This window comes from Ostrea edulis, chromosome 10 (genome assembly GCF_947568905.1).
Source record: "Ostrea edulis chromosome 10, xbOstEdul1.1, whole genome shotgun sequence".
In the NCBI taxonomy this organism is placed as follows: domain Eukaryota; kingdom Metazoa; phylum Mollusca; class Bivalvia; order Ostreida; family Ostreidae; genus Ostrea; species Ostrea edulis.
In genome coordinates this window covers 1,131,957-1,197,454 of record NC_079173.1, presented here as the reverse complement: position 1 = coordinate 1,197,454, position 65,498 = coordinate 1,131,957, and the positions used below count along the sequence as shown (strand labels likewise).

At 37.6% G+C, this 65,498-nt stretch overlaps 1 protein-coding gene and 1 long non-coding RNA gene across 13 annotated transcripts; one reads left to right on the top strand and one right to left on the bottom strand.

The window, feature by feature from the left end:
- Positions 1 to 8,041: 8,041 nt before the first annotated feature.
- Positions 8,042 to 35,644, bottom strand: LOC130050845 (uncharacterized). Of its 12 annotated transcripts, XR_008799143.1 has the most exons (13): positions 35,217 to 35,644; positions 31,769 to 31,913; positions 28,964 to 29,103; positions 26,942 to 27,077; positions 24,906 to 25,060; positions 23,781 to 23,982; positions 22,103 to 22,386; positions 20,368 to 20,485; positions 19,082 to 20,123; positions 16,608 to 16,672; positions 14,744 to 14,862; positions 11,388 to 11,893; positions 8,042 to 8,138 (listed from the first exon to the last, which is right to left on the bottom strand). It is a non-coding gene; the product is annotated as an uncharacterized LOC130050845 (long non-coding RNA). The 12 variants fall into 12 exon arrangements; XR_008799145.1 differs by lacking the exon at positions 24,906 to 25,060 and having other exon boundaries at positions 22,138 to 22,386; XR_008799142.1 differs by lacking the exon at positions 24,906 to 25,060 and having other exon boundaries at positions 35,217 to 35,643.
- LOC130050833 (uncharacterized) lies at positions 9,932 to 14,713 on the top strand. The gene is made up of 2 exons (XM_056151611.1): positions 9,932 to 10,004; positions 10,230 to 14,713. Exon 2 carries the CDS (start codon positions 10,261 to 10,263, stop codon positions 11,920 to 11,922), a length of 1,662 nt encoding a protein of 553 aa, XP_056007586.1. The 5' UTR covers positions 9,932 to 10,004; positions 10,230 to 10,260; the 3' UTR covers positions 11,923 to 14,713.
- Positions 35,645 to 65,498: the final 29,854 nt, after the last annotated feature.

The following is a 65,498-nucleotide window of genomic DNA, read 5'->3' as shown; positions in this document are numbered from 1 at the left end:
AAAATCATGGCCCCTTGGGGTCGGATGGGGCCACAATAGGGGATCAAAGTTTTACATACAAATATATAGGGAAAATCTTTAAAAATCTTCTTCTCAAGAACCACTGAGCCAGAAAAGCTAAGATTTATATGAAAGCTTCCTTATATAATGCAGATTCTAAATTGTTAAAATCATGGCCCCCGGGCGTCCAATGGGGCCACAATAGGGGATCAAAGTTTTACATACAAATACAGTACACGACACGAGTTTTATGCGTGTTCCACGCAACGCGGTGGAACAAATTTGCCCCAAACACGGTGGACCTTGAAAATTGTCGGCACCTTTGAAGTCCTATTTTTTCCGCGCGAGCTAGACATTGAAGTCCACGGAGGATCTCCGTGGATGACACCGCGCATCTCCGTGGATGTCACCTGTACCTCCGTCGATGCCACCGTGTACCTCCGTGTGATAAAACAAAGAAATAATTTTCCGAAATGATTCACCCAAAAAACCTTTTCGCTTGGCCAGCATGCATACCCCCACCCCATTAATTATTTAAAAATTAGCTCTCAATCATTAAATTCTTGTAATTGTTGTTTAATGATACGTTGGTGTTTTCGGTACATATCCGTATGTAGACTTCCCTGCAGACGTTCACACCTTTTTATGAAACGCCCAAATTCTTGACATCCTGTATATAAACACCTGTGTTATTCCTACCACTCGTCGGTACATTGTTTCACGGCACGTGCAGCACAATTTCACCAAATAAAAGAAGGGTCACCCATGAACAACGACAATGTGTACCATAAGCAATGATTTATTTTTAACGTAAGGTTTTTATTGTAATTAGGAATAGGTGATTAAGGTCAGCTATATACATGTACATGTTTACATTGGAGATGAATTTCATTATGTACTCAACTGTAAAGCAATGTGAGCAAAGAATCAAATTTTTATCACCTAAACAAATAAATATTAAAAATATCTTTACTTTTAAACAAACCTTTAGAAAACTCCGTACTTTCATTAAGAAAATAATAAAATAAAATGTGCTCCCCTACCTAGAATGCCCATACTTCACATTGATAATAACACGGTTTTTTAAGGTTTTTGTCTTTATATTTTTGTATACCATTGCATAATGGTGATGAGATCCAATAAATTGAATTGAGTACATGTAGTCTTGAAATATCACAAAGTAAAGAGTTGACAACGATTGAAATAAAAATGCAGACGTTTTCTCGTTTATTCAGTAACTCAATAACTTGTGCGTCTTCTGAATGAAAGTTGTAAAACAAACGTACTAGGTTTTGGTCAGTTGTAACATAATACGGAGGTAAAATTCATCTAATCTCCGCTAGCAATGGGTTTTGAGTCAACTGTGCCTTCGTGCACGAATAATCTCGGCTAGCGAAGATGGAAAAAAAAAAGCCTAGATAGTCCGCGCGCCTGCATTATGAAGGTGCAATCGAAGAATTATCCAGTAAATCCAATGATGTTGCAGTATATATAGCATGTATTTATTTTATTTTTGACTGAGAGGGAGATAGACAGCTAAGCACGTAACATCGTTTTAGAAGGGGGGGGAGGGGGGGGGGGACTCATTCATTAGTCCTAACCCGGACCAGCCGAAAAATCTAACATGTAAAGAAAACAAAATGGGAAATTAAAAAAAAATCAGAATGAAAGGGGATGGATAATTAATCAGAAAGAAATTGTATTTTCAAGATTTATACTGAACGTATCAAACTTCCCGTATCTGCATACATTCATGAATATTATAATCAATGATTACCAATGCTCTCTCTCTCTCTCTCTCTCTTGCTTTCATTATCTAATGCATCTAAAGATTAAATTAAAGATTTTAATAATCGATAGCGTATATGAATAAAAGCAAATAATCGTTAAGTCATTTCTGTTTATATTTATATTAGTTTTTTTTTTCATGAACTAGTTGCATACTTGCATTTGACACCGAGGATTTACATCCTTAAATATTGATTACAAGCACGAAGAATCGGAAAGGGTGTACTTTGAAAACTTGAAAGGTTTTCGTAATCGGAAAATTTAAGCACCATTTTTGTTGTTATTTTATTGCTTGTCAAGAAATTTACACAACTTAACCGGCAACATACCCCTTCTGATACATTGAAAAATATAAGTAATGTTAGCACGGGGCTCTATAAAGTTCAATCTGCAGTTTGATCATACTTCGCCATTCAATAACTTATTCAAAATAAAAAAAAAATGTTTGTCGGGTTAGCGGTACTATGATGTATGACTATAACAATGACCTGTGTGTAACTTGTACATTCCAGGCAAATTCGAAGGGGTTACAATGGGGGTCAGCTAATCCGTGTATTTGAAATCAACAGAAGTGCTTAGCTTCTTGCGGAAAGTGTGAAATATATTGGGTCGGCGCAAGATACCCGTGATCTTAGACTAGATCTGATATCACGCCGACCCAATATATTTCACACTTTTCATGAGAAGTCAAAACCCAAACTAGCTAACCGTAATATAGTTATACTGTGAGAAAGACCCTAGGAATTTGCATGGTATATACTTATACAAAAATCATTGCATTATCCAGACACTCCCGATGAACATTTTTTTTAATGAAAACCTCTATCAAAGTACATCGAACATAAGTCTCGGTCAAATGTAATTAACTCGGGGATTTTAAAAATAAATCAGTCGATGGTTTGTATTTTTGCTTCTATTAATTACGTAATAAATTAATTCCAATTTGTTAATCATCGACAATGCTCTAATTTCTATATTGGATCAAGTTATATTTGTCAAAATGCATATCAACACAATATGATGGAGGTAATTATGTTAAACAGCCATTTGTGAGAGAGAGAGAGAGAGAGAGAGAGAGAGAGAGAGAGAGAGAGAGAGAGAGAGAGAGAGCACATGGGTAATTATTAAACATCCCTATCACATGTTGTACATGTATGTTTTTCATTTACTGAATATACTAATTCGCATTCAAAACAGAAATTGCCTGCAAGTACGCATTATTTAAACATAGAATTTAAGAATATTTTAATGAAGAAAGAAGACTAAAAGAAAAAAATTCAAAACCAGGTTTTCTTAAAAACATGTTTGGTATCGTTGGAATCGGCTCAATATGCTGAAAAACAATATAAGTATCAGGGGGGGGGATATTGACATTTTTTCTTTTCTTAAAATTCCACCCTTATCTTGATTATTTGGCCTGCGGCACATTTTCACATCTCCCGCAAGACGCCCGTGGCCAGAACAAAGCTCTTAGCAGCTGTGTGTATTCGCAAATAACACACACCGTGGAACACGGAGGACACGGTGTATCTCCGTGGATTTTCCACCGTGGTCTTTCCATGGTGGGGTGTATAAAACTCGTGTCGTGTACTGTATATAGGAAAAATCTTTAAAAATCTTCTTCCCAAGAACCACTGAGCCAGAAAAGCTGAGATTTATATGAAAGCTTCCTGATATAGTACAGATTCTAAATTGTTAAAATCATGGCCCCCGGGGATCGGATGGGGCCACAATAGGGGGTCAAAGTTCTTTTTTTGTTGTTGATATAGTGCAGATTCAAGTTTGTTAAAATCATGGACCCCGGGGATTGGATGGGGCCTCAAGGGGGGCATCAAAGTTTTACATACAAATTTATAGGAAAAATATTTTAAAATCTTCTCAAGAACCACTGAGCCAGAAAAGCTGAGATTTATATGAAAGCTTCCTGATATAATGCAGATTATAAATTGTTAAGATCATGGCCCCCGGGGGTCGGATGGGGCCACAATAGGGGGTCAAAATTTTGCATACAAATACATAGGAAAAATCTTTTTCCCAGAACCACTAAGCCAGAAAAGCTGAGATTTATATGAAAGCTTTCTTATATAGTGCAGATTCAGGTTTGTTAAAATCATGGCCCCCTGGGGTAGGATGGGGTCACAATAGGGGATCAAAGCTTTACATACAAATAAATAGGGAAAATCTTTAAAAATCTTCTTCTCAAGAACCATTGGGCCAAAAAAGTTCACATTTACATGAAAGCTTTTTGACATAGTGTAGATGCAAGTTTGCAAAAACCATGGCCTCCAGGGGTAGGTTTGGGGCCATAATAGGGACTACGGTTTTATATGCAAATAGATATGGAAAATCTTCTGATATGGACCAAGGTGACTCAGGTGAGCGATGTGGCACATGGGCCTCTTGTTAGAAATGGTATCTTAGGCCCCTGTGAAAATTACCACATGTAAATAAAATTCGCCTCCCCTTTGATGTAGGCTTTCAGCTTGACTGATATGCAGTTTTAAAAGCTGGAAAGGGGGGGGGGGGTAAGTAAGCAAAATGTACATATCCGAAGTTGATTAAATACCATGTGCAATTAGTTTCAGATCCATAAATTTCAGAACGGAGAGTTACAGTCTCAGAGGTCTGGCGAAACACACTAAACAAGGGTGGGGTCGCTGGCGTTGGATCCGCCTTTAGGCATAGATACATTGTTTTAAGAAACTGGTGTCCGAGAAATTTGAAAGCAGAAAGAGCTCTTAACCTTTTATTTTATCTCCAACTGCTGAGGTGCGAGTACTTTCAATAATGGATAAAGTTACATAGTATACCATATCATATGAATGCAATTAGGTAAGATATATATACATGTGCTATTAAAAATTATTATTGATATGTAGTGAGTCTAAATATAAATCTATACATTTGTGGTGTTGCTAAGACGGGGAATTGAAAACGGGACGGAAAACAGAATTTTTTATACAATAATATCAGGAGGAGGTCAGCATTTTGTAAACTCAAAAGGCTTATGAACAAGGGAAGCAGAAATTACAAAGAGAACGGGAAGACATACTCAGAATCCACCGTTTGATATACTACATACAAATACACAATATCCACATGTATACATAGCTTTGTCTTTAGAGCAAAAAATACTGAAACGTGTATTTATGCCGAATTTTAACCCTCTGTTTTAAAATTTATGGATCCGAAACTAATTGCACACTTCGGATATGAACTCTGCTTACTCACCCCCTTCCAACTTTTAAAACTTTGTATCTGTCAAGCCGAAAGCTTACATCAATGGGGAGGCGAATTTTATTTATATGTGGTAACTTTAACAGGGCCTTAAGATACCATTTTTAATTATTATAATCAACAGAGTTCGGTTATGCAACATTATTAATTATTATAATTGATAGAGTTCGGTTATACAATCAGTTTCGTCTCGTTTCGGTGGGTTTCGTCTCGTTTCGGTGGGTTACGTTTCGGTAGATTTCATTTCGCACTTTACAGGTACCCGATGTAGGTCGAACCCGTTTAAAGTTTTCCCACAGTGCGATGTTTTGCTATTGTGACGTAAAAAATCGCTCTGGCACACGGCACTTAATCCTGTTTTCTGCTGTTACATAGCGATCTCTTATACATGTATGTGGCCACAAATTAACGGACTATCGGAGTGTCGGACTACCGGACCGTCGGAATACTGGGCGGTCACCATGGGAGAGCATGTTTGCAATGAGATCAGTCTCTCTCCCATTTACATTTTCTGATGCGAGGAAGCTTAATGCGTTTTATATACACCCTCCGCTGTACTGCGTACCAGTAAAGTGTTCTGCCCGCACGCACTAATTTAAAATAGCTAGTTGAGTCTATCGATCACAGAGAGAGAGAAAGAGAGAGAGAGAGAGGGGGGGAGAGAGAACGGGGTTTGATAAATTTACAAAAAGACATATACATAAAAAGGTGCAATCCCCGCTCGATATGTAACAATTTACTACAAAGTGCTGCACAAATGGCGACGCTATGCAACAAAAATAAGGACATAGAGTTACATAGCGTCGCCGTTCGTTGTCACACATCGTGTCGTATCAAACAGATCTGCCTAGGAGCAGGCATATAGAATCAGGGGGCGGGGTTATCTCACACATTTATGACGATGATCGTTTCCTGGTTTTTTTTTTCTTGAATGAAGATAGATCATTAGCTAACTCCCCTCTCCTATTTCTGAAGGACATCACACCATTTATTTCAATTCAAAACAAAATATATATAAAGATTTTTTACGGTAATGTTTTTCTTGCTTCTACTCCCGATTCGATGTTCAAATTTGGTCGGCTTTTATCAGAACTCCCCACGGTAACGTAATGTATCACAATAAACGTGTTAAAATTCCAAATTTTCAACAAAAAGCGCTGTAGCTTCACCATTCAGCGGCGAAAGTAATGCTACAATAACGTCATAGGCGATTTGTTAGAAGCATTTTCCTAAATAAACTCTCATCTCCTATAGGGGCCTCAACTTACATCTGGATCCTGACTTGTAACTACCGCGGGTCCTGACTTGTAACTACCCCGGATCCTGACTTGTAACTACCCCGTCTTGACTCTTAACTACCCGGGATCCTGACTTTTATCTACCCCGGGTCCTGACTTTTAACTACCGCGGGTACTGACTTTTATCTACCCCGGGTCCGGACTTGTAACTACCCTGGGTCGTGACTTTTAACTACCCCGGATCCTGACTTTTTACTACCGCGGGTCCTGACTTGTAACTACCCCGGATCCTGACTTTTAACTACCCCGTCCTGACTCTTAACTACCCCGGATCCTGACTTGTAACTACCCCGGGTTCTGACTTTTAACTACCCCGGATCTTGACTTGTAACTACCCCGGGTTCTGACTTTTAACTACCCCGGATCCTGACTTGTAACTACCCCGGGTTCTGACTTTTAACTACCGCGGATCCTGACTTGTAACTACCCCGGGTTCTGACTTTTAACTACCCCGGGTCCTGAGTTGTAACTACCCCGGGTCCTGACTTTTAACTACCGCGGGTCCTGATTTTTAACTACCGCGAATCCTGACTTTTAACTACCGCGGGTCCTGACTTGTAACTACCCCGGGTCCTGACTTTTAACTACCCCGGGTCCTGACTTTTAACTATCCCGGATCCTGAATTGTAACTACCCCGGGTCCTGACTTTTTAACTACCCCGGATCCTGACTTGTAACTACCCTGGGCCCTGACTTTTAACTACCCCGGGTTCTGACTTTTAACTACCCCGTCCTGATTTTTAACTACCCCGGGTCCTGACTTTTAAGTACCGCAGATCCTGACTTTTAACTACCTATAGATACTTACACAACACTTTGATTAACCGTGGCCTTTCTGTTGTTTTGACGGTGCATCTTTATAATTCTCACGTAAAAGATTTTTCCCTGTGGTGGCCCAGCCTATTTCATGGAGTGGGGGGGGGGGGGATCTGGAAAAACAAATCTGCACTACCCAAGGATTAACCATGGTTTTCGTATACACTTGAAAAGAAAATTCTAAACAACGAGATGTTTGTAAAACACATGTCCCTCATCGTGCAAAATTGAAAAGGGTGATACATACATATTCAATTGATAGTAGTATCTTAAATTCAAAATACTGAGTAGACAATATCTTCCTAGGTGTATGTCAAGAGTGGATTGACCATGTGACCTAAAACTCAATAGGGGTCATCTACTCCTTATGTTGTACCGCTGTACCAAGTTTGGTGTCAATCAAGCAAATCATTCTTAAAATATAAGAGATAATATATTACAATGTCCAGTTCAATCCCTAGCCTTTGACCTTGTGACCTCAAAATCAATAGGGGTAATCTTCTCCTGAAGATGTACCAGTATACTAAGTTTGATGTCTGTCAAGCAAAGGGTTCTCAAGATATTAAGTGGTCAGTATATTACTGTGTCCAGTTTCACCATTGACCTTGGTCCATGTGACCTAAAAATCAATACAGGTCACCTTCTCCTGAAGATATACCAGTGTACTAAATCTGATGTCTGTCAATCAAAGGATTCTCAAAAAATTGAGCTGACAGTATATTCCTATGTCCAGTTTGACCCTTAACCTTTGACCGCATGGCCTCAAAATCAAATAGGGTCGTCTTCTCCTCAAGATGTACCAGTGTACCAGGTTTAATGTCTGTCAAGCAAAGGGTTATCAAGATATTGAGCGGACAGTATATTCCTAAACTATTTATGAAATAAAACGCAAACACGCAAGATAGGATAAGCTCGCATGCGCGAGTGCAACAGAAGTTTAATCATACACGTGTAAATGTACATAGATATCTGGAGGTTCATTGTTCCACTCAACTCAATCTACAACAGAAAAAAGAGTAATAATACAAAAACATGTAACATATTTCGTGTAATTTCCTCACTAGAGGGCGCTTGATACAAGCTTCACTCACACTCAAACATACACAGGTATTTTACCTATTGTTTATCTGTACACAGGTAAGCTTTCTATTTACAGGGAATGGATGATATGTAAGTGAAAGCTTGAGTGATGAGCCCTCTGGTACATGTAAGACAATTATTTCAATAAGCAATGTAATCTGATTCACTGATAAAAAAAAAATAGCTGGCGTGTGGATTCAAATTGTTGAATTTTAAAGCAAACTTTGTGTGCCATTAAAACCACAGGCACTTGCATCGCTTGGGGTCGAATTCACTATATAAAGAGTAATCTTTATATAGTAAATTCGACCCCAAGCGATGCAATTGCCTGTGATTAAAACGACAGGAACACTTCAATCCCGGATATATGGTTTCCGATCATTTTTTATAAGCTTTATGTTTACATTTCCGAAATCAAAGTCGCATATCATTGTCGGCAATGGTAATATTTCTATACTATACGCCTGAAAAATTCTCGAGAGGGACGCCTACAAAATATACCCCCCCCCTTCCCCTACACAACCAAAACTAGGTGAAAGGTGAAGACAACGAACAGTGATCAATCTCATAACTACTATACAAGCAATACAAAATTGAAAATAGAGAGATGTGTAAACGCGGATCCCTGGATATACCAGAGATGGAATCAGGTACCGAGGAGGAATAAGCATCCCCTGTTGACCGGTCACACCCGCCGTCAGCCTCATATCCCGGAGTTACCCGTAGTCAAAATTAGTGTGCCAAGAACGGCCTAACAATCGGTATAAAACAAGTCAGACAGCATTTAACCCAATGTATTATACCTCTACACATGTGAGAATCTCCCAAAGTCTGTAAAATTTTGATTAGCGTGTTCAGTTTATTGTCAGTATACACAAAAGTCTGTGAACTTCTTCTTGTCGTGTTAAGTTCATTGTCAGTATACAGAAAAGTCTGTAAAATTCTGCTTAATATATAGGTAGTGATTGTTCCTTAACTAAGCGCTCAATGGGACTTTCTTTATTTCTGTGAAAGTCACACGTCACTCACATACATGTAAGTTTGTTTGGAATTTTACACTGGATAATAGCGAGAAGAAATTTACAACGTCGCGCCAGCATAGTCTTTGGCACGATAAACAACCCTCAATGTAAACTAGCCTTTGGCACGATAAACAACCCTCAATGCAGACTAGTCTTTGGCACGATAAACAACCCCCAATGCAAACTAGTCTTTGGCACGATAAACAACCCTCAATGCAAGCTAGTCTTTGGCACGATAAACAACCCTCAATGCAAACTAGTCTTTGGCACGATAAACAACCCTCAATGCAAACTAGTCTTTGGCACGATAAACAGCCCTCAATGCAGACTAGTCTTTGGCACGATAAACAGCCCTCAATGCAGACTAGTCTTCGGCACGATAAAAAAACCTAAAAGTTACGTCCGTAAGTGCTTCACCTAAATCAGGTGTTGTCTATATAAAACTTTGTCCAAACTGAGACAGTAGTGATTACTATATGCCCCCCCCCCCCCTCACACACACACACACACACACACAGAGGCACAATTGATATTGCGAAGTATTTTTCTACACGGACTATAATGAAGGTATTTATACATACATTGAAACAATTCTATCTTCTGACGTCAATGTTGACATCGCTACCAGTATGATCTAGGTCAAAACAAACTTTAAAATTCTATTTAAATAGATAATGTATACAGGCTGACGCACCGCACAAATATTTAATCACAGGACTAGACGGAAGGTCGATATAACAGGGAGGCCATGTTGGATTTTCAGGTGAGACAAACTTAATATCCATATTTGTGTGATCAATAAGATAGATCTGCTCATTTTTAAAATAATTTCACATAACTCTGAAGAGGGGGGGGGGGTTGTTATTCAAAATGCATAGACGTCTCTGATATAAATGATGGCAGTTTATACAACATACTGTAATTCTAGCTGGTCATGTGTTTCAATATGTCAAACTCTTTGATTAAAATTCCCTAATTTAATTAACAGTGAACTCCTCATGTGACCCCGGACATCAGAAATGGACCCGTTCCGCAGAGCCCAGATTATCCTATTGTGTGACCTCTGTAAAACTGCCCACCTACAGAGTCACTGTGAACGTTGTCATATAAATCTATGCCAGACCTGTGTTGGGAAGCACCTCTCGGATTCGTCTATAAGACACAAAGTCGTGCCCTATAAATACAGAAAATCTCTTAACTACTCAACATGTCCAGACCACGCCGACGAACTCTGTAAACATTACTGTGAGAAATGTGACATTCCTGTCTGTTCTACCTGCGTCTCCTCAAGTAAACATGAAGGTCACGATACATCAGATATTCTGGAAAAACTCTGCGCTAAAACAGAAAGTTTACAGAAAGATCTGGACGAACTCGAGAGCAGAATTTACCCGCGATATGAAGAAATGGCGTCCGGTGTGCAAACTGAAAAAGCCGAGTTAGAAACGAATTACGGGAAACTGACAACAATTGCCGATCAACATGGAAAACTCCTACACCGGGAGATCACCGCCATTGTCAACCAGCGGAAATCCGACATTCAGGAGATGAAAATCAAACACCTATCTACCCTGAATAAAAATACAGAAGAAATCACACAGAAAATGGCGGAACTCAAACAGATCATGTCCGACTTGAAATCAATCCTAAAATCAAATGACGTCTCCTTAACTTCTACTTACAAATCTAGGACTTCCGAATTTAGAATATTACCGCCTAAAGTCCGAGTTACAGTACCCAGTTTTTCTGCTCAGAAAATAAACAAAGATCAGCTCAATGAAATGTTTGGTTCTCTGCCGCCATTATCCATTAACACAGAACATGGCGCCACAATGAAGTCAGCAGAAGCTGTATCGTCTCCTCCAGTCAAACCACTGCTTGATGAGCCGCGCGTCACCGCCGCCATAAACACTGGGTATAGCGGACTATACAGTGTTAGCTGTCTGAGTGAAGATCAAGTCTGGACATGCAGTCATTTAAACGACACCATGAAGCTGCTCAACCTCCAGAGTAAACTACTGACATCAATACAAACCAAGTCAGGGAACAAACCAACAGACATAGCAGTTACACGGGACGGAGATCTTGTTTATACTGACTCTAGTAATAACACCGTGAACTTAATTAAGAATAAAAAGATACAGACCATGATCACACTACAGGAGTGGATACCTCTTTATGTCTGCTGTACCGCGGGTAACGACCTCCTGGTTATCATGTACAGTGATGATGACAAACAATCCAAAGTCGTGCGCTACTCCGGCTCCACAGAGAAACAAAGCATTCAGTTTGATGATCAGGGTCGTCCTCTCTATAAATCTGGTTATTACAGTAAATACCTCAGTGAGAACAAGAACCTGGATATCTGTGTGGCTGACTATAACGCTAGTGCAGTAGTGGTGGTCAATCAGTCAGGAAAACTCCGATTTAGATACACTGGTCATCCCTCTAATACCAAGCTATCATTTACTCCAGTCGGCATCACTACAGACAGCCAGAGTCACATCCTGACAGCAGACATTAACAATAACCGTATCCACATCCTAGATCAGGACGGACAGTTCCTCCGTTACATTCACTGTCATTTACGCAGTCCATGGGGTTTATGTGTGGACATCAGAGACAACCTCTTTGTGGCTGAGTTAAACACTGCTAAAGTGAAGAAAATCCAATATCTATAAACAAAGTGTTAATTACACAACTCTACAGTGTTAATTACACAGCTCTACACAGTGTTAATTACATGTCTGAAACATGTTCATTACATATCTTTACAGTGTGTGTTAATTACAACATCATGTTAATTGCATCACTTGTTAATTTCAACCCTGTGTTAATTACAGCCCTGTGTTAATTACAGCCCCTTGTTTGTGATGTGTAATTAACATGTACTTCTGCTAGCAAGTTTACTGAAAATAAGTCATTCACTGGTGTTTAGTAAAACCTGTATTGTGTTTAGTAAAACATCATTAATCTTAGTATACTAATTACTGATCCAAATGTGTTACTAGTTAATTATCTATTTATTTACAATCTTTGGTGGACTAATTTGACTGTGTTACTAGTTATCTATCTCTATACAATCTTTTGTGGACTAATTTGACTGTGTTACTAGTTATCTATATACAATCTTTTGTGGACTAATTTGACTGTGTTACTAGTTGTCTATATACAATCTTTTGTGGACTAATTTGACTGTGTTACTAGTTATCTATATACAATCTTTTGTGGACTAATTTGACTGTGTTACTAGTTATCTATATACAATCTTTTGTTGACTGATTTGACTGTGTTACTACAGTACCCGCAACGTTATTCTTGACATTCCTATCGTTTGTATATCCTATCGTATCGTGCGTGTATCCTATCCTATCGTGTATCAGGTTTTCCGTTTTCTATCGTGTTTTGCGTTTATCAGGTTTATCGTGTATCGTATTTTGCGTGTATCAGGTTTTCCGTTTATCGTGAAATCGTTTATCGTGTAGCTTCGGAAACTGTCGGGATCGTATATAAAATCTAATGAAAAAGTACGATACTTTCCGAAACCTTTATTCGTTTTGTTAAAGAAGCTATTTTTAGGAATCGAGGAAAGACGGTATATTTGAAGGAGAACATAAAGTTGTCGATTTTAAGGCAGAAGAAGAGCTATTTGTATGTCCAGAGAGAGTGAAAATTTATCACAATTTAATTCTAAGTAGTCTGGAAAGTAGGCAGTGGTCTGTCGAACAAACCGAGGACAGTAAATCTGAAAGCTCCTTCATCTGAAGTTCATAAACATTTGTTGGCTAGAAACAATTATTTGTAATTAACACTAACAGAAAAATAGGGAGTTCTGATTTGAAAGGAAAAATCAGTAAATTACATTGTTTATCACATACATGTATATTTTAATAATGGTTCTTTTTCTTCCGATTTTTTTTCACCTGTATGCTACTTATATAGCAACTGCTGAACTTGTGCGCGTCCTTATATCTGATTTTGTGTATCACCCGTGTTTTGACAGCTAACATTCTCAGGGACATTGTATTTCACACATTTAGGAGATTAAGTTTTATAAGGATGCAAGGGTGTTGCATTCCCCAAAATTCTGCTCAATTGGGCACGATTCCGCTGTCATCGTTGTTTTGTTGTTGTTTTTTGTACCAATAGTCGTACGTGTAGATACTGGAAATTTATGTTGGTTTTGATGATTATTTGAATTTTTACACACTAAGCGTTTCAAAATTGCGAATTTAAAACAAGCCGGGTTTTGTTTGTGTTTTAAACAGTTTATTTATGTTTTGTTAACAAAATATCAATTCAAATAAATATGTTCCAATTACTTATGACTATCGATTATCATTCATAGTGTAAAAATATCTAACAGGTGTAGTGCGGTTGATTTTTTTAAAGCGGTCGTTATGACAATAACTTGAGATGTTGAATGAGCCGTGAACTTAGAGCTTGATGCAAAATAACCCCCTCCTCGCTACACACAAAATATTACTTGGTTTGATTTGATATTCAAGGTAATATACAGTAGCATAAGAGAACTACTGAAGCATGATATCACTACATTATATTACATTTAGTTAATTCCCTGTATAATTTATAAATTAAACATTAGGTGACAATATAAGTTTTGAAATCATTGGCTGAGAAAATCCATATAGATATCAAGTAATGAATTCAATGCCGTATATATTTTAGGTTTTTTTTTTTTTTTTAGCTGTGATAAAAAACATAAATAATAATTAAAAAAACCGTACGGCCAGGGATTAAAGAAATTATATGGTACAAAACCGATCAAGGTTTTAAACAAATGTTACCGCGACGGGGACAGGTAACTGATAGTCATCCCGCGATTTTCATGAGTTACCTATAGATTACCGCGTTAGATTTTTCCCATCGCGAGAACGCGGAAAACAAGAAATCCGCGTTGTCCGTAATGTAGGTATATAATGAATATTGAAATCCTTATTATCAACATAATTTAATTATATTGTAGGTATCGAAATTTCGTTCTGTCTAAATCGTTTCTAAATTTACAACATTTCTATCAGGTTTTCAATTTATCGTGAATATCGTTTATCGTGTTTTGCGTTTATCAGGTCTATCGTGAAGATCGTTTATCAGGTTTTGTATTTATCAGGTTTATCGTGTATCCTATCATATCGTGCATGTATCCTATCGTATCGTGTGTGTATCCTATCCTATCGTGTATTGTGTTCTATCGTTGCGGGTACTGTAGTTGTCTATCTTATCAAATCTTTTAAAGAAACGTGAATAATTGTGAAGTACTTAGAGTTTTTATTTTGTTAGTATTTTGTGTGTAGCCATGAATTAGAGTACATCCACAACACTTACATATTATTTGGATGTGCTTGTTTTAGTGTGATAAACTACTAATTGAACATTTTTCTTTTTGTTAATTATATATTTCAATATGTGTTATAATTTTCAATGTATATATTAGATAAACATGATACAGAGTTCAGTCTTACATTATTACTGAGTACTTACTTAGAATTGTAGTACTGTAACAGAGAGTGACCCCAAACGTCCAGTCTTCATCACATATCTTCAGATTCAAGGTCACAGTCTTCTGTTGACCATCAATAACATCACGACACTCCATAGTCCTACAAAATCAACACAGACAAAGTGTATTCATATCAAACCGAACTGTTTGTAATTCAGCACTAGAGTCCAGTCTATTACATTGTGTATTTAGTTTGATTTAGAATTGAATCCAAGACCCCTATACAACTAGTCAGGTGTTGTAATCACTGAGCTACCATGACCAGTCTATCGAGACCCTTGTATTACTAGACAGGTGCTCTAACTGAGCTATCATGACCAGTCTATCGAGACCCTTGTATTACTAGACAGGTGCTCTAACTGAGCTACCATGACCAGTCTATCGAGACCCTTGTATTACTAGACAGGTGCTCTAACTGAGCTACCATGACCAGTCTATCGAGACCCGTGTATTACTAGTCAGGTGCTCTAACTGAGCTACCATGACCAGTCTATCGAGACCCTTGTATTACTAGACAGGTGCTCTAACTGAGCTATCATGACCAGTCTATCGAGACCCTTGTATTACTAGTCAGGTGCTCTAACTGAGCTATCATGACCAGTCTATCGAGACCCGTGCATTACTAGACAGGTGCTCTAACTGAGCTATCATGACCAGTCTATCGAGACCCGTGTATTACTAGACAGGTGCTCTAACTGAGCTATCCATGAAGTGGATTTCCGTATGATCCATGAATATCGGTCTGGATAGCTCAGTGGTTAGAACACCTGACTAGTAACACAGGGGTTTCAGATAAACTGGTCATGGTGGCTCAATGGTAGATTGTTCACTTTATAACTGAGACGATGGAAGTTTGAGATGCCTTCATGCCACGTCAAACCAAAGATGCGAAACCTAAGATGTAAACATTGGTATTTAGATTTATTCTAAAGTGTTCTTTAATTTTTCCAAATTTGGTAGGCCAAAAATGGCATATTGTGGGTCATGTTCTTTTATTTTTCTATTTTCTAATGATGAATTATCTTCAACAACAAGAGGTACTGTGAGTAATGCTCACTAAGAATACCCCCCGCTTACCCCAATCTCCCAAAGGGTGTTCCATGCGATGAATAAAGCCGTTAAAGAATTTAAATGGAAACCATATTGCTACTTCGATGTCCAGTGCACATGACCTTTGACCTTTTGACCCCAAAATCCATAGGGAACATCTTCATCCCATGAGTAGTCCATATGTATGATATGGTGACTGTAGGTGGAAAGGATAACGCTTTAGAGCCCGGAAACCATATTGCTACTTCGATGGCCAGTGCACTTGACCTTTGACCTTTTGACCCCAAAAATCGATAGGGAACATCTTCATCCCATGGGCAGTCCATATGTATGATATGGTGACTGTAGGTGGAAAGGATAAAGCTTTAGAGCCCGGAAACCATTGCCTCTACAGACGGACGGACAGACAGACGGACAACCCGATTCCAGTACTACCCCCCCCCCCCACCTTGTTGCGAGGGGTATAATTAGCAATTTTACTTGGTTGTGAGATGGCTTCCAGATCACTCTGTTGTTAGAACACCTGACTAGAGATTCTGGGACCCTGGGGTCAAATTTCAATCTGTTCCATTGCTTTTTCTGAACGTAGGATATAAGTGTGTCTACAAATATGCATGGAACATTGAGCTGTGCTACAGTCTATACGAGACAAATGCCCCCGCTTGTGGGGCACAGTAACACACATCTGTCACTTATCAAATTAACAGAATTGACTCATACTGCCTCCACTATGTTGGGGCTTGGTCAGATAGTCAGAATATACTTTAACTGTATGCTAATGTTCCACTGACTAACCTCATGTTTCCCTGGATCTGGGAGAACTTGAAATTTCTGTACAACCAATCACTTCACGCCAAATTCTACAAACAGACCAAGGATGTGTCAAAATTTTTACAAATAATGCAGAAAGTTAATCAAGTGATTATGCTGAATCATTGGTAGCTTGGTGATAAAGTTAACTAGATACATTGCCTTGACAAACAGGATTCATTGATTAAGATATCATATTCAAAATTATTCAGAAAAGTCAATCAATCACTGACACGACATTGACCACAGTTTCATCTTCAGTATTCATGATTTTGTATTAAATCTAGTCACTTTGCTGTTCACACTTAAACTTCTATCTTGGATAATATCAGACAGCTTTAAAACAAGAGGGCCATGGGACACATTACCCACCTGAGTCACCTTGGCCCATATTTAAAGATTTTCTCTAAATTATATTTCACATGTAAAACTTTGATCCCATATTCTGGCTCCAACTCACCCAAGGGGAACATGATTGTGACAATTTAAATCTGCACCATGTCAAGAAGTTACCATGTAAATTTGAACTTTTTTTTTGTTTTGAATTCTACAAGATTTTCCCTGTATATTCACATGGAAAAATTTGATCCCTTATTATGGCCCAACTTACACGGGGGAGGGGGGAAGGGGGGGGGCATGCTTTTAATAAACTTGAATCTGCACTATGTCAGGAAATTGCCATATGAATTTCCACTTTTCTGGCTATTGAGAACAAGAGGCCAACAGGCCTTATCGGTCACCTGGATGCTAGTGGAAAAAGTATCACTACTTCCATGGGCTATGAAATCTAGAAAAAAAATTCCTGTTCTGAATATGTAAGCTACATTCTAATGTTCAGCAATAGTATACAATAACATGTGTTGTTAAAACTTCACTGCCCTCAAAAGTGCATACACTGAAGAAAGGCTTTAAATAATAGGTGTGTTAACATCAAAACATAAAAATATATGACTAATTTGGACTCATCCTAACGTCATAACCCTGGGTTGTGAATTTCACCATTTTTTGTATATCCATTTCTGCTATTCCTAAGTATGCATTTAGATTTGATACAGTATCAGCAAACTTACACATAAATACTATATACCAAGTTTGGCCTCAAAACCCTTACTCTGGGGAAAATCAAATTTACAATTTTCGTAAAAGACTTCCTGCTCCACCCATTTAGTTTCAATTTAGTACCAAAAGCACTAAATTAAATGTTTTCTAAGTGTTTTACACTTAAAAACTATATAACAACTATATAACAAGTTTAACCCCGCCCTGGAGTCAGAAACCCTACCCCGGGGATCATGAAATTTATAATTTTGGTAGAGGTCTTCCTGCTCGACATCACTATGCATTTAGTTGTTCTTACATGTGTGTGGTTCTTGAGAAGATTTTTGAAAATTAGTCATTTTGGGGCAGTTTTTGCCCTGTTCCTAAAGCACCAGGGGTGCAGGAATCCTGAAATTTATAAATTATGTTCCCTTTGTTCCAAAAATGTTTCAAGAATTGGAATGATATTAATCAAGGAGAAGTTAAGAATGTCTATTGTTCACACACTTAATAACTGACCATTTTGGCCCCACCCTGATACTTAAACTCCTAAACCTGGGGTTATCAAATTTACAATTTTGGTAAAGGACTACCTGTTCTTTCTAAATATCTTTTTACTTTCAATTTAGTATCAATAGCATAAATGAAGATGTAATTTAAGTGTTTTACACATAAACACTATATAACAAGTTCTGCCCCGCCCCTTTGGGCCCCAGGGGAGCTGGAGCCCTGAAATTTACAATTTATGTCCCCCTTGTCCCTATGATGCTTCATACTATATTTGAAAAGAATTGGACTGGTAGTTATTAAGAAGTTAAAAATGTTCCATTGTTCACGCATGACGGACAGACACCAATTGCAATAGGTCACCTGAGTTTACTCAGGTAACCTATAAAGGTTTTTGAAGATTTTTTCTATAAAAATATAAAAATTTGCTTCCCTACTGTGGCCCCACCCATCCCCTGGGGCCATTATTTGAATAAACTTCAATCTGCTCTATGTCAGGAAGCTTAGGATCCATATAAATTTGAACTTTTCTGGCCCAGTAGCTATTGAGAAGATTTGTAAGTGACCAAACCCTATTTTTGCATTTTTGTAACCATCTCCTTTTGATGGGGACATGGCCCTTTATTTGAACAAACTAGAATCCCATTTGCCCAAGGATGATTTGTGTTAGGTTTGGATTAAATCTGCTGAGTGGTTCTGGAGATTATGAAAATGATGAAAAGTTTACAACGACAGTGACAATGACAGACAATGGGGGGTTTTGATCCGAAACGCCCACTTGAGCCTCTGACTCAGACAGGTGAGCTAAAAAAAACATCGGTAGATATATTGGAGAAACACGAATGCCCCTGCTCTATGACCAGTTCATGGTGGAGACAAAATATGGCACATTTTGCATAATGCCATTAACAAACCTGATATTTTTACAGAGTCTCAGGAAAAGTACCCTCATCAATCAGCCTTACATCTCTGGTGACCGCTACTCTACAATATGTCACAGTCTCAGGACAATTCCTCGTCAATCAGCGGGACTCTTCCAGTGACCAATACCCTGTAAAATTTATTCGCACATTAATCACAAATTGACTTAATAACACCACTATATTATGCTTAAAGGGGCATAAACAATATTTGGACTAAAAATTTCTAATCTTATTTTTTCATTTGTAATATTTATTATGTTTAACTGGGGTATTTCTAATGGTCAGTAAAACTTTGGATGGTCAATTCTTGAGTTTTAAATGAGATACAACACTCTCAATTCTTAGTTATGTAAACAGGGCCCGTGTGATGTTTTTGCAAGTTTGTTACAGTTTGAATTTTAATTTACTTCACAAAAGAATTGTATTGGATGAACATTTAATGTAAGATTCATGTAAACATCCATATTTGCTGAATCTGTATGTCTGAATTATGTATAAAGCTTTAATCACCGAACAACAAAGTGTATGTTTCAGAGAACTTTTTATGTTTAAAGTTTCTTTTCCAACAAGTTTCAGATTTCAAAAAAGCCCCCATCACCTATTTCATGCCTAATAGAAATGAAAACAAAATGCCTCCCTCCCTCATCTGGTTTTGAGAAAATTGGCCTGAGAACCAAATAATTAATTTCAAGTGCCCTAAATGTTGATCCCCTATTGTGACTTTACCCTACCAACTTTAGAATGATTGCATATCATATATTGTCCTACTGTTTTGTTTTTTGTTTTTGAGAAAAGATTTTCAAAGATTTCCCAATATATCCCTATGTAAAACAGTGCTTCTTGAAAAGATTCAAAAACGACTCAATCCTATTTTTGCCATTTCTTTGCTATCTCCTTTGGAATGGGTTGAAGCCCTATAGTTGAACAATCATGGATCCCTTCATCCAAGTATGGTCTGTTCTAAGTTGAAATTGGGTCCTGTGGTTCAGGAATCCTGAAATTTACAACTGATGTCCCCCTTGTCCAAAAGATGCTTGGTATAAAATTTGAGAAGAATTTGAATGGTAGTTATCAAAAAGTTAAAAATATTCGACTATTAACACACGACAAAGGACGCAGACCAATTATTATAGGTCACCTGAGTAAACAAGAAATACGTAAAGTTTACAGAAAAAGGGGTGGATGGGAAGGAGAGATAATAAATTTCACATCAGCTTATACCGGATTTATCAAAAATATATAGCTTAAGTTAAGTGAAAAGGAAGAATTTTACCCACTCTATTTGGAAGACTATTTCCAGAAATGAATCAGATGGTAAGACAGCCTCTTTCTGCTTGTAGGAGGAAGGAAGTGTTCCTGTGGTCAGGCTGTCATCATCTCCTGAGACCCAGGAAGCTGAAAAAACAAAGTGTCAATAAGAGCTGGAATGACCAGAAATCAGAAATCATTAACCTTTGACCCCATATTGAGGCCTCATCCTACTCACAATGTGAACAAACTTGAATCTACTCTATGTCAGGAAACTTTCATGCATATTTCAACTTATTTGCCCCAAATTTTCTTAAGAATAAGATTTTGAAACGACCCCACACCAGTTTTACCTTTTCTTGATTATTCCACCTTCAAGTGGACATGTTTCTTGGTTTGATCTTAAATCCAGGCAAAGAGGCTTTGTGCCAAGTTTGGTTGAAACTGACTCAGTGGTTTTGGAGAAGAAGACAAAAAAGTTTACGGATGGTCAGACAGACGTATGATTGATAAAATGAGATCAGAAAATTTCACTTGAGCCTTTGGCCCAAGTGAACAAAAACCAATTTGGTCCCACCCTGTTACCAAAACACCTCTCCCCAGAATCATGAATTTTGTAACTAAATGTGGGGCTGTAATGAAGATTCCGTTTAAATCAGTAAATTTTTGGTTGCTTTTGCCCCCCCCCCCCCTCCCCCCCCCTAGGAGGTCACAAGTCCTAAACTTTAGAATTTGTGTCCCTCTTGTTCCAAAGATGCTTCAAATTCAGTTTGAAAAGAAATGAAAGTCAGTTATCAAGAAGAGGTTAAAATGGTCAATTGTTAACAGTCAATAGACGACATTCAACTATGGACACAGACAATGCATCCCCTGTCGACGGTCACACCCGCCGTGAGTCCTACATCCTGATCAGGTAAACGGAGTTATCCATAGTCAAAATCAGTGTGCCAAGAACGGCCTAACAATCGGTATGAAATACGTCGGACAGCATTAGATCCAAACAAGAGGTACTGTGAGCAATGCTCACTAAGAATACCCCCCGCTAACCCCAATCTCCCAAAGGGTGTTGGTAATAGGTAAAAATTCAGTATTATGATCCAATAGGTATCTAGGAACACAGCATCTCCATGCAATGAAAAAAGCCGTTAAATGAATTTAAATGGAAACCATATTGCTACTTTGATGTCCAGTCTGCGTGACCTTTGACCTTTTGACCCCAAAATCGATAGGGAACATCTTCATCCCATGGGTAGTCCATATGTATGATATGGTGACTGTAGGTGGAAAGGATAACGCTTTAGAGCCAAGAAACCATGTTGCTACTTCGATGTCCAGTGCGCTTGACCTTTTGACCCCAAAATCGATAGGGAACATCTTCATCCCATGTGTAGTCCATATGTATGATATGGTGACTGTAGGAGGAAAGGATAATGCTTTAGAGCCCGGAAACCATATTGCTACTTTGATGTCCAGTGCCCTTGGCCGTTGACCTTTTGACCCCAAAATCGATAGGGAACATCTTCATCCCATGGGTAGTCCATATGTAAGATATGGTGACGGTAGGCGGAAAGGATAACGCATTAGAGCCCGAAAACCATTGCGTCTACAGACGGACGGACGGACAACCCGATACCAGTACCCCCACCCCCCACAACTTGTTGCGGGGGGGTTTAATGATAGGTTGTAATAATAATTACAAACATGATTTATCTAGTCTGAGGGAGATAACTGTAGGAGTTGTAACAATATGAGAAAATCGAATACTTCTCCGACTCTTCTTTCAGTAAATGAAACCTCACACTGATTGCTACATCTCAGCAAGACAACAGTAATGTTTATCAAAGTGTTCAGCCTCCACCAGCAGGTAATGATGAACTGGGAACAATTCTTCTATCCTCCGACACTCCTAATCTCCACCAGCAGGTAATGATGAACTGAGAACAATTCTTCTATCCTCTGACACTCCTAATCTCCACCAGCAGGTAATGATGAACTGAGAACAATTCTTCTATCCTCCGACATTTCTACTCTTCATATCACACAAGTCACTGCAAAAATCCAACGATACGTTATGGCAAAAACTGATAATTTAATAAATGAGGCTGGTATGAGTAAAAGATATTTCCAGTTGGTGAACGTCAAGACCCTTAGCAGAAATGAGTCTTCGCATGTCGCCCATGATGAAAGCGATTCAACACCCAACCCAACCCCCCCCCCCTTACTCGGGGATGGGTGAGGGTAGATGACATGTACAATAACCCCTGTGCTCAGGGTGGGTGAGTGATGACATGTAAAATGACCCCCTGTACCCGTGAGTGATGATATTTACAATAATCCCTGTACTCATGAGGGTGAGTGATGACATGTACAATAATCCCTGTACTCAGGAGTGGGTGAGTGATGACATGTATAATAATCCCTTGTACTCGAGGGTGGGTATGACGTTCTTCCAGCCAGCAACACAAACTGTATACTCCTTTGATAAGTATACCTTCTCGAAAATTAAACAAGAGGTACTGTGAGCAATGCTCACTAAGAATACCCCCCGCTTACCCCAATCTCCCAAAGGGCAGGGCTTGAAGCTAACTTTTTATGTCACCAGTCCAGTCGGACTGATGGGGTATAATTTCAACCAGTCCGCAGAAAATTTTACCAGTCCAACAGAGTTTTCCAGAAATAATTAAACATATTTCATTAATGTTATTAAAATGAAATTAAACTCAATATGTTGATCTCAGATAATATTGTAACACATAAATGTGGAATTTATATTTATGAATCAGATTCGTCTGATATCTACAGATCGAAGCATGCCAAATGTGTGTATAAAATTTCATAAGTATATTTTCCAAAATGATGCTTTAGAAAATTAACCAGTCCCATCAGACTGACTAGAACAAATGTCAGTCAGTCCGCCAGACTTTTAACCAGTCACAGACTGACGGGCATATGTTAATTTCGAGCCCTGAAGGGCATTGGTAATAGGTATAAACTACCTCTTTTCTGAGTGTAAAAAACAAATGGCATGACAAACCGAACCATATTGCTACTTCGATGTCCAGTGCACGTGACCTTTGGACCCCAAAATCGATAGGGAACATCTTCATCCCATGGGTAGTCCATATGTATGATATGGTGACTGTAGGTGGAAAGGATAACGCTTTAGAGCCCGGAAACCATATTGCTACTTCAATGTCCAGTGCACTTGACCTTTGACCTTAAAATCAATAGGGAACATCTTCATCCCATGGGTAGTCCATATATATGATATGGTGATGGTAGGTGGAAAGGATAATGCTTTAGAGCCCGGAAACCATTGCGTCTACAGACGGACGGACAGACGGACAGACAGACGGACAACCCGATTCCAGTATACCCCCCCCCCCCCACAACTTGTTGCGGGGGGTATAATTAGTGACAAAGAATAGACAAGAACACTTACTAAATAATAGCACTTTTGTAGTCCTGGGCATGTGGTTTAAGCATTTCAATGCATCACCTGGAATACGGATGCTGTGGGGACTCCTCTGAGAGTGACCTTGAAGTACAGGTGGTAACCACTGACCGGATGACCCAGACAATGATCCTGGTCAAGCGGCAGATTCTTCCTACCAGGCTTCGGAAAAAAACCCACTGTCACTTGTCTGAGAGAATAAAAATGTTAATCAAGAAACACAAACAACTTTCACAGGTGATGCTGGGAAGAACCAAAGCTAACAAGAGACTCATGGGCCACATCGCTCACCTGAGTTACCTTCGCCCATATCTAAAGATTTTCCTTATATATATGGATGTAAAACTGTTATCCCTATTGTAGCCCCAATCTAACCCTTGGGGCCATGATGTTTACAAACTTGAATCTGCACTATGTCAGGAAGCTTTCATGTATATGTAAAATTGTTTGGCCAGATGATTCTTGGAAAAAAGATTTTAAAATATTTCCCTATATATTTGTATGTAAAACTTTGATCCCTTATTGTGGCCCCATCCTTCACCTGGGGTGGGGGTGGGGGTGTGGACATAATTTTAACCAGTTCTCCAAGTCACATCTGCTATCAGGTTGCAAAATGGCGACTTAGAAATATTTCTGGTTGCCATTTTCAAATTTCTAGTTGCCATGTTCAAAATTTCTAATCGCCATGGTAAAAGATTTTGTAAATAAGACCTACAAGTTTTTATTTTAATTTGAATATCTTTCAAGAAAAAAATCTACACCCATGTATGCGTTTTGTTTGTTTTATTTTTAAACTGAATAAAAATGTTCCGTGAAACGTGCTGGATGCTAACAAGTCAAGTATTTACTATGGCAAAAGTTGCATTGCATTGGGCCATCCTGTATATTTTACAGTACGCTTCTGGGGAAGAAAACCCAGCGTTCCAAACAAAGATTTGCTTTAAAGTCCTCAATAAGTGGGCCTTCACTGCTTATGCGAATAAGAGCTTTTACTTTTGTTGGATCTTTTGCTGAACAATCAGTACCAGCATCAATAAGAACACTACATGTGTACATCCCCAGTTTGTAATTGTCTTTGAAAATTAGCAGCAACAGTTGCCCCGCTCGACTTACTGTTAAAAATGCAGTCACGGACAAAGATACGTCTCTTACTGTTACCGTGAATAGTCACACTTCCATGTTTGAAAGATGTACACCTGGTCGTAGCGAAATCGGACAATGGGTGTCCAGAAATGGTTGACGTTCCTGGCTGATTAATCTCACAAATTCTGCAAAACATTTTGCCATTTCTGTATATCAACCACGAAAATTCCTTTAGCCATTTCAGGACTGGGGTTCTTCCTTTACTTTTGCATTTTTCTTTAGACACAGCTATGTCATTTTTAGATGCAGAACTTTTGCCGTGTGATTCTCGAATTTCTTCGTTACATGTACTACGCTGAGGTTTCTAATTCTTACTACCAATAACTCCAAAGTGCTCTAACCCTCGTTTTCCCGTCATCTTTATTGCTTTCAAACGCTGCTTTGACCGAGACTGAAAAATATTTATTCAGACTTCCGATCCCGATTACCGTATTTTGCCGAATATAATACGCAGTGGTGTATAATACGCACCCCCCACTTTGAGTCTAAAAGTTGGTGAAAAAACGCACTTCGGGTGTATAATACGCAGCAAAAATTTTGACCAAGCGGTAATCTTTATTTTATACTAATAGTGTTAATTTTCACTTAATATTTTTGCAGAAATAATGAATTCTAAACAACGCACAATAATTTGCAAACTTTTTGAGATGAGGTCTACATCGCGGTAATCTTCAATGAGAATCTTCAGTGAAAATATCAACCCGGACAAGCCTGTTCATTTCAGCAAAGCACGAGATTTTGTAGCATTAAAGTCTTAACTGACTCGATATTTCCTTTGTTGAAACTTAAAATCAATCAAATAGCCGATGTTATAAAAATAAAATTAAACAATTAAACTATCGCTTATTTTACTGTAATCAACACACCATGGTAGGTACAAAGATGCAAATTATCAACTCCTCGTTAACTACGATGACTATTAAAATGTGTGAAAAAAAAATTTGTTAGGTATTTCTTTACCCGGAGGGGGTATCTAACAAAAGCACAATGTACACAACAATGGCTTCGTAAAACACACGCTTTTATGCAAGAATAGTTATTTCAAAGATTCAAATTAGTATTTCATTAAAAATTAGGCCTATTCATAAAACTTTCAGTAAACCAACTTTTAGCAAGTGACAAAAATTATTTTCCAACAATTTTAGCACGTGACAAGGCATTATTGTGTACACATGCTTTAAATAATGGCGGCATGCGATGTAATGAATAGTCAGATCCAATGCAATTTGATTGGCTGTTTGTTTCGTGATAATTGAATTATTTAGATATTTTAAGTATACATATCACATTTTCTGCAATTTTACGTTTCTGTAGTAATTTTCTTGAGGTCGAATTTTCTAGTTAATAAATAGGTGAACGTGAAAAGGCGTACAGTATCCGAAGCCTTGGTCTTTGAGTGAAATATTACACTACTTAATCGCCGAGTTTCATCTGGAAAAAAAGGTCAAAAACCTATTGTGGTATATAATACGCACCCCTTTCTGGCACAAAAATATTCTCTAAAAAAAGTGCGTATTATATTCGGCAAAATACGGTATAAAATTTTATTAGATGCCCATTTTTTCTCCACTCGCGAAAATGCGACTTAGTTATCATCTCTAGTCGCAAAATCGATTTTCTGGTCGCAAATGCGACCATTTTACTCGCAACTTGGAGCACCGACATGATCCTTCATTTCAACAAACTTGAATCCCTTTACCCAAGGATGCTTTGTGCCAAGTTTGGTTGAGATACTGACGAAAATGCATTAGTCCAAGGCCAAATCTTACGTCAACTTTTTAACGACCAATCTCATTTGCATAAATCAGGTCAAACAGTTTGTGTATTGAAAACAGTACCCCCCCCCCCCCCACTTTTTTCATAACTTTTCTCCCAGGTATTATTCAAAATTAATTTTTTAGACTTAAAATTTTCATCGTTAATCATTATTAGTTCCCTCCTATACAAAAATGTCTGAAAAGTTGATTAATGCGAGTTTTGACCTTTGACCTGATAAAGACACAAACCTTCTTTAATTTTCATGAAACTTGGCACAACAACTTCTACAGCCATACTACACATCCCTATGAAGTCACATTGTATTTGTCATCTGAACAGCAGAGTGAAAGCCCTTTGAAGTGATGAGCTGAATCTCCTGAAACACTGAAACAGAGGATGAAATCAGCATCAGACATACAGTACACAATTTTGAAATGCTCACATATGACATATGCTGCAATCAATTTCTTACCAATTATTTTTATATATTGTATACACATCCCCTTTACCTAAATAGGATAACAAATTTGCTCGATAATGTAAATAGATATTCTTTAGATTTTTTGTAAAAGTTACCCCCAAATATGGTGAAGTTTCTTAAAGAATGTCTAAAATAAAATATTTAACAGTAGAATTTTACATAAGAAAAAATATTTCCAAATTCTACATTATATTGGCTGCAAGAAACAACAGCACAAGTCAATGAAAATAGATTAATCTCTGTTGTCAGCAGATAAGCAGACAGGACCACAGCAGCCACTATCAGGATGTGGCACTTACTGGTCATGCTGGATTATCCCTGGTCACATTAAAACTGTCAGTAGAGATGTGAAAGATGCCATTCTAAAGTTAACCAAACATTAGGCACTATAAATATGGGTGAGCTAAGAGAATTCAACATATCAATGCCTGAATCTGACAGAAGCACTACTCTACTCACCAACATGTTAAAAAAAACTATGGCTCCATGGAACAAAGGGAAGGAACTCTGCAAGAAGAAGCTCCCAAGGCAGGGCAAATTTCATCGAGGTAATTCCCATGGCCACAAGACTAAGACTGATGTACAGAAAAATTCTAGTCGACGATCATTTGTCAGGCTGAATTCAACAGATCATGCCCTGGTCACCAAGCCATGTCTGGACAGCCAGTCCTACCAAACTTCTAACTGCGATGGTGAAAATGGACGATCCTGCATTCTGCGCCAACTCCCTTCCGACTTCCCAAATCAAACACCAAAGAGAAGAGAATACTTAGGTGGGCGACGTATAGTGGATGAACAGAAGATGATGGAGATGATTAATCAAACGATACAACTTCATCAGTCTACCACCTGTACCGCTCTGAACATCACTGTGCTGCACTTGACAAAAGCAGGAATTTCATGGAAATACATCCTGACTTGTGTAAATTGCCCGTTCAACTCACCTGAATTTGCCCTATCCAAGAGATCTGCCAAGAGGGTCCTGGTCGCAATACATCGGCATCAAATATGGCCTTGGCATATGCCCTTCGGAACACTTCACTGGGGGCAGAGAAGGCTATAGAATTACTGAGCTGCCTAGACATCCCGCCTCCCACTAAGGCCTCTCTCCAGAAGCTCCTTTTCAAAATCAGCCAAAATATGACAAACTTAAACAAAGAACATATGCCACCCAGAAAATGTCATCAACATTTCAACAGATGCCCGTTATAACAGTAACATCATGTTCAGCCGCAGGACCCCGGACAGAATGCCAGTCAAGCCTTTACCTTGGCCGTTGAAACCAACACTGACAGAAAATATATACTTGCCTGTGCTCAGCAAAACAAACTCTGCTGGACAGGTGCATGGCTAAGGGGCAAGGGAATGGAAGTAGATTGTCCAGGCGGCCATCTGAGTGTACTTCCAATCGACCACGGGCAGCACCATTTTCAGAGTATGAGATGGGGAAGGACATTGGCACACAGCTGGCCTTGCAAGATGTATTAGTCCAGTATATTACCACAAACGGTGACGCCCAAGGTGCCAAAGGAGTGGACGAAGCTATGCGAGCTCTACATCCCCTATGGAAAGTAGAGCGTCTAGCCGACCCCGTCCATCTTGGGTAGTCACAGTTTCACGCCAGCAACCCAGCAGTCTATAGCGAAGGAATGTTCCATACCCAGACCAAAGAACAGAAGAAAGAGCTACAGAGAGTATTTAGCAATGATCTAGTCAAGATGTGCTTTGATAGTCAAGGAACTGTTTACCAAATTTGACAGAGACCTGCAGAAAATGAGTGATTTCTTACCTAAAGTCCTTGAGGCCACTGTTCTGTGCTATACTGGAGACTGCTCGATGTGTGCAACATATTCCCTCGTTTGTGATGGAGGACTTGTTTCCAACTGGTGGAACTTCAGTCGTAATCTTGCTGTATATAAAATCACAGGCCTGCAAATGAATGAAAATGACATTAGGATTGTAACAGAAATCCTTAAAATGAAACTAAGTGTAGAAGCCATCAATGCCATGAAGCTGCTGACTGATACAAATGCCAACAAGTCTTACCACCGTAGTGCCAGTTGCAACATGCCCAAGAACATTAAGTTTTCCCGAACGATGGAGGGTCATCTCCACTCCACGATACATCGACGGAACAACTTACCCGGTACATCAACCAGACTGAAATGCAAATCTGCTGGAATACAGTACTCTGAGCATGGGAGCAACAATTAGATAGACTGGACCACAAGTTCCTGTACAATCAAGCCTATCACAGAAATGAGAGAGTGAAGAGTAGAAAGAACTTACTACTGGCCAGGGAAATGGCAGAGGATCACTAGTACAGGGAAGAACATAGAGGAACTTCAGACTACTGCAAAGGCCAGCTTGACTTTAACTCAGATGCCGCCCGTGATCACCCATACCACAAGAGAGGAGAATTGAGATATCACCTCAGGCCTCGCCAGTGAAGAGAGTGACTGATTAAGTTGCTATGAACTCTAATTAGCAATTAATAACTGCTCATTTATAACTACTTCCATGTACTAATAACTTTGTGAGGAGTGACACATGCCTCTCCCATTTACAGCGGTGTAACATGTTAATAAATGCGATAAACATACCAAAATTGTTGTTATCCATATGTAGCTCCAGATGACAGGGAAGATAGGGAGGTGGGTGCCCCAGACAGGTGCCCCCGGATTTGCAGGTCTGTCGCTGGTTATTGATACCGTGCTGCTCCTGAGCAATATGCCCTGGTACAACACACAGTGTGTTGTGGCACAAGTGGGATGCAACAATTGATACATCTAACTCATGGTGACGATGATGTAACATGACACTGAGTCTATGCACATGCATCATCTGCCAGCTGTTCTTTATCGGATGCTTGTAGCACACAACACCATACTTGTTGTTGTTGCTTCTAGCCCCCATCCAAATACGACAATGATCATTAAAACCTGGGGCAGAGCTCGAGTGCACCTTCTCTAAATACTTGGGAAAAAAAGCTTCCATGCTTAGAAAATGAAAGTGAGCCACTGACAAAAATGCATTATTCCAAGGCCAAATCTTACGTCAACCTTTTAACGACCAATCTCATTTGCATAAATCAGGTCAAACAGTTTGTGTATTGAGAACGAATGCTGGACAACTCGCCCCCAAGACAACTCGCCCCCTCTTAGGACAACTCGCCCTCTCTAAGGACAAGTCACCCCTTCTCTTGAGACAACTCGCCCCCAATATTATATACAGTGAAGCCTCGGTAATCCGGACGCCATTAATCCGGACGCTTCACCTTCCGGACGATTTTTCTAGGGAACGAAATTTTTATACATTATTTTGCATCATTAATCCGGAAATTCGCGTTCCAGATCCGGACGGTCACTTTTTACTACAAAACGTTATAATGCATTGAAAATTGTACCGGTAATTTTGTTTAGGGACGGTCTGTGTCGGACAATTTTAGCAAGGCATAAATTATAAAGAAAACGAGCCAAACTGTCTAATTGAAGCGATTACCTGTACCCTGTCAACACCTCCCTCCAATTCGGTGGTGTGTGATGATAAGTCCGTTAGGTAGCACGCGTCGATCGAGACATTGCATTGCCAATTTTCGCACATAGGATCTTTATTGCATGTAGTGTTGAATTTTGTAAATAATTTGGATATCTGTAGCATATTATTTTATAGTCTTGATCAATACCCTAATAGTATTAATAAATTAAACATAATGCTGTAATGATAATTTTTTTTAACTGCTAGTCATGTATCAGTTGTACTGATTCGTAAATTGATATCGGCTTATTCAAATCTAAAGAGTGTAGATTATACTTCTAGATTCTGGATTTTATACTGTTGATTGGCGTGAAATATACATGTATGTTCATGCACATGTATATATAGTATAAGTTTTTAACGTTTACAATGTCATGCATGTAGAATGTACCTGTGTACGATTGATTCTTGTTACGATGTTGTAGAGCTTTATTGCTTTCGAATTTTTAAACTCTGCGTAGAAGTGAGAAAATTACCATTTTAAGGAAAATGACAATTAAATTCTGTATCTACCTGTAATGTTAGTTTCACCCGCGTTTTGTTCCGTCATTATCGCATCATGAAAATAATAGGTGCGTGTGACTAGATCAAAGCAGTAGTAGTTTTGAAGTTTGACCTTGAAAGTGGATCAAGGTCAAGGTCACGCATCCAGGGGCCAGTCTCCATGAGTAAGGCAAACCCACCCATCACGCCTGTCGTCCCCAAGGAAGAAATCCCCCACCCTTCAAGTGATCTGTCTGTGATCAGCTGTTCATAATACACTATTTTGACCGGTCTCATGCCCAACAACAGGATTCTATAGCTAATCTGACCTACACCTACACATCTGACCTACACCCATTTCTTCCATTTCTTGACTGTCTTGTAAATCAAACATTAACTGCATTTGCATTCAAGAAAAGATATCAATGTCTGCCTGCATCAAAATAAAGACTAAGTTCAGTTGTTGTTGTTTTTTTGTTTGTTTTTTTTATGATAATGATGATGCAACTTTACTCTACAGTTGAACTCATTGACATTCCATCCCGACTGTCATTGTAAACAAATAAACACTTACCTGCAGGATCAGATGGGATGCAGTACTCCTATTCTCCGTTCAGATATCCTACATGCACTCAGACACTTTCTAATTCACCGGCCGCCATTTTGGCTGGTTTTTTTCAAAGCCTAAATCCGTATGCATGCCTCCTTGGGTGAAATGACTGAAAGACATTGTCTCCGTGAATTAGAACACATAGGATGAGCAATTACAAACTGTATATTCAATTCCACAATCCACAACACACACGGTAAAATCCAGTGCATCTTCACAACATCAACATGAGGCTTGTAGACTCCCAGTATGCACGAGCAGTAAACAATCTAGGAAAATGTCACATCCGGTTTCTTTGCACCTCCAAATATCACATCTAACAGGTCCAAAGTCACCCCAAACACCTGCACAAGTCTTATTACACTTTTACCTGATATGTGCATATGTGCTGGCTACCCAACACCCACACCCCTTTTCTCCCTAAAATTTGACGGGTACTTAATTCGAAACCAAGCATTGAACACACTTCAACACTCAAATTTAGGCGACAAATTTGAATTTCTTTTCTAGCCAAATCAAATTTTTTTATTTTTTTTTTTGCGGGGGTGGGTGGGGTGGGGGGCTTTTAGTATTTGAACACTACTGAAAAAGCGCTAGAAGGTGGAAAGCCCTCTAATTGTTCGCGAACAATTAGGATCACTAGTTATTATTATTATTTTAATACGCCCTGAAATTGATGTTTATTCTTATCTAGCATATTTATGGTATCTTGTGATTTCATGTTTTATATGTACAATGAGGATAGGTACAGCTTTTAATGTTTTATTTATTTTCTATGTATTTAATGTGTATAACATTCTCTTGTAAGGTATATATGCATTGTAAAGCACCTTTGAGCGTACATAGTGTATGAAAAGGGTGCTATATAAATATGGTATTATTATTATTATATATAAGGTCATGCAAATTTGTAATCTAGTTCGTCGGATTCGCCGCTTCTATTTGTAATAAATGCAAATTATATTATCATCAAAAAATAATATCCACCCGCGTGTTTACAAATATCCGTAATTTTTTACCCGACTTTCTACAACAAACGCACAAATGACCTTGATATATGTGCTGACAAATGACAGAAGCGTGGGCTCTCGAGAAATTTCCTAACAGTGTAATACGGTTAAGTTATTCATGATGTCTATCTTAATATGTACGATACTTCATAACACTGGATTGGAAGTTGTTCCTTATGCTGGAATCGAACTGGATGCCGATGAAACTTTTGAAGCGCTATTCGATGCCACTATTTAAAGAACATCGACAACGTACGATTGATTGTTTGATTATATAATGACTAAAGTCTCTCTTGAGAATATATCACTCACATGAAGACGTTACCATTGTCGGTGAAGGGCTGCAAAATTTAGGCCTATGCTCAGCGCTTATGGCACTGAGGGATCTTTATCGTGCTACACCTGCTGTGACAAGGATCTCAGTTTTTGCAGTCCTATCTGAAGGACCGCCCCATTTATTCGCCTCTTACAACAAGCAAGGGGTACTGATCGAGGACTATTTTAAACCGGACCGACAGTTAACGACAAATTCACCAAAGGTTTGGTGATGTCCTATCAAAATTCAAGAAAATGCTCAAAGCGATGCAATGGACATTGCAATGAATGTCAAAACTGGATGTGTCCCTAGCAATATGCATATCTCTGAATCGAAAGTTTGTAGATATGAAACTTAAATAAAATTCTTCAAAAAGACCTTATCATGCAGTTAATGTTGCAAAGTACATGTATTAGGTATAAAGAAAATAAGTCTTTGAAACCTGAAATACTTCTAATTTATTGTAAACTATATCAACAAAGTTGAAAAATATTAAGTTTATGTGGTAAACAAATGATATCTGATGATTTTAGATCTTTATTATTAGGCGCCCGCTTTTTAAAATCACTCTTAATTCAATTAAAACTATTTAAATTTCTTGTATTCGCTTGCCTCATAATTTTTATCTCCAAAATTAAAAATAATATTTGTAAAATAATTTCGCCCTCTCGCCTCACTTTTTTTGTTTGAAAATCCGAAGAACTATTTTACAAATTGGTGTGGCCTAAAGCCACAATAAATCATTAATAGAAAATATTCCAATAACTTATGTTTGTTTTTGTTTTTGTTTTTTTTATTATTATTATTGTTTGATTTCTGATTGTTTAATCTATAATACATGTAAATACAATGATAAATTGCATTGTATAGGGGACCTTAGAAATTAAAATATTCTAGGTGCGAGTCAATGCTATTAAAACTCAGGTATACTGGAGCTTTCCTCGAGATCTAAAGACTGCTGGTCATCATATAGCCATGATTGTTATCAAAACATCTTTCTCAGGTAGCTGTAGACCATGGTCTCTGCAAACTTCAATCAACCTAAGCTCTATTGTTAAAAGTTTGATTGACAGGTGGCTTATCATTGATCACCATACAGGTAAAATTTGGGGGCGTTAACTTAAAGTGGGGTCTTTAATCATTATTAGTCCCCTCCTATACAAAAATGTCCGAAAAGTTGATTAATGCGAGTTTTGACCTTTGACCTGATAGGACACAGACTACCAATTATTTTCCTATACATTCCTTTTTAACATAAAAATTCATATAAAAAATTCCACCACCTCAACTAACCTGAAATTTGGCACAGACTTAGAGCAATTCAAGTCCAAAAATATTTGTGAATCTCAGGAAAATCCACCGCACACAAGTCCTGTTATGACAACGCAAGTAACCCTACCCTGCATATTTTCCTTTCCCTTTGAGAAGCAGATAAACAATGGCCTATTTACACCTTTCCTAATACACACTTAAGATCAGAATTTCCCATTATTATAATTTTTTTATTTTTTTTTTCAGACCCTCTCCTTTCCATCCATGCCCTAGAATAACACAATTCCACCTCACACACATCCCCAAGAATTTTTAAGAAAAAAACTTCTATTTATAAATTGGCACTACTTGATATTCAACTGTCCGAATTTACTCTTACTCTGAATACTCTAGTCATTTTGGCTTTACATTTTTTAAGCTTTCATTCTGATCATATCAATTTTTTTTTATCCAAGAACGTAAAATACAGACCGTGAAATATTCGTTCAGCTCAGTAAATTTCATCAAATCACCGTTTCACGTACTTGACCAGTGACCCCCCCACTCCCCCCCCCCCATTTCAAAAAGTAGATAAGTTAAAACCGGTGTATTCTGAGAATATCTTCCCGTTCTCTCAATAATTTCTGCTTCCCTTGTTAATAATAAGCTTTAAATGCCGACATCCTTAAAACATCATTGCTTACAATATCTTCCGTTCCATTTTCTGTTCCGCGTTTTAGCAACACCCATAAAAAACTCATCTGTCCTAAATATTTCTTTCATGCAACTCAGCCAAAAGCAATTAACCAGAGAAATTTAAATAAATGGTACCTACGTGTAATAGCGCTGTACCCGGCAGTCATTTTCGCTAAGCATCTGCAAATATAAGCTATCTGTCTGATCATGCTGATTCGACGTCCATCTTCGTTTTCGCTGCAAGTGTCTTCTGCTTCTTCAAGTAAGACAACTCTTGTTTTAGCAATCGCACTTTCTCGGGTCTTTCCGGTAAGCGGAAAATTCATATAGATATAAGGTAAAGATTTTTAAAGAACTTTTTGTACCAAACAAAGTGAGAGAAAATAGAAGACCCCGAAATGACAAAAGAAAAAAAAGAAAGGAAAACATTAGTCTAAAATGTTCTACCATAGTAAATTCTCTTGCAGCTAAACAAAATTATAAAAATTTCAAAGTGTCATTGACTAGCATGCAATTTTACCTGTGAAAATCCCCCCCCCCCTCCAATGTGGATCAGAATATTTTCAGTTAAAGGATTAACACCCCTCCCCCTCCTATGCAGGCCATTACAGGGGCGGATCCGAAACATTTACCAAGGGAGGGACACAACACTATATTGCACTTTTTCCGCCAATGAAGTTTCCTTTTAAAAACAATATCTGCTTTTTAAATCAACAAAAAAGAAGGGGGGTGTTAAACCCCTGGTCCATTATTTCCCGCCCCTCTAGATCCGCGACTGATGAGCAGCAATACGCGATCAAGAGAGTGATCGATTCAGTGTTTGTAAGTGACATAATGATATTTACGCAACAACACAAACGGAGAAATTTCATTTTTCCTTTCTTCATTTTTTTTTTTTTTTTTTTTTTTTTAGAATTTTATTGTCAGATTTCATAAGGTCATGCTAATTAAAGCAATATCAATATATATTTTTCAAATCAAACCGAACCCCTGATCGAGGAAGTTTCTCAAATCGGAATTTCCTTACTTAAAAGTGAGTCGGAGTGTTTGTATTTGTATCGAGGTAATTGAAAAAATCAATCTAATCAATAATTATAAAATGAAGTATGCTACTACAAGGGAAATGAGAATATTTTTTTCATAATATGCTTAGATGTAATTCATTTTTGTTTCCGTGCATTTCTTTTCACTTTCCCGTCTTTTTTAAATGTTTGAATACTTAGAAAATCAATACAGTGTGTTATTATCAAATTCAAACATCGGTTTTATCATGTTGCATTTATTACACATGACCGAGAACTGCGTCCTATTAAAACTTTCCGCTATTTTTGAGTAAACCAGGGAACGAATAATGCGATATTTGGGTGATATTCAAAGACAATTGCTCTGCATTTCTTGCCGGGAACCTCCGTGTCCCCCCACCATGGCGTTTCATTATGTATAAAAGTACGCGAGCGGACCAATCACTAACATCTAAGGATCATAACAAAAGAGAGATAATTCTGAGTCAAAACTTTCCAATTCATTTCGCCAGAGTTGTCTTTCTTTGATTATATCTGTTGACATTCCTACTTGCATGGGCGGATCCAGGAATTGTGGTTACGGGGGGCGCCACTTTATGAGGCGGTGGGTCCTGGATTTTACAGATTTTATGGGGCTTGAAATATTTCTCCTATTAAGTCAATTGTACTATTTTCTATCATTTTCATAAGGTGAAAATAATAAAATGACCCAAATGTTAAGGGTATTTTTGGAAAAAATTAAATTTTCCCAATGAAGTAATTCAAGAAATCAAAGGATTTTATCATTCATTTTTCCGGGAGGGGAAGAAATTATTGCTTCTTTAATCGTTTAGTACATTTTCTGAAACAAGATATCGCGATTTACCTTAAATTTGAAAATTTTAGGGGGGGGGGGGGGGCGCCGGCTATTCCCCCTCTAAACTAAATCCGCCATTGACTTGGCATTACCATGTTTGTAGTTTTAATTGATAAAACGAATTAATAAAATGGTCAGTTTTGGACTCAAGCCTTCAGAAGCCCCTGCCTTGCATGAGTAGAACCGACACCTGTAATTACACTCGTGGATGTATTGTCTACATGTTAACGTGATTTAGGACGAACAGTCTGATTTCGGATTGAGAAAAGCAGCCAATTAAATAGTACAAGTGTGTTACACCCTAAATCGTCGCTCCATCCCAAATCGTTGCTGACAACGATTTGGGATGACATTTCACCGACGATTTTAAGACACTATTGCACTATCATTAGGGGCGACGATTTTGGGATGTCCTAAATCGTCGGCCGCCAATTTCTAGGATGAATTACACAGAAGTTATTTCATTATACTCTCTCTTATAGGGGGGGGGGGGTACATAAGATTCGCTTGGTCTGTTTGTTTGTCTGTCCTCACTCATATCTCTGGTGTTTGTCCATATATTGGGCTGAAATTTTGTATGTAGATTACAAGTGACCCTCTGACATGCCTCCCCAAAATTTATGGAAAGAGAGCGAATAGGCGTAATCAGTAGTATAAGGCGACTAGATAGGGAGTTCAACTGAGTGCAGTTTTGAGTGCGGGCCGATAGGGAGTTCAACTGAGTGCAGTTTTGAGTGTAGTTTGGAGTGCGGGGTTTTATAGAAGGGGTCAAGCGGGGTTGGCGCGGTCAAGCTGGGCCGGTGGGGAGAGGTGGTGCTGTGTAGCAGGCGAGGTGTTGGGGGGATAGCGTGTGAGCGTTTTGTATTCCTGGTGTATTCCTTTATGTGAAATTTTCAAATAAAAAGAATTAAAGAACAATTAAAAGTTTACACATTTATTCAATGAACAATTAAAAGTTTACACAAACACATTTATCAAATGAACAATTTACACATAATTTACGGATCTCGTCTAACAGCTGACAGAAAATAGATAGGCGTCAGGTTTCATTTCTCGGAAACGCGGATATTTTGTAAACAATGAGCGCAGATATTCCGAGGGATGTTTTCGAGGAGGTCCGCTCTCTCTCGTTATATAACGACGCTCTCGCCAGTTCGCTTCACTGGTTACCCAGAAACGTTTAGAAGGTTGAAAAATAGAACATGCCAGGTTTCGTTTTCATTTCGCGGAAACGCGGGTATTTTGTAAACAATGAGCTCAGCTACGGAATTCGGTTAGCATGCACAGAGTTTATGGATATGTTCACTATATTGTGTGGTTTGAGTCAGATCTTTCTGCATTAGGCCTTTGTATTGAATCTTATGTGATTGATTTTTTTTTTTTTTTTTGATTTTTTACTCGGGAATGATTCACTCATAAGGCGACGTCATTACTGCCCGTGAAGGACTGCAAAATCTAGGCCTATGCTCGGCGCTTACGGCCTTTGAGCAGGGAGGGATCTTTATCGTCCCACACCTGGTGTGACACGGAAACTCGGTTTTTGCGATCTCATCCGAAAGAACACCCCATATTTAGACGCCTCTGACGACAAGCAAGGGGTACTGAGGACCTATTCTAACCCGGATCGCATATAGTTTTACGCTATATATTTAAAAATAATTCATTTTTACTCTAAAAGTACTTTGGACATCAACACTATTATGGCTATAGCAGAACAGTTTTATAGTATATAAAAACAACTATGACATCTGTGCACTTCGCACCTTATGAGATCACAACGAAAAAGTACGTCACGACGTACATCTTACAATTCATGTCTATATGTTGTCGTTATATTGATAGGCGTTATCAAGTAAAGTTGCCGTCTAACCTATACATAAGCTGTATACGTGAAACATTTTCTTGTCAAATAATATATTATTTCAATTTCGCATCAAATCACTCAACATTTTTATATTTGCGCGAAGGTCATAATATATATTGTGACCTTGAAATCGCCCCTCTATTTTCTCCCGATCATCACTACGTTATGTAAGGAAATATAATTTACATAATTATTGCGAGCAGCGTGTAAAGGGGTAACGATATACGGTGTATGGTGGTGTATAAAGTGTATATATATTTATATTCCTTTTACCAAAGGAAGAGTTAGGACACAATTCTGACACATAAAGGACCCCCCCCCCCCCCCTTTCCGCATCTGATTATTTCTAGCATACTCTTGAAAATGGAAAAAAAAAAGATTATCTTGCATTAGCTGCATTTTAAATTTCCCTTTATCGGAGCACTTGGTCTCTCTATAGATCTGGGTTTTTACTATATCAACTCTAGGAAGTCTCATAATTGTTCATGAAAAAGTGAAGATAATGAACAATCTTATAATGATTACACAATTGAGAGTAGGGTAAACACGGATCCTTGTTAAAGTAAATATGAGTGGTGGCAACTGCGGTGCCAGTAGTGGTGTTCATGAGAATGTGAGGGTTGGTATGTGGTCCAAATTTGGTGGTATATGGTGTTAGTGAAAATTTGGTTGGCAGTGTGTGGTGTTAACGAAAATGTGAGCGGTGTTATGGTGGTGAAACATGCAAACTAATAAAACTAAATCAATCTCTTTAATTAATATTATGGAAAGAAATGCAAAATTAAGGACCTATATAGATAATAGTGTGAGTAGTGTTAAAGAAACCCAAAGTCAAGGGAACTGGTGTGCCGATAGTGGGGAGTAGGTGTTATTTAGCGTATAAGCGGTAGTGTGTGGTGTACAAGTGGTGGTATGTGGTGTTTATAAAATGTGGGTGGTAGTATGGTGGTGACACACAATCTAATATTGGTAGATCAATCTCTTTCATTAATATTGTTATGCTAAGAAATACATAACTTGGGACCTAAATGGGTAGTGGTGTGAGTTATGTTAAAGACGATGTAAGTGATGGCATGTGGTGTGCCAGTAGTGGTATACTGTTGGTGGTATGGGGTGTATAGGTGTTGGTATGTGGTGTTTGAGTATTGGTATGTGGTGTATGAGTGGTGGTATGTGGTGTATAGGTGATGGTATGTGGTGTTAATGGAAATGCGAGTGGTGGTATGGTGGTGTTAATGGAAATATGCATGGTAGTATGATGGTAATACATGCAAACTAATAACGGCAGATCTATCTCTTTCGTTGATATTGATATGTAAAACTATCAATTCTGAAACCTGTATAGGTAGTGGTGTGAGTAATGTTAAAGAAGATGTAAGTGATGGCATCTGGTGTGCCAGTAGTGGTGTACAGGTGGTGGTATGGGTTGTATAGGTGGTGGTATGTGGTGTATAGGTGGTGTATGAGTGGTGGTATGTGGTGTATAGGTGGTGGTATGTGGTGTTAATGGAAATGTGAGTGGTGGTATGGTAGTGTTAATGGAAATAAGCATGGTAGTATGATGGTAATACATGCAAACTAATAACGTAGATCTATCTCTTTCGTTGATATTGATATGTAAAACTATCAATTCTCAGACCTGTATAGGTAGTGGTGTGAGTAATGTTAAAGAAGATGTAAGTGATGGCATCTGATGTGCCAGTAGTGGTGTACAGGTGGTGGTATGTGGTGTATAGGTGGTGGTAAGTGGTGTATGGGTGGTGTTAATGCAAATGTGAGTGGTAGTATGGTGGTGTTAATGGAAATGTGTGTGTGGTAGTATGATGGTGATACATGCAAAGTAATAACGGTAGATCTATCTCTTTTGTTGATATTGATATGTAAAACTATCAATTCTCAGACCTGTATAGGTAGTGGTGTGATTGGTGTAGAAAAAAAACGGTGTTAAAACACAAGTGTTAGCATCTGATGTGGCATTAACTGTGTGTAAATGGTGTTTATGGAAATGTGAATGGTGGTACGTGGTGTATAAGTGGTGGTATGTGCTGTTAATGAAAATAATGGTTGTGGTATGTGGTGTTAACGAAAGTGTAGGTAGGGTGTATGTGTGATGTTAACGAAAGTGTGGATGGTAGTAGTTGGCTGGTTATTTCACGTCTTCCGAGAAATTTTCACCCTTATTATACACCACTTGTGGATGAAGTCCTATGCTTGGTGGTTATTACCCCTAGTAGTGAGGGCTCTTTAGCGTGCAAACGCCTACCGCCATACGGTCTTTTGAAAGACCCGTAAATGCGGTGCATTTGGAGGACCAATCACTACCAATGTTTACGTCTTAGGTGGGCGATGGCATGAGGATTCGAATTCATGAACTTCCGGTTAGGAAGCTTTTAAGCGAACGCTCTACCATTGAGCAATGCGACCGGTAATTGCGTGGTGGTGGTGGTAGTGGTGGTGGAAGTATATAAAGAACCTAAAAGCCAGGAATTATTCATTCACTTTTATGCATTCGAGCAGTTAACATGATTGAGTGCTCAGAGTGTCATGCTTTATTTTCCCGCAAAGATGCCATGATGCGTCATAAAAGACTAAAACACGGGGACAGCGATGAGGAAGAGGATATTGACATGAGTGACGAATATCGAGAGGAAGAGAATATCGTCTTTCGCCAAATGGCACATAAAGCGCGAAAACATATTGCCGGAGAGTGGCAGAAGAGATACGAGAAATACTTGAACCAAAATATGTCAGAAAAGAAAGCTAGTAAGAAAGCAGACGAAAAGACCAAATGAGAAACTTACCAACAGTTTAGAAAACTGTTTGAGCAGTTCCTTTACGATCAGTATCAGTTGCAAGAAGACACAACGCATGAACAGGTGACGGACGCCATCGATGAATTTGTGTCCGACAATCATGGATTAAAGAAATCCATTAAGATGGCTCTTCGCAAACACAAATATTTACTTGAATCTTACCTAGATAAGTATGACAATGATGAAGACGAGGAGGAGGAAGATGAGGAGGAAGAGGAAGACCAACCGATGCGATAGAATCACACCTCTGTATAACGAGAAACACTGTCTTTAAAAACTGAATTCATTCAAATATTGACCTGCATCTACTTGAAAGAAAAAGCTACATCAAATGACATTTTTCATCTGAAATATGCAATAAATAAAAGTTGTAAACCTGCAAAAATGTGTGATTTTTTATAACATGGGTATTACGAAGCGGCAAAAACCGAGGTTCCGTGTCACACCAGGTGTGGGACGATAAAGATCGCCTCCCTGCTCAATGGCCATAAGAGCCGAGCATAGGCCTAAATTTTGCAACCCTTCACCGGCAGTGATGACGTCTCCATATGAGTGAAATATTCAATATTAAATTCGGTCGCCATCTTGGCTTCGTCTCCGAAACGAGGGATGTTTTCGAGGAGGTCCGCGCTCTGTCGTTATATAACGACGTTCTCGCCAGTTCGCTTCACTGGTAATCCAGGAGCAACAACACGATTTTAAGAACAAGAATAACAATGTCGAGAAGTAGAATGATTTTTGACACCGTGGCGGGGATCAGATACCGGCTACAACTCGTTAGCGAGCGGAACGATGGTGGGGAGTGGGCAATCACGAACACCCGGGAATTGGCGCAGTTTAGCCCCCTGGATACCTTGGGGGTTGTGGAGCTCGTCAACCAAGTGCGGCGACGTTACGAGCGCCCTGGACGGGGCCGCACCCGCCGTAGGACAGCTCGTATGTCCACTACCCCCAGACGTCGCCCCCAGCCAACAGACACCTCACCGCAACCCGGACCCTCGGAACAGCGCTCGCCATCGATACTGGAGGGGTACTCGCCCTCATCGATGTCCCCACAGCCGCCCACTAGCCCGAGGGCGAGCCTGGACGAAGTGGTGCCCCAAACACCGACACCCCCATCAACGCCGGCGAGACCACGGGCACGACGTCACGGTGCCGTTCGTCTGCTGCCACTCCACACAACACCGGCATCACCAGGACCGCCAACAGAACACGAGACCGTCGTCCCGGGGTGGGCAGATCGAGTCCCATCGATCTGGTTTACCTGCCCCATCTGTCTGCAAGACGCCAAACACTCACAGCTAGAGTGTAGCCACTGCAAACAACGATCAGTGTGCTGCGAGTGTGTGGTCCAGCTGGAGGGAGGTCGATACAGGCGGTGCCCCCTCTGCCGATTCATCGGCGTCTAGAAAGGCAGAGTATAAACCTCACGGCCCTTTTAAGGGCCACCCACATCTTTTGAAAAGATGCTGTTTATCACAATGATTGAGAAACGTACACAAATTAACACCAGTTGCACTTTATTTACTACCAAACACATGATTATGTTTTGATGACAATATACACTTGTTTATCATACCTATAAGCAAAGTCTTGAATAAATTGTCTGTAACGGGTGGAATTTCCCGCTAAGCCACACCCAATCTTATAAGGGAAGGCTAAAGTCTTGTACGACAAACTGCCCAATTCACGTAAACGTTGTTGAAACCATAGTTCTTTGTCGGCAATACTTTTGACTTAACCCATGAGGTTTTACCGTTAAACAATTACAATGGTGTACAATCGCATTCACGGATATACTCAGTAAACCACCCTGCACATAAGTCACACTATACATATTATTTTGGAATGACAATATACACTTTTTTTTAATTCTTTTTTTTTTATTAATCGTATAGAGGAGGCCAGGAACTCCCCGATCGAGGGTCGTTTTAGGAATTGCTAGTCTTTGCGCCAGGGCCAAATTATTACGGCGAGCAATATTTCCATTTGTCAATAAATTATATTGTTGCACAATAGCATCCACCGACATAGAAAAAATATCTTCTTCCACATAAGTCACGCTCATGATGTGTTTTTGTTGAGTGTCGATGCTACAGCTTTCGTTTTTATAAGTCACACTTACGAGGTGTGTTTGATGAGTGTCAATCACGAGGGTTTCTTTGTCAAAGGTTCGGGGGCCTATCGAAAGTGGCATTAAAATATGATAAAATGGGTTTTTCTCTATCGATCTAACTATCATTGGGGTTTCTACTGCCTCACAGACGTGAGAAATGAATCATTAAAGAGGTCGAGAAGAAACATATCGAGCCTCGACTCGAACTCTTTGACCTCTGTTTCTTTGAAAACTATGCGACCTAGCACAATAAAATTAAGTTTAATCAATTCCGCGTCTCGGAATCGATCAGATAGAATTTCCAATTCAGAGAAATTGAATGTGTAGAAAAAGAAAATGAGAAAAAATTCTCTTCTCGAAAGCACAAATTCAGCATTTCTCGGTCGCCATCTTGCCTTCGTCTCCGAAGCGCAGGATGTTTTCGAGGAGGTCCGCGCTCTCTCGTTATATACCGGCGCTCTCGCCAGTTCGCTTCACTGGTAATCCAGCAAGGTTTAAGAAGATTTTAAGAAGTTTGAAGAAGATGAGCTATTCCCGCCTAGCGAGAATTCCGCTGCGCCCCATGCCTGGGTTGAGGACCCCCATGACCCCGCCCATTACTAACCACAACGTGGTGCCTGAACACCTCCGGGAGGACTGGGAGGCGGAGCTCCGTCTAGTGGAGCGGCCCCCGGGTAGAATTGTTTTCAGACCAGATGGGGAGTACGAGTGGCACTTCTTCCACGAAGGAGTGCCAGACGCCCCTAAGCAGCCTCTCAAGAGGCACCGCCGCCGCCAGAACAAGCCCGCCACCCAGTAAGAGGGGTAAACAACCTCATAGACAGTGTGGGGGACTTTGATAGTCCCCCCCCCGGCCCTTTTAAGGGCCACCCACATCATTTGAAAAGATACTGTATATCACAATGCTTGAGAAACGTACAAAAACTAAGTGGTAGTGTGTGGTGTACAAGTGGTGGTGAGTGGTGTATCAGTGGTGGTATGTGATGTTAATGGAAATGTGAGTGGTAGTATGGTGTTGTTAATGGAAATGTGCGTAAAATGCATCTAATGCAGGATACTCTTTTTTTTTCATTTTCAAGAGTATGCTAGAAATAATCAGATGCGGAAAGGGGGGTTTCTTTATGTGTCAGAATTGTGTCCTAACTCTTCCTTTGGTAAAAGAAATATAGATATATATACACCACCATACACCGTATATCGTTACCCCTTTACACGCTGCTCGCAATAATTATGTAGAATTAGATTTCCTTACATAACGTAGTGATGATCGGGAGAAAATAGAGGGGCGATTTCAAGGTCACAATATATATTATGACCTTCGCGCAAATATAAAAATGTTGAGTGATTTGATGCGAAATTGAAATAATATATTATTTGACAAGAAAAATCTTCACGTATACAGCTTATGTATAGGTTAGACGGCAACTTTACTTGATAACGCCTATCAATATAACGACAACATATAGACATGAATTGTAAGATGTACGTCGTGACGTACTTTTTCGTTGTAATCTCATAAGGTGCGAAGTGCACAGATATCATAGTTGTTTTTATATACTTTTATATACTTTATATATGTTCTGCTATAGCCATAATAGTGTTGATGTCCAAAGTACTTTTAGAGTAAAAATGAATTATTTTTAAATATATAGCGTAAAACTATATGCGATCCGGGTTAGAATAGGTCCTCAGTACCCCTTGCTTGTCGTCAGAGGCGTCTAAATATGGGGTGTTCTTTCGGATGAGATCGCAAAAACCGAGATTCCGTGTCACACCAGGTGTGGGAAGATAAAGATCCCTCCCTGCTCAAAGGCCGTAAGCGCCGAGCATAGGCCTAGATTTTGCAGTCCTTCACGGGCAGTAATGACGTCGCCTTATGAGTGAATCATTCCCGAGTAAAAAATCAACAACAACAAAAATCAATCACATAAGATTCAATACAAAGGCCTAATGCAGAAAGATCTGACTCAAACCACACAATATAGTGAACATATCCATAAACTCTGTGCATGTTAACCGAATTCCGTAGCTGAGCTCATTGTTTACAAAATACCCGCGTTTCCGGGAAATGAAAACGAAACCTGGCATGTTCTAATTTTCAATCTTCTAAACTTTACTGGGTCACCAGTGAAGCGAACTGGCGAGAGCGTCGTTATATAACGAGAGAGCGCGGACCTCCTTGAAAACATCCCTCGGAATATCTGAGCTCATTGTTTACAAAATATCCGCGTTTCCGAGAAATGAAACCTGACGCCTATCTATTTTCTGTCAGCTGTTAGACGAGGTCCGTAAATTATGTGTAAATTGTTCATTTGATAAATGTGTTTGTGTAAACTTTTAATTGTTCATTGAATAAATGTGTAAACTTTTAATTGTTCTTTAATTCTTTTTATTTGAAAATTTCACATAAAGGAATACACCAGGAATACAAAACGCTCACACGCTATCCCCCCAACACCTCGCCTGCTACATAGCACCACCTCTCCCCACCGGCCCAGCTTGACCGCGCCAACCCCGCTTGACCGCGCCAGGTGGCCCCGGCCAACTGCTTGACCCCCTCTATAAAACCCCGCACTCCAAACTACACTCAAAACTGCACTCAGTTGAACTCCCTATCGGCCCGCACTCAAAACTGCACTCAGTTGAACTCCCTATCTAGTCGCCTTATACTACTGTAATCTAATACAATCTGATGTCACTAACAAATCTGCGGTGAACAAGACCTAACAACCACGTGATCAGCAGAATGACCCTACAACAAAAGGCAAAATGGTTTATTGTCGGACATCTCTCTCTCTCTCTCTCTCTCTCTCTCTCTCTCTCTCTCTCTCTCTCTCTCTCTCTCTCTCTCTGACTGAACGAAAAACAATCGTATAGACAACAATGGCACCGTCACCACCAACAACAAATATAACTCTTTCAATGTTAACAACACCACTACCAACCAAAACAACAATGATAAATACTGTGATCATAATGAATGTTTTTCTTTTTTTAAATATACAACAGAACAAGTAAAAGTCGATAGAAGATTAGAATGTCTTACATATTAAGTCTAGATAACCTTTTGTGGATATAGCTGGACCATAAAAGAAGAAGAACGAGGAGGAGTGGAGAAGAAGGAGTCAACAGACAGGGCCAGTTTGTATGTAAACGATGTTTTCAAATACATGTAGGTGCTCTAGTGTGTTATTCCTCCTTAAATTTCTCTGTGTGTTATTCCTCCTTAAATTTCTCTGTGTGTTATTCCTCTTTAAATTTCTCTGTGTGTTATTCCTCCTTAAATTTCTCTGTGTGTTATTCCTCCTTAAATTTCTCTGTGTGTTATTCCTCCTTAAATTTCTCTGTGTGTTATTCCTCCTTAAATTTCTCTGTGTGTGATTTCTCCTTAAATTTCTCTGTGTGTGATTCCTCCTTAAATTTCTCTGTGTGTTATTCCTCCTTAAATTTCTCTGTGTGTTATTCCTCCTTAAATTTCTCTGTGTGTTATTCCTCCTTAAATTTCTTTGTGTGTTATTCCTCCTTAAATACCTCTGGTGTGTTATTCATCCTTAAATTTCTCTGTGTGTTATTCCTCCTTAAATTTCTTTGTGTGTTATTCCTCATTAAATTCCTCTGGTGTGCGATTCCTCCTTAAATTTCTCTGTGTGTTATTCCTCCTTAAATTTCTTTGGTGTGTTATTCCTCCTTAAATTACTCTGTGTGTTATTCCTCCTTAAATTTCTCTGTGTGTTATTCCTCCTTAAATTTCTCTGTGTGTTATTCCTCCTTAAATTTCTCTGTGTGTTATTCCTCCTTAAATTTCTTTGGTGTGTTATTCCTCCTTAAATTTCTCTGTGTGTTATTCCTCCTTAAATTTCTCTGTGTGTTATTCCTCCTTAAATTTCTTTGGTGTGTTATTCCTCCTTAAATTTCTCTGTGTGTTATTCTTCCTTAAATATCTCTGTGTGTTATTCCTCCTTAAATTTCTTTGGTGTGTTATTCCTCCTTAAATTTCTCTGTGTGTTATTCCTCCTTAAATTTCTCTGTGTGTTATTCCTCCTTAAATTTCTCTGTGTGTTATTCCTCCTCAAATTTCTTTGATGTGTTATTCCTCCTTAAATTTCTCTCTGTGTTATTCCTCCTTAAATTTCTCTGTGTGTTATTCCTCTTTATATTTCACTGTGTGTTATTCCTCCTTAAATTTCTCTGTGTTATTCCTCCTTAAATTTCTCTGATGTGTTATTCCTCCTTAAATTTCTCTGTGTGTTATTCTTCCTTAAATTTCTCTGTGTGTTATTCCTCCTTAAATTTCTCTGTGTGTTATTCCTCCTTAAATTTCTCTGTGTGTTATTCCTCTTTATATTTCTCTGTGTGTTATTCCTCCTTAAATTTCTCTGATGTGTTATTCCTCCTTAAATTTCTCTGATGTGTTATTCCTCCTTAAATTTCTCTGATGTGTTATTCCTCCTCAAATTTCTTTGGTGTGTTATTCCACCTTAAACTTCTCTGTGTGTTATTCTACATTAAAGGGTTTTTACCACGATTTTTAATGTAATTAAAATCAGAAGGAGTAACCTTAATAAAGCACGTTTCTGCTGTTATATTGTTTTGTTACTCCCAATAATTGATACAAGCATGCATTTTATCTGCATATATTCAAAGCTTCTGCTTCTCAAATCGTCACTAATGAGCTATCTAGTCACGTGATACGTCATGACGTCATACGTGTCAATGTGCTGCAGCAGCTATGCATATGTGTGTGAATAGATTCTATTGAAAGTCATAAATTATACAGAATGGATAATTAATGTTCCGACATCGATGACATCCCATTAGTATTTAAGATTCCGCCATACATATTTGAACCTGCCGCTGAACCAAATCTTAAAGAAATTCCCTCAGCAAACATTTATATTAGCCTAATACTACATCGACATTGACCACTCGGACGGAGATCCCGCCAGGGGTGTAGCTTCGTTAGGCTCAAGTAGGCACGTGCCTACACATTTTTTCCCTTTATTTTCAAAACACATTTTTGGCCATAAATGTCTGCAAAATAAACATATATATTTCTAGTATTTAAAATCGGATATAAAATTATTCTGTCGGACCTTTTCTTTTTATAACGTATTCTACATAATGTTTATATATATATTTTTTAAACTTTAGTGATCACAATGACTCGCTCTCGAACTTAAAAGTTTAAAATTTCCAAAAGTTGTGCAATATTTAATGTCTATTGCAATCATTTTGATGCTCAGAGTAGTGCAAACGAGTCCTAATATTTCAAAAATTTTCTCGTGGTATCCCATGGGGATCCGGGTTAGAAAAGGTCATCAATATCCCTTGCTTGTCGTAAGAGGTGACTAAATGGGGCGGTCCTTTGGACGAGACCGCAAAAACCAGGTCCCGTGTCACAGTAAGTATGGCAAGATAAAGATCCCTCCCTGCTCAATGGCCATAAGCGCCGAGCATAGGCCTAAATTTTGCAGCTCTTCACCGGCAGTGGTGACGTCTCCATATTAGTGAAATATTCTCGAGAGGGACGTCAAACAATATTTAATCAATCGAGGATTACCCCGCGACCCACCCCCAGCGAGAAGGGGCCACCCCCTCCTGTACCTAACCCTTCAGCGCATCGCGTCTCGGTTTAGTTTCTTTAGTTTCATCACACGTGTCTACACATTGAAACAGTCCTAGCTACGCCCCTGCCCGTTCACAGAAGGGAAACTTTTGGTAAATATCTGAATGACACATTTCGTTTGCAAACTTTTAACTATGTTCCTCTGTAGATCATGTTATTTTTAAAGCATTAGACGTCTGCATATGTAGAGTGTTAGCAGGCGCGGATCCAGAATTTTTTTCCATGGGGGGGGGGGGGGTTGGGGGGTTGAACCTTTTCACAAAATCGAACCCGTGATATAACTCATTTTTCTTATAAATCGTTATATTGTAAATTTTTTTTATCTTTGCAACTTCCAGGGGAGGGGGGGGGGTCCGGACCCCCCCCGACCCCCCTTTAGATCCGCGCATGATTAGCCAATGCTGATCTAATTAAAATCAATTCTTCTCTAACCGTTACACTGGAGAAGGTAGAAAAGATTTGCTTTTAATTAAATTGATGCATTGACCTACAATGTGTCGAAGGAAACAGTCGATTTACCGATATCGATTTAATTTATAATTTTATTTTTCAAAGGGGAAGGGGAAGGCAACCGGCTTTTGTAATTACCAATCTGATGAAAATCTATCGACTTCTCAAATCGTATAGTGTGTGTTTAAGAGGGTGGGAGAGAAAGAGAAGGGGGGGGGGAGATGGGGCCAATAGTCGTAACCTCTACCTTATAATCGTCCCTCTCATTACTTTAAAAAATAATGGGGGGGGGGGTGGCGGTCTGCCATTCATTATATTGTTGCAATTTTAATTTTCTCACTAGGTTGGCACGCACCGTCATTTTTTAAAATAAAGACGCCGTATTTCAGCATTTTTGACGATTATTAACTGGCATTTTTTCGACTTTTTCATTTTCTTACTATTTTAATCGGGGGAGGGGGGTAGGAATAGTCTGATAGACCGTGTAGTCATTTCGTAAATGGGGGTGGGGGGGGTAAATCGTTGAATATGAAATCAAAGAACTGTGCATATATATAAAAAGTGTATGCTACACAGAAATTTCTGTGGGTGCCAGACCCGCGGCGACTTCAATGATTACCACAATACCTGGTAGGCTATAAGAGTTCTCAAACTGAAGGCAGCCTCTGATTATGTCCAGTCTGAAGGACAACGAGCCTATTAATTTGTAAACAGAAATGTCGATATCAGGAATTAAATGGGTTAGAATGATATATGTAAGTTCGTTATTGAAGATGGTTTTCGGTTGGTTTGAAGTATTTCTAAATTTAGTTCTAAGCTCCCAAAATTTCTCCGACTTGCCTCATTGGTAAAAGTAAAGAAACTTTTCTTTTTGTGCTGATTATCACAGCTGTATACTGTACAACACAATATAATGGGACTTGTAACTGTTGAATCTCTCCATTTTGTATCAATAGCCTGTTGTATGTGCTGTTCACAACTTGCTTACTGTGGATTTACAGTAAGTGTGAACGAGACATATCGACAAGTACATGACGTGCTTCAGATAGTTCATTGGAAAGTCCCCGAGTGATTTTAAAGAGCGCTTTTGATAGGTCGGTTAAATTAAAGGTAGGCGGTCCTAAGTATTTGACATTATATTATATCATATACCTAGTAGATAACGAAATTATGGAGTGGACACAAACTCTTAAGCCAGTTTATATGCGGAACAGAGACATTCAAACAACAAAAAGTAAATATTTCACCGACTTTGACATTGCAGAAGCCGCGAGCGCAACAGTCTCGGATGTGATATGTGTACAAAGAGATAGAGATCTGTGTAGGATCTACATAAAGTCTGCGGAGAGTAGATCGAAATTAGTTACTGAAGGATTCTCACTTGGAAGCAGATCAATCCAGGTTTATGACACGAACCCATTCTCTGCGGGTACAGACTCTCCTGATGAGAAAGTTGTTCGAGTCCTAATTAAAGGTATACCTCTATCGGTTGAAGATTCATGTATTAAAAAGATGCTCAAAGGCTTAGGTCTAGGAGTAGAATTAACAAGTGATATCAAATATGAAAAAATCAGACATCCTAAAACTCACAGAATGACTGAAATATTAAATGGAAATCGTTTTGTGTATATGTCGCCTCTAGAGAATGGAAAATGCCTTCCACGCTCTGCGACATGTGCAGGTTTACGCTGTACCATATCTCACAAAGACCAACCCCTACGGGAACGAAAGAAGCAGTGCACAAACTGCTGGGCAGATGACCATTACAAAAATGCTTGCGAATTCGAGGAGAGTTGTAGAATATGCAAGCTACCAAGTCACTTTCCAGGATCGGATAAATGCAGATCATATGTCACTCACCAGGAGGACATAGTATGCTTCTCTGGAAAAGATAACCCTCTTTCAAATTTCTTCCCTACTGAGTTAAAGGTTTTCGGGCAAACATATCCTTCAGCCGAACATGCTTTCCAACACATCAAATCCTTACGTTCTGGTGATCTTAACCGTGCAGAAGCCGTAAGTAAAGCTGAAACCGCCTTAGATGCCAAACGTGTAGGAGGTCAGGTCCTGGAATCTGATGCTTGGATTACATCTAAAGACTCCGTTATGCGGGAAATACTGGAATCTAAACTACAGCATTGTTCACAATTCAGAAGTGCTTTAAAAAAATCAGAAAATCAGATATTCTGGTGGAATCGACGTGGGATACTTATTGGGGTAGCGGGCTGAAGGTGACCGGAACATCTCATACTCTAATGCAACATTGGCCAGGTGAAAATAAGCTTGGACGTATCCTCGACAGCATGGCAGCCAAATTGCAGCGTACGGACGAAAATTCAGCTACCAACAATTCCTCTAGATCAACAAGAAACAAGCAGGGCAAAAAACAGAGTTAAGTCTACCAAACAAACAAAAAAAACCCAAAAACTTAAAACAACATTATTATTGCACTCTTCAAGAGATCTTCCAAAAGAATACAATGACATATTCACAAAGACTATCTTTAATTACTCTCTTATTTAAAAAAGGAGACCCTCAGAGTCTTAACAATTATAGGCTTATTAGTCTTACAAATACTGATTATAAAATAATAGCTTTCCTTTTAGCTAATAGACTACAAAAAGTGTTGGATAAAGCAATACATGTTAATCAATCAGCTTATATAAAAGGGAGAAATATAGCTCTGAATGCAAGGTTAATTATTGATATTTTTGAATATTGTGAAGAAAATGATATAGAATCAATAATGTTATTTCTTGATTTCCAAAAAGCGTTCGACTCTGTGGAATGGAACTTTATGACGAAAGTTCTTAAAAAATTTAACTTTGGCGAAAACTTTCTCAAATGGGTCAACATACTATACAATAAACCTATATTTAAAATAAAAAATAATGGATGGATGTCCAAAACATGCAATATGCAGAGAGGTATAAGACAAGGATGTCCCATCTCTGCAATATTATTTCTTTTTGTTATAGAAATATTAGCGGTAAATATTAGATCGAATTCAAATATTAATGGATTTCAAAAACCAGGAATGACTAACAGTATTAAGATTATACAACATGCAGATGATTGTACTCTTCCTCTTAAAGATGAAACCTCTCTAGAACATTCTTTAAAAGTCATAGCAAAATTCAGCAATGTTTCGGGTATGTATTTAAATATGTCAAAAACAGAATGTATATTAACGGGTCCTCACAAATATCATTATAAACAAATTAGAAATGTTAACGTAAACAATGATAGCATAAAAACTCTTGGAATTTATATAGGACACAACAAAGAAATATGTTATAAAAACAATTGGACAAAAATTGTAGATAACTTAGAAAAACTGTTTGAATCATGGAAAAAAAGAAAACTAACCATTTTTGGTAAAGTTTGTGTCATCAATAGCCTAGCAATATCAAAGATTATATATGTTGGATCAGTTCTGAGCTTTCCAAATGAAGAAGTAATTAAGAAATTTCAAAGTTTGTTATATAACTATATATGGAACAAAAGAGATAGAATTAAAAGAAATACACAGATTGGAAATGTCCTAAAGGGAGGCATTGGAATTGTCGATGTATCTTTGAAATTAAAATCCATAAAAGTATCTTGGATAAACAGGATTTCAAGTGAGAGAAACTCTCTATTCTTTTTTGTAGATAGTTTGTGCAAAGAAAGAGACTTTGATTTTGAATATCTATGTAAAACAAATATTACGAAATCAAATGATTATCAAATAATGGAACATTTTCCTCTATTCTACAAGGAAATGCTTGTATTTTTCAACGAATGTAAAAAAAAAATAAAAAACAATTTTATCTGAATGCATTATTGAAAGAACCGTTGTGGTGTAATAAAAATTTTATGTACAAAAACAAGCCAATATTTTTTCATAATTGGCTGAGGAGCGGTTTTAAATATTTGAATGATACTGTAAATGAAAATGGCATAAAACCTTTGGAATGGTTTGATGACAAACTTATATGTAAAAAAAACTGGATGTGTGAATATATGATTATAAAAACAGTTATAACAAAAACCTTCAAAAGTTATGAATTTTCAAATATACGATACGAAAACATTTTTCATGGGAATACATCATACGATTTATTATGTAAAGGACATGTTAAAGTGTGTGATATCAATTCAAAGTTGATTTACGAAATTCTTTGCCATGAAAAATTTATACCTCCATTACACCAAGCATATTACGGAAAGGTTTTTGAAATAACAAAAACGGCTTGGAAATCTATTTATGAACAAAAAATCTTATCCATAAGAGACAGAAGTATATCAGAATTTAATTATAAATCATTAAATAATCTATTGTGTAACAGAGAATTGCAGAAGAAATGGAAGATAGTAGAAAATGATTTTTGTGTCTTTTGCAGAGATGCTAAAGAAAACAATGAACATCTTATCTTAAAATGTAAAAATGTTTCTCATATATGGGACATTGTTAAACAAATTTTAAAATTTGATATATCGTGGAAAACAATTGTGATAGGATTTTACTATGAAAACAATGAAAAGACACTCTTTTTGAATAGCATAATATCTCTTATTGCCTGTAAAATATACAAGTATAAAATGTATTGTAGATTAGATAACAAAGACGAAAAACCTCAAGAAATATGTAATCACATAAAAAGTAAATTGAATTTTTATACAGAAGTGTACACAAAAATTCAGGATAAAAATATGCTAAAGTTATGAAAGCAATTAAAGACAAATTGTAATTTATACACCTTTGCAGGTATGACTTTTTATAATATGAAACCTCTGACAAATATCTGTCTATGCACATTTTTAACTATGCTACAATGTGAGTTTATTTTGAACAATTTGAATTGATTACAAACAACTATATTTCTATATCAAATAAAATTTTGTGATAAACCTTTTATATACTGGTATTTTGCAAAAAGTTCCCACTATGAGGAGGGGTCCTGTCCTCCTATAGTGCTGCCATGGGGGTTGTGATATGAACTTTTGAATTGTTAACCCCGCATATGGCAGTTTCAGGTTCTTTATGTACATAATTATATTGTTGTGTTGTTGGTTTTTCCGTAAAAATAAGAACCTTTTTTGCCATAACATGTTAATAAATTTTGTTATATAACAGTATATTATATGTGTGTGTGTTTGTATGTATGCATATATGTTTGTGTTTTCTATATGTAGAAATTTATATATATGTATATGTATGCCTATATACATCTAATCCAAGGGGCCCCTGGCACCCTAGGTAAAGATTATAAGGGGGTCTCTGCGGAGACTTTACCCCGAAATAGTAATGTATTTTGGAATTAAAGACTGATATATGTGGGGAAAAAAAATATATCATATACCTAGTAGTGTATCAGCCCTGATACACCTATCTTGGCTAGGGTGAGACAGCTCCAAGTAGGTAGGGCTGTCTCGCCCTAAGGGCCGAGATATCTCTGTCTCGGCCCGTTGTCAAGGGGCTGTCTCGCCCTCAAATTTCAAATGGCTATTTCTTCTTTAATCTTTTGAAATCTAACATAACTACATGAAAAAATTATGTTAGACACAATTTTTTCAAATATAATACTTTCTTCCACAACAAAATTTAATTTAAGCAGAAAAATCAAATAAAAACGTTTTCAAAAACAGCGCTAAATTGTAACGAGTATCTAAGCAAAGGGAGGTAACCCAAGTAACAATTGTTTATTTAGAACAATAATTATAGGTTATAGACTTTGTATGGGAAAATATGACGACCGAGTTTTTTGGCGCGTAGACGGACTGAGCTTATAAGCTATAACCTTTTTATTATATACTTTCAATTTCATTTAGAAATTAACCATAATTTTATTTTTAACAATAACTTTATTGGTTTAACTGAGTAAAAGATGAAAAACACGAACAATTTGAAAATTAACGGCGTAGAAATTTGATTGTGACGTAATGCTTGCGGGCCGGAATATTTCCGGGCATATATCGTGTGATATATGCCCGCAAACTTTTGAATGTGCTACACGGGCAGATGAAAACAACCCATGGTCTCGCGCGGAAATGAGCGAAATGAAAGAGACGTATTCGGTAGTTAGTATTTATCCGGAATGCTAGTGCTCAATGGCGGCAATAAACAAACGAAGCGGATACGTTGAAGGAAAAACTTCTTTATTTCTTTCTTACCGTTATGTAGACCAGTGAAAATAATGAACGACGATTAATCGCATAAATCCCATGAAGAATAGAAAACTGAAAGTAGGGCAAACATAGATCCCTGGACATATCAGAGGTGAGATCAGGTAAGTAGGGCTAATCTATGCATGAATGAAATGCAAAACTCACTGTCTGAACCAAATTTTCCTACTGGTTTCACAATCCCATTACATCGAAATGATCATTGTATTTTCGTCCAACCCCCAACAAAAAATCGGAAAGTAGACATTGATTTGGGGGAGTGGACATCAACAGGGGGGAGGGGGGGCTAAAATGTTAAGATGAAAATGGAGGGGGGGGGGGAGGAGTGATGTAATCAAATTCATCAGTTATAGTATGTATACCAGAACTAGTAAATGCACAATTGGCTGGAAAAAGAGCAATATGGACTTGTATAATTATATAAATGTGTATATGTTTAATTGTTCAGAATGCAAAGTTGCAGTATGTATTCACATAGACATATAACGGATAACATATCTGTTATATGTCTATGCCCGGGGAAGGGTTGGAAAAAAGTGGTCGATATGAGACCGGTGGTCAACACTGGTTAATACTGGTCGATTGAAAAAATTTTGGTATATATAATATACTTATAAGTCATAATATTACATAAATAATGTACAAATGACTCTGTTGAATTGGGGAGATGTAAAAGTTTCTGTTCAAATTCCTTAATTTAACAAGAACTACCTTAGTATAAGTATTGTTTCATCAATCTTCATTTTAACTGTTGAATAAACATTGGAGGGTGGGTTAGTGATGTTTTCATAACAATAACAGGTACTTGGTCATCTCTGGTCCCAGCCTATGCTTATTAACACCTGTCCACTCTGCTTCCTGGGCTCAGGTAATGTCCAGCTACCTTTTATTCTTAATCTGTCCAGGTACATGTATTAAGAGGTCTGTCTCCAATAATCAAGCTATGTTATAGAACTGTGACCCTCTGGTAGGTACTGAAGATATTTCGGTCAGTTTTAGCAAACCAAATATATTAAACTTATGAAATTACATTTGATTATCTAATGAAAAATATTAATCAACAATTGATCCATATAATGAAAAGACTTAATTTATCTTTATCTTTGCAAAAAATGTACAAAAATAGGAAAATGGACAGTTTAAATCACAATTGACCATTATTGACCACATGGGGAGTATTGACCGGGACGGTTAAAACCACTGGTTAAAACCGGGTGAGGTTTTAACCGCCCAACCCTGCTATGCCTCTATGGTATTCAGAGATAGATCATACTAACTAATTACTTTTTCTTTAATTAAATGAATTTATACATTACTTGTTTCTCCTAACTACCACTTTATGACATAAATTGAAGATTCAGTCCCTGGTGTTGGAGATCTTTTATCTTGAAAACAATAGATGCTAGTGCCACACAACCAAAGAATGTAGTAAACATACTGCTACCTTTGCATGTATTAATTAGCAAATTAAGGTACTAGTAAATATAAATGTAAGGAACAAATGTCTAGGGTGTTTTTTATCTATTAAAAAGATTGTATCAAACTCTATATCTAATAAGTAAAATTTTGTAATATTCCAGCTTCAGAAAGTTTATCCTATCATAATGGAGATGATTAGCTACTTTGAACCTACTTTCATGGATCTACCATATTATCTTTTTTTTACTATGGCATTTGACTTTGTTACTTTTCAAAGAAGGTGTAATTTTTATGTATAACGTGCATCACATGCAATTTTAATGATGCAGGCAAATAATTTTGATGCAATATAAAAGGCAAGTGTGAATTGTAGATCTACCCAGATTAGATTCAATAAGAATTGAAGGTCAAAATCATGGTGGTAACACAAAGCATCTGCATAAAAGATTTTTTAGGCTTGTTAAATGGAAAAATTATATGAAAATAATAGTCTCCAGTAATATCTGCATTTTAACTCATATGAGAAATCTTATAAAAGTTTCAATATTCAGACAGATCATGAGATGGAAACCAATGTAATTGAGACGAAAAGGGAGTACAACTCAAAATATCAAGGAAAAACAAGAAAGGCCTTTGTGATCAGCAGATGATGTCCTATACAACCATCGTTCCATGACACATGCAATGGGAAGGTAACAGCTAAGTATATACATATAAATGATATTAAAATCCCATGTGCTCGTTCCATATAATGTCCTTTGAACATTACAAGTATTTACTTATTCCAAATACATGTAGTTCAAAATTAAGTCAGAAATTCTAAACATTTTTTTTTAAATTAAAGTTTATTTCAGGAAACAAAGCCTGTCTGAAACTCCAAAATGACATTTCCAGAAAGTTGAAGAATGGATAAAAATGTATCAACCATCTTACAACCCAGATTTCATTCCACTGAAAAGAAAAGGGACAGGGTAAGAAGTTATTATTAATAAAAGATATATATATGCTGAAACATCTTAAAAGATATATTGTTAGCTCACCTGAGCTGAAAGCTCAAGTAAGCTATTTTAATCACTTTGTATCTGCCATCAGTCTGTAAACTTTTCACATTTTCATCTTCTCCAGAACCACTGGGCCAAATTCAATCAAAATTGGCATAGATCATCCATGGGTTAAGGGAAATCAAGTTTGTTGAAATGAAAGATTATGCCCCCTTTAAAGGGGCGATAATCACAAAAATGTAAAAATAGGCGGGGGGGGGATTTAAAAATCTCCGCAAGAACCACTGGGCCAGAAAAGTTCAAATTTACATGACAGCTCTCTGACATAGTGCAGATTCAATTTTGTTAAAATTATGGCCCCGAGGGTAAGGTGGGCCACAATAGGGGATAAAGGTTTTACATACAAGTATATAGGGAAAAAATCTTTTTTTAAAATATTTCTTGAACTATTTAAGCTAGGGCTTTTATATTTTGTATATACATTTTTTACGAAAAGTTCTTTCATGAGATGCAACGGTGTTCAATCTTGTGACTTTGACCTGGACGTTTGACCTACTTTTGATAAAAATCTTACCTATTCAATATCTCAACTATTTAGGACAGAGCTTTCATATTTTGTATATAGATTTCTTATGGCAAGATCTTTTGTATCATGCATGTACCATGATCAATTATCTTGTAACCTTGGTCTTATCCAGAACAGCAAGATCTTGTCGATCATATTGGTGTTGAGGCATTTCTGTGTAATATGAATTCATTTTCAGTAATGTTGTGATCCTTTGGGGCTCATGTAGGCTGGGGCCACAATATGGGATCAACATTTTTCATAGGAATAAAGACTGAAATCTTTTTAAAATCACAACAGCTGTACAATAGCAGGGCCAAGGTGACCGTTGAGCGATGTGGCTCTTTGGCCTCTTGTACTGTTTAAGACGCATGTAATTAAAATTTATCATAGGGTATATTTGCATTTATTTTTTCATAAATTTTGCATGTCCATGTCTTGGAAGGTGAATAGGTGGAAAGTCAATAGATGCTTACCATATCAGATGCTTGCAGAGGATACTGGGGATAAAGTAGCAGAAAATTATGGAAGTGGCAGCCAGGACTATGGAGGGGAGGTGACAATGAGATGGCGTTAGGTTGGACACCAGAAGGGAAGAGGACATTTAACCCTTTAACTACCAGAAATTTTCGAGATTTCCTTCAAAGCTGATACAAATATTTCAAATTGAAATTAAAGCATTTTCTAGTCATATTTTCGTAATATAACTTATGCATATTCTGAAAGGAAAAATCTTGAAGATTTTAATTATGCACTAAAATATGGTGTAACGGTTGCCATGACAACAAAAATACCCCATAAATCCCAAAAATGTGTTTTTTCACCATTTTCGTCACTTAAAACACAGAAATTGAATGTTTATCAGCCTTCATTTAAATAAATTTTAGGAATAGTTGTATTCATATGCATGTATAACATGCATTCATAAAATTTAGTGTCATTTATTGTAGATATAATCATGCATGTACATTAATATTGAAGTACAATATGCGCATAAGTTACAGTAGACTTATAGTACCTGTAATTATTGTAAAGTGTTCCTTAAAACTTGATAAAGAAAATTTTTAATGAAAATTAAAACTCTCTCTACGCATATTTTTAGAATATAAATTTCAAAATGAAAAAAAAAAATAAGTTTCCAATTATGCAGTGTAACGAATTTTTACAGTTACCGTGGCAACTAAATGAGTCCATGAATCACAAAAATATGTTGTTGGGTTTTTTTCCGGTACATTTTCGTTGTTGATTTTCATCCCTTCCTTCACATGAAAATACAAATTGACCAGTAAACTGCTACACTAAGTTTTGAATTATGTAGTATGACCTGATGTTATGGTTGCCATGGCAACACAATAATCCATAAATCGCTAAAATGAGTTTTTGATCCTTTTCTTCCCTTGAAATAGAAAAATTGTTCAATAAACTATCACAATATTTACATCATGTACGTAATGATATCATGAAAACTAGCAGTATAAGTTCAAATATACATGCAAGATTTATAAACCTACAATACATACAACCATATGCCTATAGAAATTAAATACCTTTACTCTCCAAATTCTAATATAATATTGTTCAGTAGATCATAAATGCGTCAATAGCTTGGTTCGTTTATAATACAATAAGCCAACTACATGTATATTGCATCCGCGCTAGTCACGCTTACTAAGTCCGGGAGTACCGTACGTATGGACATTAGGCGTGGTTTGCGACGGTGAATATATTGATAAAACAGTGTACCATATATTTTGAGCGTTATATGATCTAAATTGTTATTGAATTTTTTCTATTTATATTATAAAAATAATGCATACATTGTCTCGCCTCGATCACGCATAGAGAACTAGACCATCGGCACCTACGCTTTTTTCGCTGGTGTGTCTCACATGCAAGCCGTTTTCTCATCGGACTGAAGAAGTTTCCGATCAGACACTGGGCAACGTCTAGTGAGAAATCAATTAAAGAGTAATGCCTGTGAGGTTTCACGGTACCTGGGGTGTTCAACCATAGAATATAAAACGTGTTTCCTGCAGGCACGTATAAAAGGGGAGGGGGTGTTGCCATCCCCCAACTTTTCTCAACATCTTTTAATGTTAAAAGATATATTTGGTGACCCCCTCCCATATTTCATAATAGTATTGAAATATAAAAATGTAAAGTCGAAGTTATGAATTGAACTTGTGTACATGTATTGAAAGGTGCGAAACCCCCTCCCCCTATTTAAGAAGTCGAAGTTTGGGATTATCTATGAGTCGGCGCTAATACATGTAACACCCCTCAATTTTAAATTTTCAGAATTTTTTAAAGGCTGCACGTTACTCCAGCATCCCCACCTCGAGTTTAGAGAATTTAAGTGCTGATTGTCCTAAAGAACTTTTTAAAAATGTTTTTTTGGTTTATCTATGCATTTATCCATTTATTTATTTTTATTTGCTCGTTAAGAAATTTAGACAATGGTGTAGGGATTTTTTTCCTGCTTCCCCTCCCCCTGTTGAAAAATTATGCTACATACATGTACGTACCTGTCCTGTATAAAATACCTGCATGTAATGCGGTTATCCTGCAGGTCCCTGTGTACTGAGTGTGTACCGTACATAATAGAATCCCTTTTTACAAAGTAGTTTCCATATGAGTGAAAAATTCTCGAGAGGGACATTAAACAATATTCAATCAATAGAGTAGTTTCTTGCATGATTTTACATGTAGTGATAATTGATTACTAATATTTTAAGCGTACTTTTAAAAGCATCACTATTTAGTATTATATGTAGATCTGAGAGTCTTCGTCGGCACTGTACACAATCGTACTTTTTCTCTGACATAATTTAAAAAGTTCGCAATATTTTGTATTTACATATCTGTATACTTTATGCTGTATGTGTGTGTGTGTTTTTTGGTGTTTTTTTTTAATAACGGAAATTTGATCAAAATTGTTTTCATTGTCATCAAATATTTAAAGAAATTTACCGATGCATTGTCATCTGACCAGTAAATATCAGAGAAATAACTATATGTATTTGTATATATGTCTCTGTACATTTGGATATTGGGTAATTGTGTTTAATTCCCATCAAAGATACGCATGTGGTTTGTTGAGGTCACGTCGTCCTGTACTCGATCTACTCTCTGTTCCGTACATATCTGTGTCCTTTGCTGTTTCCCCAAAACTGATAAGAGGTAATATCAGCAGAAAGTAACGATATACATGATATAAGAGGATGAAAGGAAGGGGCTGGGAGGGGGAGAAAAGAGGTTTAGTGGGGAGGTTCTTATACTTCTTTTCTTAAAACTCCTTCGTTTTTCCTTTTCCACCACTGTATCAATGGATCATATACGTATTCGATGCCGTACCCATTGTGTTTTGACAGATAAAAGAAACAATTAACAAATACAGAATATAAATACATTTGCAATATCGCGTTAGCCTGTTATATTTATATATAAATATTATAACCGTTGCAATGCATATGGGTAGTAAACTGGCATGTAATACGCTTTAGTTCCCAAATGAAATATGCAATTTATCACTATTCGGGGGAAGAGATGGGGAGACGGCTACCCCCTGTCCGCCCCCTTATATAAGGAGTCAAGTTCATGAGAAGGACCAACATCTTCATGGAACTTTACAATATTTACGCTATGGAGTTGATGCGACTAGAAGTAGAAATCCGGTACGTCACTCAAATGACTGTCCAGTGTACTCTGGTGACTTTGTTTCTATATATTCTGATTCATTGTCCTTATTATAGAAACTTCTTCATAACTGTAGTCATCTACACCAATGTCTGACGGTGACCCAACGGACAACAAAACTGAGCCTTGTATCGCATTCAGCGCTATACTCCATGATTAAATTATGCGCTGTTTATGTTACAGTCATGACAACGTAACAAGAAATGGAAATATTTAGTTAAAACAACTCATTTGACATACTTGTACTGAAGTTATTTTTAAAAAAAATTCTAACAGATTATTATTGCAAACAAAGGGGAAAATCCTAATCTAAACGCTAACACTTTTAAATGAGTATACATACTTGTAAACATCCAACACACACTGACAACTTGCTCGTAATGATTAACTTATAAAAAATGTACATTTTAGTCCTTTCCATAGCCTACATCATATTTATTGCCTATTCATCTAATGGAAGTATAAATCTATACCTTTTTTTAATCCATGCATGTGAGACACTCAAATGTGAACAAACCTTTATTCTTCTAGATTATATAATACATGTATGTGAAAAAGATAGAGAGAGAAAAAACACACAAATCCCGTGCGCTTTAGCCATTTTTCACACACATATACAAAAAATGTACTTAGGCTGAATGCGGACATGTACGTGAAAAAGATAGAGAGAGAAAAAAACCCACAAATCCCGTGCGCATTATACCACCTTCACACTCACGGATTTTTCTTACGAGTCCTTACGGATCTCCGACTCGTAGTCAATCACAAGCATTCGTAAATCACTCGTTGGTATCCATGTCTAAATCGTAACAATTCGTGTACTTTTATGGATTTGTGGAATACGTAAGGGTCCGTAAGAAAATCCGTGAATGTGAAGATACCATTAGCCATTGTTCACACACGTATACCTAGGCTGAAGACGGACACGCTTACTTAATAAATAAATAAATGTACATTGTATTTAGGTTGTAAAACAGTAGTTCTAATTCATAAAACAAAAACAAAAACCCAATCACAAATTTATTTACTTTTCCCACGTAAATATACTTTTGTATCGTTATATAATTTATTTGCGCAATACACACGCACGCTAATGTCAAATGACGTCAAAGTGCACTTTTTTCGCGTTTAACTTGTAAATTGCATTACTTTCATGAAGAAATAGGTCTATGACACTTGCCCGTACCTAAATATGATCATAAGAAAAAATGAAGCAAATATTTCAACCTTTCTGAATATGATATACGTTTTTAAATATTGTGTTTTTCAGAAAAGATTTTACTAACAGAATATAACACAATTTTTGTCATTTCGGCTTAATTTTCCTACTTTCCGGTAACGATGTGCGATTTTAAATGCGTGTTTTCAACTAGTTCCCAACATCGCACAGAAAAACTTTGAGTAGAAAAATTGTTTAGTTTTTACTCTACTTTTAGAAAATATGATTTGTTTCATTATATTCCAATTATTAACAAAACGCCCCCAATTTAATCCCGTCGTCACATAAAAGGCGTCAAAAGGCGTCACTTGGCGTTAAAGGGTTAAGAGACCGAAAACAACCTGGAGAGGAACAGTAGAAGCAGAAAGAAAGATTGCAGAATGGAGAAACTTGAATGAGATCAAGATGGTAGCAATAGAACAGAGTGGATTGGAGAGAGTCTCGGTCCTATGTGTTTTGGCATGGAGAGAACTAAGTAATGTCTAGATTGTTGGAGATAGGATGACCAGGAATATGAATGGATGTGCTGGAAACTGTACTAAGACCCTTATGTATTTGGATTGATTTACATACCATCATGATTTTGCTATGAAAAACTTGAAAAAAAATCCTCAACTCATATTGTAGCTGACATTATACATTTGTACTTATTAATATTTCAAATGAACATATATTTAGACATACAATATCTAAACTTTGGAGTCCATGTACATCTCCACATTGGATAATAGGTTATGATATATGTGTGTGAAATATTTTCCTATGGTATGCACATGTTAACACATTAGTTTAAATGATGATGTATATCTTATGACTATGGAAGAGAATGTGTTCAGAACAGAATATGTGTCTAGAAGAGTCGTTGCCCTTGAATGTAATTCATTATTTACATGGGGTTGAAAAATAATCCAGCACACAGTAGTACTAAATGCATTATGTTAAAATACATTTATGAATGGTATAAGTGATACTGTCAATTACTGATTAATACACTTTGTGAAATCATATTATTGTTATGTTTAATAAATTTCAAAGCTGCACCTTTGTACATTTTACAATATAATATTCTGCACTTTGGTATCAAATTCTCTTAACCTAATTTAAGAGTTACATTTTCATTAACAGCAAGTTAATTATGATATGCTATGTAGTTTGTCAAAGAGGCATTAACTGTGAAAGTGATGGCAACCTTTTTATTCAAAATCTCTCGTTAAGAATATATATTAATGCCTAATAATAATATTTATTTTGTACAAAAACATGAGAAACCTAATAAAACGACAATAGATTGTCACTTTTAGTGTATAGAAATACATAAGGACAAATTATTGTCTTGCAAGACAATAATCATTTAATTACCAAAATTCATGTGATATTCATACACATTCATGTGCCTGTTTTGGGGTTAAAAGGTGTTTGAAATATTTAAATGCTGGTGTTATCACTGAAATATACATGTATGATATGGAGCAAATTTCATTTAATTCATTTTTTGATATCAAAATGACAGCTAATGCCCCTTTAAGAATAACTATTTTCAATGCACATCATAATAACCTTGTTAAGCTTGAAAGAATATTGGCTATAAGGAATCTTGACCATAAAT

Excerpts from the sequence above, each read along its gene's own strand:
- LOC130050833 (XM_056151611.1), top strand. The coding sequence starts at position 10,261 with ATGGACCCGTTCCGCAGAGCCCAGATTATCCTATTGTGTGACCTCTGT.